This window comes from Phalacrocorax aristotelis, chromosome 2 (genome assembly GCF_949628215.1).
Source record: "Phalacrocorax aristotelis chromosome 2, bGulAri2.1, whole genome shotgun sequence".
Lineage (NCBI taxonomy): Eukaryota > Metazoa > Chordata > Aves > Suliformes > Phalacrocoracidae > Phalacrocorax > Phalacrocorax aristotelis.
The window spans coordinates 159873381-159945469 of NC_134277.1; the positions used below are offsets into that span (position 1 = coordinate 159873381).

At 42.4% G+C, this 72089-nt stretch overlaps 1 long non-coding RNA gene across 2 annotated transcripts; it reads left to right on the forward strand.

Annotated features, from left to right (window-relative positions):
- Positions 1-8629: 8629 nt before the first annotated feature.
- Positions 8630-51618, forward strand: LOC142053774 (uncharacterized). 2 transcript variants are annotated; one of them, XR_012659316.1, is made up of 4 exons: positions 8630-8757; positions 12876-12956; positions 43762-43868; positions 45683-51618. It is a non-coding gene; the product is annotated as an uncharacterized LOC142053774 (long non-coding RNA). The 2 variants fall into 2 exon arrangements; XR_012659315.1 differs by lacking the exon at positions 12876-12956.
- Positions 51619-72089: the final 20471 nt, after the last annotated feature.

Genomic DNA, 72089 nt, shown 5'->3' on the forward strand with positions numbered 1-72089 from the left:
GAATTACCAGCTCAGGCAGAACTGACTGTTTTCAGTCAAGAGAAATTATGCCACTTACAGCTTGGCATTCATCTTCTATTTAGAGGATCTGAATCTATTTGGGTAAGCCAGATTTCTGTCTGCTTTGCACCCCGGGAGCAACACAGAGGAAGTTCAGCCAAAATGTTGCCCAATTGCTCTAAGCCCTCCAGGAAATCTTACAATGTATTAAATCGGTTCAACTGGAGTTTGTAATTTTGAAGGACAACTGAGGAAAAAGAAGATGAACTTGAGCATCTGATTTTTTGTTTCTTTGTATTAACACTATAAATAAAATGAGGAGGAGCAGTTAAAAAAGAAGGTCTCATGAAAGGTGAGATTGATTACTCTCAGTGCACAGTGAGGGCATTCCCATCACAATAAATCCTTCAGAAATTGTGATTCTTGCACGGCCACGGAAGTCATGAATGATGGCAGTGAGGTGCCTCACAGTGTGTCACTCACTCTGGTTCCAGCTGTCTGGGACCTGACCAAAGGTATAGAAACCTTTTTTTTAACCTTTTTTTTTCTGATACTCCTTTTTGTTTTGAATGTGAAAGAGATCAGAGATATGGGAGCTTTGAATGAAACAGAACCTATCCAAGCATGGCTCTTAACTTGGTATTAACTTGTGTCACTCTTTCGAAACCATGAAAATATTATGCACCAGGATCTGACTTAGTGCTTTTTTTTCCCAGATGAATATATTTGCAGGTTAGAGGAAAGGGCAGAGGATTCCAGCTGAATAATAAAAAAAATATTCAAAATACTGTCATCTCTATATTCCACAAAGGCAAACAACACTATGACAGGGTGTAACATTTAGATGAAAAATCGTATTTTAGCACTCCTGAATGAAATTTCATTATTTCAAAGATAATTTTACTATTTTAAGCATGTGACTCAGAATTTCTTGCAGTTTGAGGAAGACATATTGTACAGTGAAAGAATCTGAAATGAACTTACAAGGCTATTTTGCAACTACTTTTTCTGTGCAAAACTACCAAAGGAGAAACCATTTGCTGATGATCAGCACAGTATATTCACTGCTGCAGAGAAGGTGACTCTCCTTCTAATTTCATTTTAAACAGAGTTTAAATTCCACTTCAATGTTTATTTGTAAACATCAAGATGATATGTACCAGATCTCCTAGATGATACTGTTCCAGAAACAATAGCTATCTGTGATTACAAGATTGAATTAACTTCATCATCATCTAACTCTGCTGAAATGTATGAATATACCTCCCTTAATAATAGCTTGCATCAGTCATTTCTAGGCATTGTATCTATATTTCTGAGACAGGAGAAATAGCCCTCTAAAACAGTTTTTCCTTTTTCTTTTTTTTTCTTTCACTTAAAGCATCAAGGAGAGAAAGAAATACTTCCTTAAACTGCAGTTCTCTTCAGCTGATACCTCTTAGTTCACAGGAACAGGGTGTACGCTTTGCTTCCTTTCAGAAGAAATATCTCCTGATCTAAACTGACAGCTTGCATGCCGTCTACATATACATCAATACTATCACAACATTTTATCAACACGTGCAGGAAATATCCATGCTACATATAGTCATGGCAATATCTATGACCTTACAATGGAGTAAGGTGATTTTTCTTAAAATACAAACTGAAAGAAAAAATATTTTCACTGATTCATTTGCTCAGTCTCACGCTCATGGGCAGCAGCATGTTTGTGGTGACCAGGCATCAGCCCAGCAGCCAGGTATCACAACGCTTGTGTGGAAATATTAGATCCAGGATCTGTTGCAATGACATGGAGGACAAGTAACACCAACTTTTAAACCTTTCTTGGGTGTCCTGAGTTTCTCTCGGGATGTGTGGACTTCCAGTATATCAGTGATCAGTGTCTCCATCCTGTCCCACCTCTGTGAATCATCAGGTCACCAACATTCTTCATCTCCAGGTGTAGGCATTTTGTAAAGCCACAGGTAGATGTGCTGGGGTCTTGATAACCTGCTAATCTGTGTGCCCTTAACACAGTCTATTCTGAGAGCCCTGTCCCTGTTGTATGGTCCTGCTGGTCCCTCCACACCCAGCCATCCCCATGCATGGTTTAGGAGACATGGTAGCGTTGGGTTGACAGTTGGATTTGATGATCCTATAGGTCTTTTCCAACCTTAATGATTCTATGTGCAGTGAAGGAAAATATATGCACACTGCAGAAAGAGTTCTCCATTCGCACCAGTCTTAGTCTTCCTATTACAGTGCTCTACACCCTGACTAACATAGAGGTGTGTGATTAAACTGCAATGTCAAGTTACGCTGACTGTTAAAGACTCAGGCTTTGCTTCTTGATAATCTTTCAGCTCTCCTGGTACACTTAATTTCAATCTAATACAGTGTGCAGCCAAGGACTGCATTTTTTCTACTTGTTTAAAACCACTGAGAGTTTGTTTTGAATATTCAGGTGAGGTTTATTGTAATTGTCTTCAGCTATCTAGAATTACGTTTGTACCTAGTCTTTGCCAGCTGGATATGGTCACCACAATACATCATGTATTCAACTAGCTGCCCATCCTAAAACAGACATTTGAGGTAGAAGAAATCATCCTCTGATTAAAAGCATGTTCCCTTGTCACTGACAATAAGGAAAGTTAGACTTGGCTTACTCCAGTTAAGTTGACTTTTGGTTGGTGCAAGTTGCATAAAAGGAATTCCACCTTTAACAAAAAACACAGCTGGAAATGCTCCCAGATCTTCAGTGAACCACAAAGACCCACCGCATGCTCTGAATATCCAGTACTTGTCAGACAGCCGCTGCTGGTCTGAGCAGGTACAGAAAACCAATGGAATCCAGGCACGTAAGGCTATAAATAAGCTGTTTAATAAATCTAAATAGTCTGAGACTTAGAATGCTTGATGATCTACCAAACTGAATGACTGATTTACCAAATTAGGGTCCTTCCTGACTTGTTCCTGCTGCTTAAGCACCAGAGAGACCTCCACTCCAATAACAGGCCCTCCAAGGCATGGGAGTTCTCAGACCGAACCTATACCTGCCTTTGGAGTGTATCCCAGCTCCTAAAACTTTAGGAAGATTGAGGTCTGGATCTGAGTTTTGTGCACCTGGGTCAGATCAAGAACAAAAGTTCACCTGACGGTTTCATTTTTTTTGGAAGAAACACAGGAAGTTGAGCAACTAACCTATGATGAAAACCTTACTATTGCTTTTGGGGATGAGAGGAACAAACCACTACTTTTTTTCCCCGCCTTTTATCTTCCTTCAGATGTCCAGAGACTTTCTGCTGAAGCTATGTACTATAATCAGTTACAGTATGCTCAGCATTGTCTAAGCACAGAAGGAATGTCAGTGTTGGAAGGAACTCACTCTTACTTCCTTTAACATAACAGTATTACCAACCCTTGGAAGTCAAGAATGAATTTGGTGTTGGATAAATGATGCTAATATTGCACAATGTCTAAACAGCTGTTGGCAATAGGTGCTTAGGGATAGATGTCCTTCATGAAGAATAGGCTATGGATTGAGATACGGCCTTCTAGAAGCACTAGTATTATTTTATTTTTCCTGATGTAATGGAAAGGAACCTCTTGGAAAGCCTTTTTTACATTGTCTGGGTGAATGGCAACAAATAGTTTACAACATTTTTGGAAAAAGGACTCAGCCTCTCATTTATAACTACAAGGCAACACAAATGCAATGGAAAAGCAGTCTCCAAAACAGAGGCAAACAGCTTTTGCAGTGGTCACCACTGACTTCAAAGCATCATAGAAGCAGTTGTTTCTGAATATCCTTTTAAGCCCATTGATCCTTGATCCAGCTGTTAAAAATAACAATGTTTTTCATCCTCCATAATAATCGGATATAGCAGGGCAGTGCTGGAGGAGCGATTGCATAAAAAAAGCTTTAGTTACATAACAAATAATGCACTGTAGCTCCCAAGGCACAGAGATCCCAGGCAGGTCTCTGTGGCAGCCTCCGACCACTGCTTTGCAACACACTGTGCTGACAAAAGGATCTGCTGAAGGACTCTGACACCCTTGTACCTTTGCAAACAGCTGCAGAGCTTTGTGCTCTGCCTGGATTTGGTGTCCTCTCTGCCCTTTTGTGTAGGAAGGTCAGGGAAAGAGGCTGTGTGTCTGTACCTTATCAGCTGTACCTCACAATGTGGCATATCATCTTAATCTTCTGGTGACGCTGGTTTTGTAAAGATATTCTGGACTTTGCAGATGGGCAGCTGAGTCCCTGCTCTCGTCTGTCTGCTACAGTGCCCAACAGGGGGGCACAGGACAGAGCTGGGGTAGTCGCATCTCCTGGTGTCATGGATGCACTCACAGCGGCGGTCACCTCTCAGAGCCCTGCTGTTTTTTGTCTGGATCTCTGTAGCTGAGTGCCAACAACCACCCTGGGATGATGCACCACTTCCTTTCTCCTGTCTTCACAGGAGCCAAATTGGCACCCATCTGGGGTACACTCCTGAGGTCACTTTTTTAGATCAAGAGATCAGAAGCTCCCCAGCAGCAAAGCACTTAAGCATGAGCAGAAGCTGAAATATTCAAGCAGTCCCTCTGGAATTCAGTAGGACGTTTCACACTGTTAAGTATTTCTCTGGATTGGTCTCAGACTGAGCTTGAACTTTGCTGTTTTACTTATCATAAGATTAACTAAGGATGAACGAAAGTGGAAACAGCTAAAACTTTCCTTTTAAAGAAACTGAAAATGAAGACAAATATTTCCCTGAAGATTTACCAGCAGTAACGTTGGAGAAAATGGTGTGGAAAAATATGAGACCTGTTTCCACAGAGGTTTCCTACCTATTTTTAGCAGCAATCTTCATCTGATATTTCTTTGTACGCTCAGAACTATGTTACACATTGCAGTTGGGGTTTGCAGGATGTAAAAATCCAGAGGCAACTGGCAAAGTAATAACTGTCTTAATTAAGAGAAATTAATTCTACTGATTTTAACTGAACATGCATAGGCAAGATTATTTTTTTTTATTATCTCATGCCAGGAAAACTCCAAAGAGTTGAGAGAGAATAATCTTATCCGGTGAAACACCTGATGAATACATTACACCTCATGACATTTTTCAGTCTTAGAAGTCACATCAGCCCTGGTTTGCACAAAATGCAGTAGATATTGGCATTAGTAGGCACTCAGAAAATGTGTTTCCCTCCTCATAACTCTCCTTTCCCAATGCTGACCATGACTGAAGCCAGTCTGCTGCTATGAAGGGGGAAGTTGCTTCTGTGAGCGCCCTTTTGGCCGATGCAGTGTATAGAGAGCATCCAGACATTCTGGGTGCTTACCCATACACCACAAGCATGTGGAAGAGTTCCTAGTCTGCAGAATACATGCCAGGTCCACACCCTCTGAAGATCTTGAAGGATCTTAAAGAAAATAAGTTGATTTTCAAAGACTTCATATTGAGCCAGGCAGAAATCCTGAGGTTAACGCTGGACTATTTATCTCTTTTCCTCAAAGACAGCCTGCCTCTGATCTTCAGTGGTACCCACCCATCAGCAGAGCCTGGAGGAGGGTTACCAACATCTGTGTTGCTGAATATGGACTATATAGAAAAGCCATGCTTGAAGGAATGGTCAGTCTGAAGCAGATGCCTTCAGGTGTGTGAGTAAGACTTCTGCTTGTCATCTGAAGCCTTTGGAAGAAAGAATCTTTGGAAGCTAGTCAGCTCCAGGAAACATCCAAGTGCAAATAAGAGCATTTTAGGACTTGTTGAAGGTCCTTGGTCTCACCAGTACATATATGCAGCTGGCAAGTCCACCAGGCCTTTCTCTTCTCTCTTCAGTTGTGCTGGGCTCTGCCTAATACTATGGCTTCAATGAAACCTCTGAGAAAGCAACCTACCTCAAATAAAACCTCATGGGTTTTGATCTGTCAAAATCATGAGCACTTAAATTGGCATATTTCACACAGCCCTGATATTTCCCTTCCTCCTGCCTGCAGTTTTCTATCATCTAGGGTACCATTTGCTCAGTCTATTACAATGCGCTCTTGATTTCAGTCCCCCACTTTGTGACCTTAGTGCATTTTCTTCTTGCAAAGGATCACAATATAAATCACTAGGTCAGGGAATAATGAGTCTAGAATTTTTAAAAAGCCTCCCACACACAGGCAGGATATCAACTGATGATTCAGCAGGTGATGGGTTGTAATAACGGGACATTTTTTCCTTTAATTGCTGTTGAAAAGGGAAAAGGAGTGAGAGAAATACTTAGTTTTCTGAGGCAAGGATCTTAGCTTCACTGGGCTTTGGTTAACTAGAATCATTTAATAGGCTTGAGCATGAAGAGCTGCACAAAGCTAAAAAGATAAATAAACTTGTGAAAGACTGTAGCGTGACGGTCTCTTTCCAATCCGAAAATTGGATTAAATATGGTTCTACCGTTACGTAAATAGACGGCGAGAAAGGGCTGACCTAGTCGTCTGTGAACGGAACAGGATGCAGGATCTCCTGGTTTCTAACCCCATGTGCTGGCTGTGGCTGAGAAGGGGTTAATTCTCCTCACTGCGGTGCCTGTGGTGGTCGGGGCCCTTTCCAGCTTCCCGCGCTCTGCCGCGTTGGCGGGGGGGGGCTGGGAGGGGCAGGGCCATGGTGGGGGCGGCTGACCCCGACTGGCCAATGGCAGGTTCATTCCACACCATGTGACACCATGGCCGGTATATTAAGGGGGGGCGGTTGTGGCTCGGGAGCGTCGTGGCATCGGGTCGGCGGGCGGCTGCGGCGCGTGCGGTTTGTTTCAGGGGTTCGTTCCCCTTCCCTCCCCCCCGCCTCCCCCAGGTTTCGCTCCCCTCATTGTTTTCCTTTCCATTGCATTTTTGTTGTTGGGGTTTTTAAAATTTTAATTATTAAACTGTTCTTATCTCAACCCACGAGCGTTACCCTTCTCATTCTCTCCCTGATCCCACCGGTGGGGGAGCGAGCGACTGTGTGGGGCTGAGTTGCTGGCTAAACCACGACACCCACCTCTGCCAGACCCATTTCCCCATGGCCGCAGGGGTAAATGTTCAAAGAATCACAAACACAAAAGCCAGAAGGGCCCATTAGAGTCATGCCATTGAACTGTTGTAAAACTGACTATAAGGCATTTTTGCCCAGTGATTTCTGCTCTGAGCCAGTTAGTTCTTTGAGCAAGGAGAGGGTCACCAAGGACACACTTATGGCAAGCATGCTGGCAAGGGCAATGAACGTGTGGATCGTCTTTTCTTTCTCAAGTTAGAGGTTCAAGATGCTAACGTAAGCTCTGTGGAAGGCAATGGAAGCTTTCTCAGAAGCCATATGCAGACAATGATCCTGTCAGCAGCACCTGGTTTCTGCGTGAGAGGGGAGCTCCCAGTTCCTGCCCAGCCCTTGGCGGGAACAGAATTGTGATCTTTTAACAAGCTCATTCCTAACCATGGTGGCTGCCAAGTCCATCTCTGGCCCAACCCAACTGCGTCATTGAGGGCCTGTGTGCGTACTGGCTCTGGCTGTTGACCCTACAGCAACCCAACGAGATGACAAGATTTGGCAAAGAAACTACAGTTCTTGCAGGTAGATTTTGTAATAACTAATTCTTTCACTGTACGAGCGAGGAAAAGCAAAGAGTCAACTTGATCATTCATGGTTTCTTATCATGAAACTTTTTTTTTTCAATCTTCTCATTCCTTTAAATAAAAGTTAATAGATACAATGCTGCCAAAAGGGCAAGAAAATTCATTGGGTAGCAGGTGGGATGATCTCAGAATTGAATGTTGTAGAAATGAAAATGTTTTGACTAACAAAAAGTAACATGCTTTAGACTTTAAAACACCGTATGCACAGATGTTAAAGTATCTGAAGGAGCTGAGCGTCCATCTCTCCAGTGAAATTGTGCTGAATTGTTGTAACTTACAGCAGCTTTTTGTAACTTTGTTTGTATGTCGGTCTAAGGAATTCCCCCTCTCCTTCAAATAAGCATCAGGTATACTCCAAAAAAAAACCTCCATTCACTTACTGCTTTACAGAAGTTGCTTTATTCCTTGAAACAAACAAATACACCACAAAACCCCTCCAAACATAAACCACATACAACCTCCTCCATAGAAAAGTTCAACCAGCCATTCAGAAATTAAAGCTCAAGAACAAAGAATGTATTTTTACTGTTTGTTTCTACCCTGGCCCTGTATTTCCCCTCATATTTTACACTCCCTCCTACCTGCAGCTTTCTTATCTGAAGCTCATTCTCTCTCTTCTGTTTGACCTGAGGTCAAATGTGTCATTTATTTCTGTGATATCCTTCAGCATTTTGCATTCTCCTGTGAAGTCCTCAGCCAGCTTGCTCTTTACTACAGATTAAAAAAGGTTGTTTTTAATGCTGTTTTGGGTAACAAGGGTGCGAAAATCTGGAAATGCTCCTAGTACATTCTCATGCCAGTCTTGCACCCTCTCCTTTTCACTTCCAGGCAGAGAAACTGCCTCTGGAGTTTCTGCGGCATCAGCCCTTTGTACACCAAAATAAGATGAGCACTTTTGCAGAACTTACTGGCTGTGATGACTCCTAGTGACCCTGAGAAAGTTACTGATTTACGTGGAGACAAGAGAGCTAGATGGCAGATAACATTCTCGAAATACCTGAATCCCAGTCCTACACCTCCTCATCTGCAGAAAAGCCCAATTCAGAAGTAAACTCACAGTTGACCCGTTCACAACTTCCCTCCCAAGCTGAGAAGAAGGGGAAATCTGATATGAATATTGTGTCAGCTGCTATCTGAAGGTCAGTATCTTCTGCATTTACAACATACAGGGAATGACAAAACTCATGGATTCTAGCTGTTGTAAAAAGCATATGTGGCTTTCAGGATGAAAGGGAAATGTTTCTAGGATACTGCCTTATATATTAATGCCAATTAATAGAAGAGTAAAAGCAATTATCAAACCCAGGTAGCTACAGTGATGCTACCGGGAGCTGAAAGGGATGCGCACAAGGAAAATATTGTGGAGCGGGTTTCTGAGGTGTACGGGGGAATGGAGTTGACAGAGGAAAATAATATTGTCTAGACTGGTGGAGAGAATTAGAAAGTAAAGTTAGACAGGGAGATGGCAGGAATGCCGTTCATGGCAGGGGTTCCACAGATTAGTATGTTGTCTGAAGAAACATCCTGCTTTGATTTGCTTTGGTCTGGACCTGCCAGCTGGTTTATTTGAAAGCCCCTGGCTGTCAACTGGCAGGGACTGGGAATAATTTTTCTCTCATCACCAACTCACTGGGCCTCATTGTTTTATATATCTCTTACAGTCCCCGTTAACTGTTTCTTCTATACTTGCAGCTTGATGAGCACTAGTCTCCTCAGTTGCTGTCCGTTTCCTCAAATCACATTTTCCTTCCCCTTGAACATTTTCTACTTCCTAGGAAAGTTTTGCACAGTCTCTACTCAAATGTACATGGTGGATCTGTGTTTTATCATAAAAATACTCTTAGCTCTTTTCCCTATTTCTTATCTAATAAGTCGACATTTCTTTTTTCTTTTTTGTCTTTTCTTTTGTTGTGGGGTTTTTTTTTGGGGTGGGGTGGGGTGGGGGAAAGGAGAAGGGGAGAGGAAGGAAGTGATAGCTCCTCAGCATTAAGCTGCTTTTTCCACAGAATTATCTATGACCTGGGGCATGAGTAAGGGCACGGTCAAGTAGCGAAGTAGGGAAAAAGAAGTGCAGGAATGAGATTGTCTAGGGTGAGACATGTGGATCAGGCACGCTAATGCCAAGGAGCCAGGGAAGTGGAGAAGCACTAATGAAAGTAGATGGGAAAGAGTATCAGCCACTGAAAGAGAAAAAGCAGGGGACAGAATACGGCACCCAAGTCACCCAGCCTGGGTGTTGGGAACAATCTGTCTCTGCTGTCCTTCCTTTCTGCCTTTCTCTGTCTTTTTTTTTTCCAACAGCTCCTTTTCTCCTGTCCACTCCTCTATCTCAACTAAGCTAAAGAAACATGACAGCCCATCAGTGATGGCTAATTGCTTTCTTTGCTGTGTTCAGATGTACAAACAGACCATTACTTGCAATCATTATCCAGTCATCATATATCATACGGACCAGCTCTATTTTCCATGCACTAAATATATCACAGGCACTGTATTTGTCACTAATTGTACAATAGGCTAAGCAGGCCTGCTTTAGGAGCTGGTAATTTTTAAATATAAGACATGGGGCTTTGGCTTTATCTCGAATTTCCAAATGTTATTGAGGCATTTCCATTTCTTATTTGTTTAAGAGGCACCACAAGCTGCTCTTTCTGTCACTTTCATGAAACCATATATGAATAAGAGCAATGCCCATTTTATGACATTGCATTCTGTTATAATAATGATAGAATTACTAAGTACAGTTCTGAAAAAGATGGCCATTTCTTCCAGGCATATTCAAGTTTTTTTCACTCTACTTTTCCTTGTCTTTTTGGCTCCCAACCAATTTAAACTGCATTTCAGAGTTGCTCATTTTGTCCTTCATCAGTGCATGATGGGTTTTGGCAGCAGAAGCTTAAAGAAAAAAGTGGAAAACTGAAAAAGGATTTTGGAGGTCCTACTCCCACCCTCAGTTACATTTAGGAAATGAGAACAAATGCAGTAGAGCTGCAGGGGTGGTCTAGGGGCAGGAGCTGCCCTCAGACAAATATTCGCAGCCAGAATATTTGTAGCTGTTTAATTCCTTCACTCTCAGCCTGTAGCAAAAGCATAAAGCCAAAATGTGTGCCTCAGTCCCTGCCCTGCTTTGGGTACTGTGCAGGCTGGGGGGATGTTCCAGCTAGTAAAATGCCTTAAAAGGTATGATTCAAACTAGTTATTTTATATTCCTGTACGGAAAGTATTAGCTACACAGCCACCTGCACTGGCTACCCACTGGCTAGTGTGAAGGTGGGACAACTTCTTGACAATGTCTCTTTGCTTCAGGGATATTTTATATGTTGTTCTGTAGGTTTTGGAAAACACAGGTATGTAATTGTAAAATTATATTTTAATCTAATGGTTTTCTCTGACTAGTCAAAACAGTAATTCAAATACACATGTGCCAACTACCAATGTAAATTCATGCACAAGAGAGAACTAACTGTATGTCAGCATCAGAGGAGTGTAGTGGTCCTTGAACCGTGAGCTCCTCCAGCCTGGTCTGAGCAACCACTGTGCATAGCTTTTTCTGGGCCAACATGTTTCCCCCAGACTTTGCAGTTTCCTGCAACTTGTTTTATGGTTGAACTTGGTGACCTTAAAGGTCTTTTCCAACCTAAATGACTCTATGATTCTGTTAGGCTCCCTGGGAATCATACCCTACTTTCTGCATGAAGCTGAACAAAAAAGCCCAATGGCAAGAGCTCTGATACAGCACCAAGAGGGCTGGGACATACACACCATGTAACACCACGCAAAGAGTCTATCTGTGATGTGGAAAGTGCTGCAATCTCCAAGATGTTCTTGGGCTCATAATCAGCTGCTTCTCAAAAAGTCTAATTAGTTCAGGGAGAAATCTGCTGAGGTGATTATAGTGTCCTGCTCCATTAATGGCTTGGGTGTGGTGAGGGTGGGTATCTCTGCAAGTAGCTCTGCAATGTAAATACGGCCTGTAAACATGGATAACATATCCAGGCACATGAGCAGAAGATGCAAAGATGCCCTCGCCAAGGAGCTCACAATTGGTTTATCCTCCACTTTAATTGCAAAATCTGGGAGGTACCAGTGAGCAGAATTTAAGCATTGATCTGCAACCAAAGCAGACAGCTAGGTGGGCTGTACTGAACGTCCAACCATCTCAATCTCCATGTAACATTAATTGTCTGCCATTCCCAGAGGTCTTGTTGTCATTAAACACAGTAATATATCTGCTGTTCCCTGTGGGACATCTGGAGAGGGGTTACCCATCAGTTAAATTTATTTTCATATAAGTTAAAAAATGACTTTTCAGCCTGAAGCTGTACACCCACCCTGTCAGCATGGTGGTGACTTCAAGTCAACTGCAGTTAGAGCTATCCTCCATCTGTCCAGGCTAGTGTGGCAGAAATCTGGGTTTGCCAGTACAGAGCTCAAGCCTGACCTAATTTGCCAGGCTTTTCAAATGGGATTTTCTGCTGGTGCGAAATTCAAGCTGTTGCAGTGAGACTTCTATCGGTACCTAAGCTAATGTACTTAAAACTACATTATGCTGCGGTCAATGACTTAGAGATACTCAGTCATGTCACGGTAAAAAGGAATAAAAAGTGAGAAAGGTAGGGGTACCAAGAAAAGTGACTTTCCTTTTATCTTGTGATATTTTTGGACGACTTGAACTTTTCTGAGGATGCAGAATACTGATTTTAATCCTTCATAGTTGTAAATGTCAAAAGTGCTCCTTAGGTATGGATGGAGGGAAGAAACCACTAAACTTGGGGCCAGGAGGGAGGATGTGTGTCTGCCAAATGGCCCAGCTCCTGCTCTATAACCCTACATCTAACCTAACACACACACTGAAAGAGCTACGACATCCCTAGTCCCTGGCAAAATCCACTTTGAACCTATCAAGATATGATATACAAGGCAAGATTTGTATGCTGAACACAGACTCGGCTTTCTGAGTTGGTCGGTGCAGCACAAATGACAGTTTCGAGCACCCATATTCTAAGGGGAGAATAATTCACACCCTGTCCCTTGCTTTCTACATTATGCTGATATTTTTTTCATCACGTTTGCTTGTGTCTGTGTATCTATAAGTCATGTATATGCTGCCAGTTACCTTTCACAGCTACGTGCAATGTGACAGAGATTCACTGGCTGAATGAGTGCTGTCAGAGTAGACGAAATCAAACCCTCATCTCCTGGCCTTCAGCAGTGTCACCATGATGGATGGGAGACATCTCCTCCCTTTGCTTTGCAGGTTGATCTCTTCTATTTAACAGTGTTTGGATAATGCTCACTTTGTGCTCCAGGAGGATTGTTTTCTACCGTGTTTTTCAAGGTAGAGGCAAAAAATATATATCTCCCCAAATGAACCCCACAAAAATAATAAAAAAAATCCTGATCTTCAATAGTGCCAACAATGTAAGACAAGTTGAAGACAGTTCTTAAAAGGACTTTTATCACTGGATTTACTCCTGAAACCTGAGATCCACTCCTGCCTTCATTGTCACCACCCACACAGAAACTCAAGTTTTGCAAGCCCAGAGATGCTACTCCTTGAGAGCCCTGCTCTGTGCTACAAGCTCCCTTGAATGTGCTCAGTTGGTGACTGATCTGAATTGTACACCCTCCACAGAGAAAGCCATTTTATTCCAAATGCCAATACAGTTCTTTCTTCTCCTTCCTAAGATGACAATCAGGCAGTTGCGGCATGGCACTGCTTGAATATACAACATACTTTTGAGCTCACAGTTCTGTTCTTGCCTTATACCTTCATGCTTGGCAACTTTCAGAGAAAGTCTGGTGGGAAAAGTCCCTGCTGAGCCAGTCAAAGTGTGATGTTGCAAGGCCAGCACAAGGCTGATAGGACCTGAAATCACTCCTTGCTTGGTTCAGATGTCTGAACACAGGCATCTAATGTAGTTTTGCTGCCTCACACAGCCCACCTGCTTCCCAGCTGCCCCTCCAGGAGGGCACAGTTTTTCCATGGGTCCTATGTCATATCTGCCAGTCTTGTGTCAATGTGTAGGGTAGTCAAGTAAGTCTGAAATAGCCAGCTGAAAATTAAGTGCAATATCCCAAGTTAGATAAAATGGCACTAGCCGCTCTTGTCAAGGCAACTGGATATCACTGCAGGTGCCTCGCAAGTGGTGACATGGATGTACAGACCACACTCGCCTCCCCCAGTACAGGGCTGCTCTGAAAGTGCAGGTGGTTTCTGGTCACCAAGTGCAACACCATGGGGACAGTCTCTTTGCGTAATATTTCATGGCACTTTCTCATTACTTTCTGTATCATCCTTTCAGCATCCAGCATGGAAAGCAGAATAGTGCAGCTCTTTATTTTCCCAGCACTGACTTTCCCTAGCTTTTTTTTCCCTTTGAACAAAAAAATGCACTTGCAGTGATTTGTGCTTTAAGGCAAGTTGTGACGATTAGAGCCTTATTTTCTAATTGACATTTGCATTGTCCTTGTTAGTCATAATTTGTAATATGCTATTGTCTTTAAGTGATCATAATTATAAAAAATAATTGGTTACAAACTTTTAGGAGTTTGCCAACTCATTACCACTAATTAAGAACATTGTTTAGTGTAAGCCTGACAGCTGGCATACACCTAAAGGAGCATTCATTTCCCAGTCTATTGCTGGTGCTGCTGTTGTAAGTTGTGCATAGGAGACACCCACACTTTTTATTACTTTTTTAAAGAAAGTTTGTTTCCAGGCTGAAAACTAACTTGTCACTGGTTCAGCAAATCAGGCAAGGGGAAGATCAGGCAAACAGGAGGCAGAAAAGCAAGATGATGTTGCAGTTAATGCAGCACTCATGTAATCTTCGCTTTTCCTTCTTTTCCAGCTATGATTTTCCCCCAGACTTTAACAGCTGTTGTTGGGGAAATTCTGGTTCGCTTGCCCTAAACTGCCCTGTCTAAACTCAGGCAAATTAAATTTTAATTTCCTCAGCTACTTTTCTGTTTGAATGAGGAGGAGCTTTTCCAGAGCAGGTGTAGCAAACATGATTTTTCCAAAGCAAAGTGCTCATTTCCTGGGGAAGGACAGTGTGGTTTGTGCTCCCAGCTAATGCTGTTGTTTGAAACTCTTGCTGAAGATTACTGCCTTCTGCATATCATGTGTGTGGAGAAGATTTAATTAACTGAAGTTCGTAAAGTACAAGGAGCTCATCAGATAAAGGATGCTATTTAATTGCAAAGCCATAATATATTATGATTTCTTGTTATTGTTTTTAATACTCTTGTTACAGTAGTTTGTGGTTCACTTCCTCTCTCCTGGCTGTTGGTGTGTTAAAGAAAGCTCCGTTTACTGTCCGTTTGCTGTTTTGCCTTGCTTTCTGCCTGTTGCTCATCTTCCTCGTACTAGTAACTGCATTTAGAAATGCAAGCAGATTTATAGAGGGGAAATCTGTCTGAACCAAATAGTTCAAGTCCAAAAAAGACCAAAAAAAAAAAAAAAAGCAAAGCATGAAAATTCAAATATTGTCCTGATGGGTTGAAAGCAGAAACTTTGCACCATTTGCTTTGCCTGTACTGCTGCAGTTCAAGGGCTTGGATCAATAGAAAACCATTCACTGGCTCCAGTGGGCTTTCAGTGAGGTCCTATGTGCAATTCAGTTGCCTAATGAGCTCTCAGAAAGGGCTGCAAGCCGTGCAGGCAGGATACAGGGACAGGCTCTCATCCTAGCTCTCTCAGATAAATACAATGAACAAAACCATTGCAGGTTTGAATAGCCACTGGGTTCATATGAGGACATGTTCCACACATCAAAAGTATGGGCACCACGTGGTCTAAAAGGACATCTATTTTTAATATGGGCTTGAATTCTTAAGGAAAACAAGCCTCACAGTTACACACCTAACAGCCCTTGAGCCAGGGTAGCTCAAACCCTGGTAGAAGAGTACACCTTGTTTAAGTGCTTGCTTCTACTACCTTCAAGTGGGCAGCACAGGAAGAGCTGAGGTACAAGAGCTGTGTCCATGGAAGGATTTCTAGACCTTTTCACACTCCAAGTGAAAAGAAGTGAGCAAGATCACCCCCTCAAAAACTCCCCACCCATCCTGTCTCCGTGCAACAGATGCATCGAGACGTACAGAGAGGACCAAATGCAATTACTTCTGCCACCTGGAAGAAGAGAAAAGGCATGTCAGTACCACGACACCTTTTATCACCAGCTTGTCTCTAGGTCCTATCAGGGCTCAGATACATAGTCATGTGCAGTAAGAGCTGGGGCAGGCTTGTGATCTTAAGTGAGGTTGTAAGCATGCCACTGAGTTGAGATTCATGTGGTTTGCAAGGGCTTCACAAAGCTGTGAACAGACCACAGGCCACTTCTGGAGTCATCTTGACTACAGAAAAACTAAATGCTGGATCACCTGTCAGAGCAGCATGGGCAGCAGCTGTGCCCAAAGCTTTGTTCAGCTAGTGCAAGCCTGGATGCAGCTGTAGTGTGAAGAGAAGAGGTAAAGGACAAACCCAATGACACGTGGCCATGACCAGGCCGCAGCTGGGGTCATCTTCATGGCAAAATTTTTTCGTCCAATTCTTCTTCTGTCTCAAAAATTGTTCCTACCTTTAAATAACACAGTTCCATTACAGCTTTTATTATATTGTCAGCCTAATCTGAAAGCTTTCTTGTGACTTTGGATTCACTCTGAATTTCCAACAAATGTCAGAATCTGGTGCTCAGTTGACCTCTGCTTTCACTGCCATACTCACAGAATGATTAGGGCTCTGCTAACCAGCACAGCAGGAACTTAGGGCCCCAGCACAGCTGGTGACAAATGGTCAGTGATGGGTGGACCTTGCCTTGGGCAAAATATAGTGTCATCTCTGCAATGCTCTTTTATAATCTTTGGAGCTGGAATATCCTGGTGAAACTGAACCTCTTGCCTTTGCCTCAGCCTTGGCCTGTAATGTGTTTCACTGGGATAAAGTTGATTTTCTTCATAGTAGTTTGTATGGGGCTGTGTTTTGGATGTGTGACCAAAACAGTGTCGATAACACAGGGATGTTTTAGGTATGGCTGAGCAGGGCTTACTCAGAGCCAAGGCCTTTTATTCTTCTCATGCCATGAGTGGGCTGGGGGTGCACAAGAATTTAGGACGAGACACGGCTGGGACAGCTGACCCCAACTGACCACAGGGATATTCCATACTATATTACGTCATGTTCAGCAATAAAACTGTGGGGCAGAAGGAGAAAAGGAGTGATGTTTGGAGTGATGATGTTTGTCTTCCCAAGTAATTATTATGTGTGATGGAGCCCTGCTTTCCTGGAGATGGCTGAACACCTGCCTGCCCATGGGAAGTAGTGAATTAATTCATTGGTTTGCTTTGCTTGTGTGTGCAGCTTTTGCTTTACCTATTAAACTGTCTTTATCTCAAGCCATGAGTTTTCTCTGTTTTACCCTTCCTATTCACTCCTCATCCCACTGGGATGGAGTGAGCAAGAAGCTGTGGGGCTGAGTTGCCTACTGGGGTTAAACCACAACACTTTATGGTGTTTTCTGGCCCTGTTCCTGTACGTGCATGTGTCACTTCAGGGAACTGAGCTCAGGAAAGTGCCAGTGCTGGTCAGGAACTCAGAGCTCCATAGGCAGTACAGCTGCCAATTACTGAATCCCAGAATCCCAGAATCCCAGGTTGGAAGGGACCTCAGGGATCATCTAGTCCAACCTTTCCAGGAAGAGCACAGTCTAGACAAGATGGCCCAGCACCCTGTCCAGACGACTCTTAAAGGTGTCCAACGTGGCCAAGTCAACCACTTCCCTGGGGAGATTATTCCAATGGTGACGGTTCTCACTGTGAAAAGTTTCCCTCTGGTGCCCAATCGGAATCTCCCCAAGAGCAACTTGTGTCCGTTCCCCCTTGTCCTCTCCATGGGACTCCGTGTAAAAAGGGAGTCTCCATCTTCTTTGTAGCTACCCCTTAAGTACTGGTACATGGTGATGAAATCCCTTCTGAGCCTCCTTTTCTCAAGGCTGAACAAACCCAGTTCTCCCAGCCTATCCTCATATGGCAGCTTCCCAGTCCTCTGATCATCTTGGTGGCCCTTCTCTGGACCCCTTCCAGCCTGTCCCCATCCTTTTTGTATAGCGGGGACCAGAACTGTACACAGGACTCCAGGTGTGGCCTGACAGGTGCTGAGTAGAGCGGGATAATGACTTCTTTCTCTCTGCTGGTGATGACCTTTCTGATGCAACCCAGCATCCTGTTGGCCTTCTTGGCCGCAGCAGCACACTGTTCACTCATGTTGAGCTGCCTGTCCACCAGGACCCCCAGGTCCCTTTCCACAGAGCTGCTCTCCAGCCAGGTGGATTACAGTCTGTGCTGCACTCCCAGATTATGTTTTCCCAGGTGCATGATCTTACACTTTTCCTTATTGAACTTCATAAGGTTCTTGCTGGCCCACTCCTCCAGCCTATCCAGATCTCCCTGCAGACCAGCTCTCCCTTCTGGAGTGTCTACTTCCCCACTCAACTTGGTGTCATCAGCAAACTTCATCAGGCTACATTTGATGCCGTTATCCAGAACACTTATAAAGATGTTGAATAACACAGGGCCCAATATCAATCCCTCGGGGACCTCACTAGTGACAGTGGATGATGAAATTACATACATCATCATTAACATTTGTGTACCCAAGAGTTCGCATCACAGTCAATATGTCTGAACACAGCTGAAATATAAAATAGGCAAATCAGGCTTTGCACACAAAGCTAGATTGCGGTCACTTCCAGAGCAAGCCCATTTTTGAGACAGTATGAGGCTTCCGCATTGTGCTCAGCCACCTAACAAGTTCATGCAATCCTTCATCGGGTTGTTGGGATCCATGGAGGCTTGAGTCAAACCTCTTGGCAGTCTGAGTAATGCTGTGTGAGCTGCACTGGGAAGAGTGAGACAGGAAGCTGATACCCAGTGCAGAGCTGCATGAATTAGCAGTGCCCTCCCTGTTCCTCCTGGTGGTGAAAAAGAGCAATTACCTGTTGGAAGAAATTTGCAACTGATGAGTGACAGCTTTTCTGGCTAACTGTGCCCATGCCACAATGCCAGCCGCACCGGGGACTGCGTGTGAAATATGTACATGTGCGTGTGCATTGAAATGTAACACACAGATTTGCAGTTGGCTTGCCTCATGTTGCTTCAACCTACAGTCATGGAAAGGCATTGATGCAGCTTCCCTGGACTTAGGAGGACCTTGAACGATGAATTTCCTTCCTGAACTCCTTTCACTTCCTCCATAATTTTGTCTTCTCTAGGGCACTTGGGAAAGACCCTCTGAGGTTCTGGTTTGCCTGGCACCCAGGCTGTGATTACAAAGCTTCTTACATGTCAGGGGATGAGAAGACTTTGCTTGCAATTAAGTCTTTGTGTTGTCTACAGAAAAGCTGAACTTTCAGAATGTAAATCATCAGTTTCAAATGAAACCAAGCCAGGTGAGCTTCCTAGTTGTTTGTATCCAGATGCTAAGAAAGACCAAAGACATGAGCAATAGTTTTAAATGTGATATATGAAGTCATTCCTATTTACTAACCCCAACAACTCTCTTTAATCCTAGATATGACTGGAGCTTAAAGGGCAGTTGTATGATGCTGATATACAATGGGAAATCTTGCCAGGTCAGGGACTTCCCAGTTTCTGCTCTTCCATGTTGCCTGCAGTAGCACAGGATGGAGATATCAGTATGTCCTTAGCAAGCCAAACATGCTGCACATTCAGGTGAGCTCTGGTCCTGCCCATGGATACCAGATTTGTGACCCTGACCATCTCAGAAACTGGTTTCTATCCCTCACTTTTCCTGGTGCTCCTTTCTGCTGTGGTGCCCTAAAAGTGGGAACATCTATGAGCTATAAGAACAACTGTGGTCAGGGATACATCTGGTTCAAAGAAAACTGAAAATTATATCCAGAAACTACTTTCTGGGAAAGCACTATGGGTTACAAAGTAAATAATCCTCTTTCATTACAATAATAGTTTTAATAAGAGCATTATGGTGTCCTTATGTTCTAATAGCGCACATTTCATACACTTACATGAGAGATTATATACCCTCTCCCCACCTTCTCTGCTTCAAAATGCAAGTGCTGGCAGAATGTCTGACTGAAAGTCAAGTATGATGTTGTGCTCTTTAATGCCCACAGAGCCCAAACTGGCACTAGAAAAAACTTTGCACAGCATCCAACTGATGTGCCTTGGAGCCGATTTGGAAGGGACTCCTGTTAAATGGGAAAGAAGCCTAAGTCCAAAGTGCTCTGAAATCAAAGAGGATATTTGACTAGCTTTAACGGATTTTGAATCAAGCCACTACCTAAGCTGAGACTGCCAGAGGGAGACTGGCACCACTGCTCAGCCGTGCTGCGGGGTATTGTAAAGGTGGTCACACCCCCTTAGAAACAGGACTGGGATGGTGGTATCATACCACACCTCTTTTAGCCCAGTAAGGCTTGGTGAGAGAGGGGAAAGATAGGGTCCTGGGTTTACATTTAGGGAGAAATAGGGAGAATACAATTCCCTAGTTCACAGGTGGAAAAACAGGTCTAAAAGTGAGGTGTTCAGCTGGCATGGCACAGGGGACATCACGAGCTCCCAAGGGGCTTCTGTACTAGGGTCAGCTAACATCTTGGCAAAGCACTGAATGGGTCAAATCAAGGCACATGTGTTAGAACAAGACCAAAGCCTATGTACATGCCAGTATTCAGGTATCAACAAGCTTTAGAGGAACATCTACCTGAAAATATGACTGTGGTGTAAGCAAATGAGTGGATATACTACAGCTATGCCTTAGTAAATGCCTGTATGCCTGCACTTGCCCTAATGCATGAATGGTGATCCCCTGAAATGAATGATGCCTGGGTACATAAAATGGGACAGGTGTTCATTAAGGAGTGGCTTCAGTGCTGAATTCTTCCTCCTTCTCACCTTGCTGTAACATGTCCTCATACCTACAGCCTATGACCGAGCTGTGAACTGCTCCAAGTCCTTTTGCTGCTCCACGTCCATATGGTGATAGTTGGTATATCTTCCTCTCTGAGGGTATACAGGCAGGGTCAAATGTCCAAATAATGTAAAGCATTGTGACCGTGCTGGCTTTGTATATAGAATCATAGAATCATTAAGGTTAGAAAAGACCTCTAGGATCATCAAGTCCAACCGTCAACCCAACACCACCATGCCTCCTAAACCATGCCCTGAAGTGCCACGTCTACACATCTTTTAAATACCTCCAGGGATGGTGACTCTACCACCTCTCTGGGCAGCCTGTTCCAATGCCTGACCACCCTTTCAGTGAAGAAATTTTTACTAATATCCAATCTCAACCTCCCCTGATGCAGCTTGAGGCCATTTCCTCTTGTTCTGTCGCTAGCAACCTGGGAGAAGAGTCCAACACCACCTCGCTACAACCTCCTTTCAGGTAGCTGTAGAGAGCGATAAGGTCTCCCCTCAGCCTCCTTTTCTCCAGCCTAAACAACCCCAGGTCCTTCAGTCGCTCCTCATAAGACCTGCTCTCTAGACCCTTCACCAGCTTTGTTGCCTTTCTCTGGACATGCTCCAGCACCTCAATGTCCTTCTTGTAGTGAGGGGCCCAAAACCGAACACAGTATTTGAGGTGCGGCCTCACCAGTGCCGAGCACAGGGGCACTATCACCTCCCTGCTCCTGCTGGCCACACTATTCCTGATACAAGCCAGGATGCTGTTGGCCTTCTTGGCCACCTGGGCACACAGCTGGCTCATGTTCAGCTGCCTGTCAACCAACACCCCCAGGTCCTTCTCTGCTGGGCAGCTTTCCAGCCACTCTTCCCCAGGCCTGTAGCGTTGCATGGAGTTGTTGTGACCCAAGTGCAGGACCCAGCACTTGGCCTTGTTGAACCTCATATAATGGGCCTTGGCCCATCGATCCAGCCTGTCCAGGTCCCTCTGCAGAGCCTTCCTACCCTCAAGCAAATCAACACTCCCACCCAACCTGGTGTCATCTGCAAACTTACTGAGGGTGCACTCAATCCCCTCATCCAGATCATTGATAAAGATATTAAAGAAGACTGGCCTCAACACTGAGCCCTGGGGAACACAGCTCATGACTGGCCGCCAACTGGATTTAGCTCCATTCACCACAACTCTCTGGGCTCAGCCATCCAGCCAGTCTTTTACCCAGCCAAGAGCACACCTGTCTAAGTCACGAGCAGCCAGGTTCTCTAGGAGGATGCCGTGGGAAACAGTGTCAAAGGGTTTACTGAAGTCCAGGTAGACAACATCCACGGCCTTTCCCTCATCCACTAGGTGAGTCACCTGGTCATAGAAGATCAGGTTGGTCAGGTTGGATGCTTGCTGGGCCTGATCGTCTGGATGTCCTGCACAGGCTTGCTGAGCTCACTCAGGATGAACCGCCCTTAATGCACACACCTTAATTATTCAAAATCCAGCCCCCTAGAAATTTTTGAGATTTTCAGAATTTTCAGGAATTTTCAGCTTGGAACCTGAATGCTTTCTCTTTTCCTTAAGACTGATGAAAATCTTTTTTTGTTTGTTTTGTTGTTTTGGTTTTTTTCCTGTCATCTTCCTCCTTTCCCTTTTCTTTCTCCAGAATCAGAGGTAAGGAGGGCCAATGTCCCTGTATTGCTCAGCCCTAAGCAGCACAGCTGGCCCTGGCAAGGAACTACATCAAGGGATGGGAGATGCTCTGAGCACCAGGCACATTCCATCAAATTCCTTGTCTGAATGAAAAGCTGAAGTGGCTTTTCTGTGCACGGAGGATTGAAACCAGATCCTGTTATTAAATTTGCTAAATGGGAACACAATGATTTATGAGGGAAGTAGTGAACCCTCAGAAAGAATTTAGTAATAACACTGGGTGAACGGCAGCATGGAACAGGCTTCAGAAGTAAATGATCTGTTAAAAAAAAAATAATAAAAAAATCCAGCTAAACAAAGCTACTAAATGTGAACCAGATAAAAACTTTAATTATTTCTAATGAGATCAGCAAAGCAAATAAAGGACTGAAGTGGGACTCATCTGATATAACCAATAAGAAGCACAGACAATATTGTTTTACAGTCATGCTTGAGAAGTTCAAAGCCATGAAATGTCTTTAACCACACACCAGTACTGCTGGCAGATGTGTAACTAAATCCTAGGCATTACTCTGGAAAAAAAATTATTCAAACGTCTCCATAACTTTTTATTTTTCTGGAGCACATGTGGCAAAACTGAAAGGGTACTGAAAGTTTTGGGTGAACACTGTATTGAACACTGCAGGGTCTTAGTACTGTTAAAAAAGATTGGCTTATTGATGCAAATTTTTGCCAGTTTGGAAAAGCAATGCTCTGACTAGAGTTTGTCTTGTAAGAAAAGGGGTGAAGATGTCTGTTCATGGGTTTGTATATGTTTAAAGCTTATTCAAGAGGGATATCACTTCACTTATGAAAAACAAACAAACAAACAAACAAAAAACCCCAAAATGAAACAAAAAGAAAAAAAAAAAAACAAAAAGCATTTAAAGAAAATAGGGAGAGGACATTGAGGCTTTCCACATTACTCTGCAGTGTGCCCATGACACAGTGGGATCACAACAGTGACTGCTACTGACCAAAGCAGGACTGAATGAAATGAAAGAGCCAGAGTTGCATGCGAGCTGCTTGTGTGATTCTTTCTAATCTCAACCTATCCCCTGATTTCCCTGGGACAACAGGTAGCTCACAGGGTCACTCTGGTCAGGTCCTCGTCCAGGAAAGGAAACCCAGACCCTGACAAAAAGGGGATGAAAGAAAGCAACAGCTCTGAGACAGTAACCACATATTGCTCTCAGCTACACTAACACATAGCAACATGGATAAAGATCTGGCTCTGGGCTCTGTCTGACTCAGGGAAAACTGCTGTGATTACCCAGACTCACTCCTGGAAAACAGTGGTGGCCCACCGCAAATGGAAGGAAACACTTCTATGGCTTTTATTGCTTTTCTAAGGAAAGCAGGATACCTCCCCTTGCATTCATTTGCTTCCGTGGCTTTTTCATCACCAAACTTTTAATATTGCAGCTACATCACTTCCCCCCGCCTTTTTTTTTCTTGTTGGTTGTTTTGATTTCTCCAGGCACTCCGCACTGTGTAAAAAAATGTATGTGAAAGGGAATATTTACTTTTGCAATGCTACCTGCCCCGAGAGCAGTAAGGCATCCCGTGCAACAGCTGTGGCCACTAATTCACTGCAACTGCAGCCTGTCTTCTCAGCATCAGCTACATTTCTTTTCCATATGCTAACTCCCTTTTAGCTTAATTTTCCCATTAGCCAGCAGTAACATTGAGTAACTGTGTTGGGCTGTATTCAAATGCAAATTAATATCCCCTTCTGCCCATTAGCTCTGCTGTTTCTTGTCTAGCCAAAGCAACTGGAAACAAGTGAGGAGCTTGGTTCACTGGTTGGACAGAAGGGCCCTGTCTGGGCTGGGGTTGCTGTTCATCCCTGAGAGCTGACACAAAACAGCAGGCTGCAGAAAGGAGAGGTCGTTCATCAAGATGTTTCCTGTCAAATAACCCCTGAACTCCAACCATTCAGCATACGCCACAGCTCTCTTGAACTTCAGTGTTTGACGTATATAATTCACACAATGCCTATGCTGTGCTCTGAATTGGAAACATCCAGTGGTTTGACATCGAGAAACCTTTAAAGGAGGCATGGGGGATGGGGAGCTGAGGGGAAGAGAGATGTCACTGAACAAACCATATCACTCAAATCTTAAAAATTGTTAATGAGCCAGCATGATAAGCTAAAGAAACCTTTAATCAAAACAGCCTGGCACAAAGCAAGTTCCTAAAAGAGGAAATACAGATGTGACTGTTAATGCTGATAACATGAAGGGAGGGGAGGGGTGGAGAAAAGAAAATACGTAGAAGAAAAACATTAATTTTTCTTATTCTAGGGAAAAGGTGGAGTCTCTTTCTTTCTCAGCACTTTCTTTTTCAGGATCTCTTGAGACTAGAAATAGTAGCACCACAATGGGAGGAAAAAAGTGGTGTAATTCCTCTGTACTCCCACCCAGAAAGTTAAACTCCACCCATGTGAGTCACCCGCCCCAAAAAGGCTTATGCATTTCTTTATGCCTATGCGACTCTGAGCTTCATTTGAATGTGTTTTCCACTCTGGTGCTTAATCTTCAGCCACCTACTAGTCTCAACTTTCCCTCTCCAGCACAAGCATGGACAGTGTGTGCATATAGCGTTACTCCATGCCAGGCAAATCTCCTGCTTTGCAAAGAACATCGCTGCACTGCCTTGCAAAGATCTTTTTTATAATTTTCTATTTTTTCTGCCTGCTATTTGGAGAAGTTTTTAGATTAAGTTGATTACTTCCCTTTGAAAACCCCAAAAGCAAAAGATGTACAAAACCAGGAATAGCATTCATCACTTAGAAGGCTTCAATGCATGATATGAAACAAAGTCAAGAAGCAAATCTATAAAACTTGAACCCATGCCGATACTCATTCAAGCTCAGATGCTGGAAGGCATGCTGGTGTGGACAGAGTGCATTGGTTTAAAAAGGATAGGCACCACTTTTCCTACCACAGTTCCAGCTGGTTGAGTTGGTAACAACAGTCATTCAGTCAAGAAGCATCAGAGAGAGCATCCCTCCTCCCAGAGGAATCCCTGCAACACTGATCAGAAGTCTCAGATTTCTGCGAAACACTTACTTACAAAAAGTTATGTGCAAAATGGTTTGTACACCAAAACCGAATGGGAAAGGGCATGTACCTAGCACATGAAGAGTGAATAAATAAGAGGTAACTGTACTCAGAAAGAGGAAAATAGTATTGAAATAAATTATTTGCCATGAAAAATTCACTGCTCCTTGGAAAACCCACACCTTTGTGTTCATGATAGGTAAGAATACAGTTGTGTAAATTTTCCATTTTTGAGTTTTTCAGAACAATATTTATGTTCATATATGAGACCATTTAATGCATAAGAATTCTGTTCTTCCAGTGCAGAATAATGAACATGTCAGCCCAGAAATTCAGACACCTGTAAGATGTTGCCATCGAAGGACCCTATTGCACAGGAGCTTTTGGCTGTAGAGATTGTTCTGGAGATCATACTTTTTGTACTGGACCTTGTTTTTTTGGGCTCCTTTGAAGAGAGTAAATTCCATGGCAGACCAGTGCTGTTTAACCTTAGATAGACAAAAAGTAAAGGCAACACTCCTTCAATACAAATGTGTGATACCAGGGAAGGAGAGGTTTTGTTACAAGGTGATAAAAAAACATTTTCTGGACAAAGATGTGAGAAGCTAATCCAACAGTGACTGAAAGAAATCAGACCAATGTTACATGAAACAGATCAACTTTCATCTCTGACCTACTCACAAAGGACAAGCACAAACTAAAGGCAGGAAAAACAACCCTTGTCCTGCTGGCCTTTCTTATCTTTTAAGAGAGGCAGCAACTGGGTTCCCAGCTTTGAAGTCAGTCAAATGATGAGCCTGTAAAAACTATTTAGCACACGCCTGCATGCTGGGACATCGATGAAGAGAGCTGGGAATGCAGTACTCTGAAGTGGACATGGCTGGAAAACTCTGAGGCTGTGGGATCACAGAGGAACATGTAGATCCCCTCTGCCAGCTGCAGCAATGAGGGTGAGCAAAATGAAGGAATGGTATTTCATGTTGCTGAATGCGCACATTATATTGCTCTTGCTTTTGCATCTGCAGCGTTCCCCATTCTGCAGCTCTGAGCTCTCAGTGCATCCCGAACCCCTGAAGTCCAGAGCCTCATTTCTGACAGAGCCTGGCATCAAATGTGTCAGATGAAGTGCAAAAAACCTCATAATGAACGATAATGGAATAAGAGGCCAGAGGGAAAGGTTCTTCCTAATAGTCAGTGATTGGTTCAATAAAAGCAGAGCACAAAACAACAAAACCAGAGAGAAAACTGGCAGCAGGATTAGCCCTGCTATTACTGCAGAGATCCAGCTACCAGGAGCCAGAGAGCAGCAGCAATACCAGGGTGCTAGTCTCCCACTGCAGGATACAAATAACTCCTATTGAAGTCAATGACATTTATTCATGTCCTGTGGCAACAAAATGGAGCCTCCTATCTACTTTTCTCAGTGGTGCTGTTGCAGCGAGATCAGTGAGGGTGAAGCATGTGTGCGTGTGTAATTTGTACTCTCTGTTCGAGAACCCTTAACTGTCATGACAAACTGCAAAAACATTGCTGGAGTATAAAAGACTCTGCAGGTCCCTGTCAGAGGTAGAGACAGAGCCATCAGGCTGTGTGCAGGTGTTGGGACTGTTTCCTTGATTCCATTCCCATTTTATCTCCTGCTGGCAGATCAGTTCATTCAACAAAGCATTCTCAAGTGCTATTCCTTGGTCTCCCTTGCATTTTGGGGTAGAAAATGCCTATTTATTCCAGCTTCCTCTCTTGCCCTACTTACCCAGCTACCAGCACCACATTAGGATGTGGGGTATGTCAGGCACGCAGCCAGAGTCAAGGCTAAGAGAACGGTTGTGTTGCCTCTGAAAAGGCTGAGCGCTTCACGCTGGCCTTAAGGGGCAGGTCTCAATGGGTTTGCCCACACCTGGGAGGTGGATTCTCTTGGGCTTAACCTGAGGAAATGAGAGTTGGGGGCACATACTGGAGGGCATGATCTGAAGTCAAAATCTTCTTGAAAATGGGGGACAAAAAGGGGCTTGAAACCAGAGTAACACATATATCAGGGATATTCTGTTGTGGAAATACAATAGGGTAAATGATTGCTCAGGTAGTTCTTAGGAGAGGCTGCCATGGGGTTTGGGCAGTTAGTAGGGCTCAGCTAAAATCAGATAAAGATTTGACTGAAAACTTCAAAATAGGGAGGATAAAATGTGTTATGGTAAAAACATCGGGGGTTTTTTTTTGCTGTAGCAGAAAAAAAAAATCTAAATGCCTCTGCCTACACCAGAAAACCATTGTTGGTGCTTCTTTTGTTCTGGTCAGTGAAGCATATGTTCCACTGGAGGTATAGTTTATAGCAGTTACTAGTTAATTTGTCAGTACTAGAGAGGCTTAGGTTGAACAAGATCAAGACTCTAATTCCAGAAGAGCTGTATCCCTAAATGGGTATAGTTACACTGGTTGAAATAAATATTTAAAGGAAGAGAGCTGCTACAGCATAACCCACCTAACTCCTAAGCAGATACACTGCAAGATATAGAAAGTGGAATTTTTCTTCTTGTACTGGTTCAGAAGGGCTTTTTTTTTTTTCCCCTTCTTTTTTCTTCCTCTCTGAAAATCCCATTAATTCACCAGATAGGAGCTGTGTGAGAACTGCTGTATTCCAAGGGGATTAGATAATGGAGAGGGAGGAAGAGGAGGGCCTTGGCAAAACACAAGAGCCCTCTCCCCACACCTTTTCCCCAGTCTCTCATCTGCCTTGCTTTTCCTTGGTACTGAATTGCATAAAAAATAATAAAAGTCTTGAATTCAAGCAGACACAGTTGCAGACACTTGCTGCAAATCCCCGGATGGCCACATCTGCTGCAGAATTCATAGCACTGGCTTGAATCCATTTAGTCAACTTCACCTGGAGATTTTCTGAGTTTTTCAGTTAAGGCAAAAAAACCCTGTGTAGAGACCCTTAAATTACTATAGCGCTTTTCTATTAATTTAGCTTCACTGCACTGAAAAAGGTAAAATAAAATACCCAACACTCTGAAGAATAAAATGAGAACTCAGACACTCTGAAACCGTAATAGTTTAGCTGGAAGTATGAATTTAAACCAATAGAAACCCTCTTGTAAATATTATTTCAATTTAGATTAAGTCATCTAGAACACTGACTGATGGAGGACATTTCACTGGAAAAACCCCTGCTTCTCTCACATATAATATGACTGAACTGAATTAAATTTTTCATAATCTAGAAAATATTAAACTGCATGAAAATTATCTCTCTTCAGTCAGGAGAGTTTCAGCTGAGGGCTTTGCCTATGAATAATTTCCTTTAGAGTCTTGTCCTTTATCTTGGGGTAATTGTGTTATTGTAGCCCTAGATTAACAATGAGTTTATTGCAATTTAGCTTTAAAGGAAAGAACAGTACCCCCATGGCACTTGCTCTGTTTTAACCGGTGCCCTATGATCTGAGTGCCACAGAGGGGCTTCATCCACACTAAAATGGAAGATCTGACTGCAGTGATGTGAGCACAGCAGACAGGAGTGGATACCTCTCTCATCTAAAAAGAGGTCAGTGTTGCTATAACTTTAACACAGAAGCACCCGCAGAAACAGCTGCTGTTAACATCCTCATCATCCACTGAATCTGCACCCAACCAAGGCAGAGTGTGAAAACTCTCAGCGTGGCTGGGCACCTGGAGGCAACTTGGATGTCAGACTATTGCAACCTGGTCTAGCTAGGTGTGCACTAACCTTGCTATGTATCCTTCCTACAGTCACATCTCCCCATAGGTAGAGATGATCCTCGCACTGGACTAGGGACTTACTTTACCTATTTTCCATAGGCAACACCTAGTTAAATCCACTTTAATTTGAACAATTTTGGAAGTGCAGTTGAGGATAAGGACCAGGCTTCTACCAAAAAGAAATCCCAGCAGGTCTACACTAAACTTCACTAGATGAATCATGACTCTAAGGACAAATCTACGTTGTAACCCAGGGCTGTGACTGGGCCTGAAATCTGACAGATGTAGAATCCTTCTTACTTTCACAACCTATAATAATAAAACTAAGTTTGATAAAGGAAATACCTTTTCCCAACATCTAGTCACCTCAGAAACAGGAAGAATTTGTCCTTTGTTTCTTGTATAACATTGCAAAGTTACGGAGAATTTTTGATAATTTAGTTTGGCAGGGAAAGGTGGTTGTTTTTTCTTCAAAATACCCATGTAGTTAGTTATTTCTGGAAGAAAGAAGAGAGTCCTCAATGAGCCCAAAGTGTTACCAGGGTAAAAGATATACGAGTATGATATATCTTATGAATTTCTCCATACATTCCTGTTCAAGAAATTCATCAGCAGACTGAAAGGAAAGACAAGTAGTCAGCTGGTGGCTGTAAATCTGTCCATCTGTGTAGCTCACTCTAGTCAGACACATTTGCAGAAAGCCCAGGAGCACACTCTGTCCTGTATTAAATAGTAGCTGAGCGTCGTTAATGTGTGCCTTATTAATCACAGAGTCTTAACACAACAGCATCCATGCTATAGATGGAAATAAAGAAAAGACTAGGCACTACCAGGACTGTTGTTTACGCAGATAAGCAAGTGAGGTCTTGGGCATTTTTATTCTAAAGAGCACAGAGTACCAAAAGAGTCAAACTCATTTTATTTTTACCATTAAAGGTCAGTGCCTGATTCTTTTCTAAATGCTTCCAAGCAATTTTGCTCTCTGAAGGTAAATGTTCGGGATCTTGACAAGACCTGGGGCTTTATCTCACCTGTCTTCAGCCACCTGTAAAGCAGGTGCCTTATGTAAACAAATCACCTCATTTTCTTCCATAATTAGCAAGAGAAGCAATTCAGCAAAGTTGCCCCCTGTGGTTCCTTTTCTCCGTATTGATGGTGGAGGGAACCCATATTATTAATATAAACAACCTCCTTAACTTTTAGATGTTAGATGCTACCCAGTACCTGTTTGTTGGGCTTCAGCTGCACCAAACCTACTTTTCTGACCCCTGGAGAGCCTTTGCATAACCAGCACCTGCCTCACTGCAGCTGCAGCAGCTGGAAAGAGGGGCTGTAATTAGGGCACTGTCACTGTAACTGAACATGCACAGAGCAGGCAGAGGATGAAAAGCCTCAGCACACTTGCGTCCTACTTAACTCTCATTTGAGACACTGGATCTTCCCGGCCTTCCTTTCCACTGAAAACTAAGCAGTCTGTAAAAGGAGCTTCCTCCTGAATTGTCCACATCACAGTGAGATGCCAAGTCAAGGTTCCACTGAGAAACCATTCTGGGTAACATGATGTCACATTTACCACTCACTCCCTTTTGTTCTGCAAGGTATCGCCATCTCTTTATGCTCCTACATGGCTCTGGGATGTTCCAGGCACAGAAGAAATACATGAAGTTACCTCTGGCAACTTGCTTCTGTATGTCCAGTTACAAGTTTGGGCAATTTCTATAATTGGATGGTACCATTAAAGTATTTACTACTTATATTCTGCCTCTTAGACCTATCAAAAAATGTCCCCTCTACCAGAATTCACAAGGAGAAGGTATTGTCATGAACCTGCCTTTTTTAAGTTCTCTAGAATCTGTACTGGTGGAACAAAGAAGGACAAGAGAGGTTTCTGACTGTTCATATAGCAGAAAGGAGTCAGGAGGGGTGAAGAGGAGAGAAATGCTGCACACCGTTACTCATCTCAGGGTGCATTACTGCTGCTCCTTTATTTGCTGGACAAGTTTGTCTTCTGCACTCTTGCCTTTACCACCTTGCAAAATTTAGTCTGTGATGCAGTCAGATTCAAGATCCATCCTGTATCCCATCATCACCCACTTCACTCAGCACAAAATGTCTGTTTTCCACCACGTTTACTTGTTTTTCACATTCCCAGCCCTGAACCTTCCCTCATGCTACTAATTCCACACACACTTGTTGCTTCCTTATCCTGTCATTAGTCCTTCATAATCCATATTCACACACTCCTACCCACTTACTGCTTCCACCTGGGCCACAACCATGGCCTGACCAGTCAATCCCCACAGCGCCCTGCACTTCTCAAAGAAACATGAAGCCCAAGTTAAAAGTGCCTTCTTTCTTTATCCATTTGCTTTGTACATTGAAACACACAATTTGGTTTTCAAATTGCTGACAAACAGTGACTGCATTTACTATGTTTTGCATCTAGAGTTTAATAAATATCATGGATGAAAACCCTGCATGTCCAATTTGCATAAGTGGGGAATTCAGATGCAGTTGCCCTGTGTCTTTACGAACTCCACGAAGTGCCAGATGACCAGTCACTCTAATTGCTACATGGGTTTGGGAGCATTTGATTTCTGAGGGGCAATTAAGCCTGAAACAGATTGTGGCCAAAGAAAAATGATCTGCATGAAAATGCACTTAATTATAAACTGCCACAGCAGAAACGGAACCTGACAGCCCAGCTGCCCCACAGGACTTCTGCATACACCACTGAGCAGAAGAAATGGTGCTAAGAACCAAGCTCTATAATCTATTGATAGGCACCAAAATAAACTCTGATTTTCAGAAACAGTTGGTTCCCAAGTAGCTTTCATAGATACAAAGGGAAGTACTGGATATGCAGGGAATTGAGAGGATAGTTTGGTAAAGTCAACATCTGCAACAATTAACCACCATACAGAATCAGAAGTCTGGTATACATGGAGATATATATACATTTGTTGCATGTTCCTCTTGTAGAGAATAGGACACTACTAAAAAACACGATACATTTTCTACCATGTGTTAGGGGTTTACACCTCTCTCTTGTTAATTCCTTTATGCTGGGATTGAAGCAGCTAGGTATAGAGTTCCACGTCCTTTCCCTAAGGAATAAAACACCAGATATGGTGAAGAGCTGGCACCACATCATGCACAGCCAGTGGCAGATTAAGGGAGGGATTTTTTTCTACTACAAAAACTGTGATGTGAAAATCAGTTGCATACCATAAGACAACTACACTTAACAAGGTAGAACAGCCCTGCCAAATAGTACAGCAGACACCCTGAAAGGATCGTGAACACCAGGACTCATCGACTTCCAGACCAAAACTCCTCACAAGCGTGGTAGTAAGGACGGAGAGCCTACAAGAATGATCACAGAGAATAAAGTAAAGAAAATAGAGCTAAAGCTTTATTATCTCTAACAACAACAACAACAACAACAACAGCCAAGAAATAAGACACTAATAATGTCCAAGCTACTTGTATGATAAATACTGTGGATGCAGATGGAGCAAAACTATTGGGAAATATTGTTTTATTTGGAAAGACACCAATTAGCAAAAGGAATAGAAGTTTGTGTTAAAGAGCAAAGATACGGAAGGAGATACAGGTCTGTTAATGGAACTTCTGATTCTAGCAGGTCAGACCAGAACTCAATCCTAGAAAAATGCCAGCAAATAGTAAGTACAATAGGCATCTGTGAGGAAGGCATCGACACAAGGACAGTCATTGTGCAGAATAAGAATACAAGTACCAAATTAAAGCAATGGGACACACATGACGAGCAAATTGACTGGGGATGGTCCAGTGAGTACATTAACAATGGCACCATGAAAGGCAGAAAAGAGATTCCAGGCACCCATGCAGGGCCATGGAGGCTGTGGGAACATCGGGAGCAGCTCTCAGCAGGACTGGTTATCCTCAGTAGTGTACTGCACTAACATAGTTTAACTATTTTTGATGCCCATACTGATCTGTTCAGAACTGAATGAAGCCTCACCACATGGAAAAATGCAGCATAAACAGCTTTTATATCCCAGCACTCAGGTACTCCGGGAAAGAAAACCAGAGGTTCCTATAGACTGGTTACAAAGATAGGGAGACTTCTAGAGAGCAGTAAAAGATCAGTGGTGTGATTATAGCACATTCTAATGGTCTCAGTGCACAGACACTGCCAAAGGATGCCAGCCCTTCTCTTGGTCCATGACTATCCAAACCAGCCTGATCCCAGATAAACTACAGATCAGTCATAATAAAGAGCAAAATTCTATTGGAGACACATGGCCAAAGCCTGAGGATCACATCTAAAAGTCAAAGGGAAAATGCAGACTGCCCAGGAAACAACACATGTTGTAGCTTGTCATTTACACTAGCTGACATGCAGAATTATTAACTACTGTGGGACGACATAGAAATATTCTCAGTGTCAGAATGGTCTCTGTCTATAAACACATTTTTCAAAGTAATGGGAACCTACAGGGCAAACTTGAGTTAGAAATAGTGCAGTCTGAGCCTGGTGAAATGGCTGGATCCATTTGATCTGCTGTATCAATGGAAAAGGAGCTGTCAGGAACACAAAGTTGCGGTAGCACTGCAGCGTAAGAACCCAGTAGGTAAGCAAATCCAAATTGGCTTAAAGCTGCTGTAGACAGCTGTGTTAATACAGCTAGTAAACTTTACCAGGATCTACCTGGTACACTCCCAGAACACAGAACACCCAGTCTTGTCAGCATGCTCTGCTGGATGTCAGTGTTTCACTGGTGTATGCCTAATGGGGCAGGTGCTAGTGGGTATGTATGACAAGGGCGGTAGGGCCCTGCATTGCTACATGATCAAACAAACAGTCGTGTCTCCTGGATCTCCCAAACACAAAGATTATAACTGATGACTTTTGTATTATCAGGGGAAGTAAAGTCCAGACAAGAATATTGGCCTATAAAACTGCCACGCAGGATATCCTGAAAAGACTCAATAAACACTTTAAGGAGGGATAAAGATATGAGGTTTTAAAACTGCAAGGTATTACTGGACTTTTCAGGCTCTATTACTAAATTCAGCAGTATCAGGGAATGTTCTTGAACACTGGGACATATTTGTCTATGCTGTTAGATTGACAGGCTGGTGTCTGGCATGGTTTTGGCCCAAGCAACCTGACACTCTACTGAGTAACTTCCAGGCACAGTTTGGAAGTTAGCACTGGCCAGGACTATCCCTAGTAGGCAGTTTGGATATGGCCACCCTATTTCAAGGCTAGAAGAGTTCAGAGGTACATGCATGGGTTGTTCAGTGTGTGCTGGTCTCCACACCAGGAACTTTTTCTGGACATAGATATAATTTGAGACTCTCCAGGCAATCCAATGAGTGTTACAGACAGTAAAACCACTCCATAGCTGCCCTCCTCTCCATAAACAAGGGAGCTGAGCTGCACCCCACTGTCAAGGGAGGTATGTGTAGTGCATGCAAGACAGTAACCTGTTGAAAGGGAGTAAACAATCTTTCCATCAGACCTCAGAGGTAGCCTGAGATGGAGGCATACCTCATCCTGAGGACTAAACACATTTCTCTGACTAGCCAGGGACTTTTTATATAGGTAAGGTTCAGTTTTAAGATAGTTTGTAGAAAACAAATGTGTGAAAGGGTCATGCAGCAGAGCTAGGCAGGTCTGAGTCTAGCAGCAAAGACCTCATAACCTTACGGGAAAATGCAACAATTAGGCTAGCTAAATGTGTGATTAGGCAGTGGATGAAGCAAAACTTAAGAGTGGTAGTGAACAGAAAGCATGTTGTGAAATGCAGTGAAGAGTCTAGATACTAGGAAGACCTAGAAAGGGCATGAATGTCCATGAGTGAGCCTGACATGGGGAAAGTGGGACAGAGGAAACAAGTATTTGGAAAAAAACCAGAGCCAATGATTTGCCATACAACAGAAGGAAGACAACAACAAGGTTAAACCAAGTTCATAATCAAGGTACTAAAAACAAGAAGTAGGGGAACTGGTTTGCAGATCAACTCATTTGATAGTATATGACTCCAAAACATTAAAAAAAGGTAGTAGTTAAAGCCAAATCTGTAGGTTCAGGAGCATACTAATACCCACTTGCCTTAGTGGCCATTGGTCCTGTAAAGCACACTCAGGCTAAAATTGTTCAAAGCAGTGGTTTAACCATTCTTGTGTGACTTAGAAGGATGAACATACCTTTCAGGAAGGAATTCCTTGGAGGTTTACTGAGGAGTCACTTTCTCTGTACATGGCTACATGCAGTTGCAGGATTTCTGGAGAAGTAATAAATGTCCATTTTGTGTTGCAAATGTGTCATGATGTTATGAAGCACTAAGGACACGTAACATCTCTTAGTCTTTGTTTTGCACACGTCATTCTGCTTTGTGCAACCCCACACTTCTCTTGTATGCAGTCTTGACCCACGCAAATGAAGAAAGATAACAGAAACTGGTTAGGAGATGAGTCGTAAAGCAGCAATCATGTTGGTCTTCAGCCCGCTTCAGATGACTTAAGCCTTTTCTATTTCAGAAAAAAAGCAAGAGCTGTAAGTAGAGAAGTAACAGAAGAGGGAGAAAAAGTAAGGGAGCTGGATCAGGTCACAGATCTCTCATGTCTGTATAAAGTCTGTTTATAATGGAGAGATAGGGGAGATTTCATTGTGTAGAAGAAAGCCAGGAATCCTTCTTTGATAACATGTCTGACTAAAAACAAAACATTAGTGTGAATTATTTGCTTTCTGTCCTGGGATATTTGAATTGTGTCAGGCTTCAGCTAAGATCCTGGATACACTTTGGAAGAAGGTGAAACCATGTCTTAACCTCTTAATCTTGCAAGGTGTGCACGCCAGACCATACCTGAACTGTTTCCTACTCTGTGGCACCACCTCCTGGCACAGAATGACAACACAAATCCGAGTAGAAGGTGAAAAGCAAACTTTCTGCGCAGTTGTTTTATTTGATCTAAACTATTGTTAGAACTGCTTGTATGAGGGGAAGCAGAGGATGATATCATATTTTGATGCAGAGGTCTAAATACGCAATCGCATCTTTAGCACTACAGAATTAAAACAGGAGTACAAATAATACTGTATTAACACACCTTTACATCCTGTTGTATCAGTAATCGAGTAATCTTTGGTAGTATGTACATTTCATGCCCACCCATCCAAGGTTTCCTGTGTCTTTCAAACCTACTCTATAAACATAGAGAAAGCAAGGAACTGCTCAAGGGAAGAAATCACAATCTCTTTTGTGTCATGTAGCAACAGGAGGCCTTGAAACAAGATCTTGCCTGCACAGGCTCTTCTATCTCTTCTGAGGCCAGCAGAAAGCCAAGGTGTTGCACTGCAGAAAAGATTTCAGTTCTACTACACCTGAATCACCACTGGATGTTCGAGGTGAACTGCACTAACAAGCATGGCTCACTACAAGCCATTAGGCAGGAGAAGATTATTTAGAATGAAAGTCTGAAGACATTTTTCAGAGACAGCCCTGGTCTCTGTCCATCATTGTACCTTCTCGCAAGAGGGAAGCTTTGCCTTCCTTCCATGTTTCGGTAAGGGATGATGTGTGAAGTTACAATCAGGTAGGGCGACACATGGCTACAAATCAAAAAGTTGTTGATATTTTTACCTCCTGTCACTTTTTAATATGTCTTCACCTTCAGTCTGTAAATTGATGAAAAATCAGCATTCGTGCTTCCGGCAGGGTGCAATGCCTATTTTCTAGGCATTGACTGATCAGCTCCAGTCTTACCTTCATTTCCATATTCAAAAATACATTGCAGTAGAGAAGCTAATTGTTTTGGACAGAAAAGCCACCTGAATATATCAGGTAAATCCATATTAAAGATTTAGAAGCATGTTGGCAAAAATTTCTTGTGAGAAAAGTGGAAAGGATTCATTTAGGAAGAACTGAGAACAGTGAACTCAGTAAATGGGAGGAAGGCAGAATTTTATTCTATTTAAATAAGACATTCCTGCATTTAGGAGGACTAATCAAACAGGTAAGTGCAAATAAAATTTGCAACTGATCTTTCCAGATGGTATTTTTTAAAAATTTGCCTAAATGAGCATAAAAGAGTGAAAAAAGTTGCTGATTCTGTTACTTTCCAGGTGCAGAGTTACATACCTGGAACAACAGAATAGAGACTTAAAAATCTGTTGCCTTGTCATCTTTATTCCATGTACTTTATAAAAGGAAACATATTCACGAACACTGGAAGAGGAGGTGTTGTGGGGAAAAGGTTTATCTAGATCTGCATTTTCATCTTGCTACGAAACAGAAAATCTGAGAAGACTGTCTTTCTTGCTATTGGGTTTACCTTTCACCTCAGGAAAGTTAAGCTCAAGTCTTCATCTTGTCCCGCCCGTGACTGCAGCTTTGCCTAAACCATCAAAACCCCCTCTACCTGATCCGTAATAGAAAATAATAGTTCTTTCTACTGCTGTGACTGCTAAAATCATTGGGAGTTGCTGCCAATACCTTCTGTACATAGCTGTCAGGACTGTTTGCTAGATCTGCATCTGAACATCATGACTGAATGAACTTTGCTTGTTGCAGTTTCAGTGATGTTGTAGTCTAAAAACAGCACTGTTTAAACTGTTTCTTGTTTAATACGGAATAATAAAACTGCACTCAAGAATATTGTAAAGGCAGCATATGGAATGCAACTCTTGTTGCAGTTATCAGAATCTAATTACCTAGGGGGAGGGATGTGAGGTTGAACTAACATTCTGATTTCAGAACATCTCAGAAATTTACTTTTCAAGTTACTAAGGAGTCTGAAATCCAGACATTAATTTGGATCAATATATCTGTATTGTTAATAGGACCAATTTTATGATGACCTGCTTCTTCCAGGACCTCAAAAAAACTTGGCAATGAACCAAGGAGAGTTTGGAGCACTAAGATGTGCTTATATGGAGCACTAAAAGCAGCTTATTCAGCAGGTATTTATATCTTCTGTCCTAGTAACAGCAAAGGTGCCATTGCCTCTGAGAGGATAAAATTAGGTGTTAACTCTATACATTCACTGAAAAGTCCTGCAATAGCACATGCCAATATTCTCTGAAGTAGAGTAGCAGCAGCAATACAGCAGGAAAAGAGGATATGATAAAGATGTGGTGCTTTGACAAAAGCATTTAGTAAGAGATATTGCCAATGCCAAGAATGTGGAGCTCTAGGAGTCTGTGTCTTTTTCCCACAATGGCAGGAAGGAACTGAATCACTGCAGGTCTCAGGGAAAGGAACTGCTTCAGGCAGCACCATTGGGTCTCAAAAGCTTTTAAGGGGTCACTAACATTTTTTTCTTTCCCTTCTGTAGTACAAACCCACCCTTTTTCTTGTGGACTTTGTTCAATCTCTGCCTAGCTCTCCCACTGCTCCTGTGCAGAATACCTTAAGCAGCAGAGATTAGAGCCACCCACATTCCAGAGGCATTTCCACCCATATGATGACTGCACTCCCAGCCAGTATAATGGTGTTTGGACAAGAGGCCTGTTCTACCTCCTCACCTCCAGATAGAAAGACTCAGGCAGACTCAAACACCAGATGCCATTGCACAGAGGTTCACTGGTTCTCGTGGAGGGCTGACCCCGCTTTGCAAGTTGAAGTATGGATTGGCAGATCAGGAGGAAAATTAGGCAAAGGAAGTTTGGGTAATGAGAAAAGAGTAGAATCAGTATGGGTCTGGTGAGGAACAAAATTTGTGCCCAGAAACCTGGGGCTGGAAGCATGAGTTCCTCCAATCTGTTTTAAAGTGGGGTAATATGTCTAGAACTTAACAAGCATTTTTGAGGCACTTGGATAACATCGTGGCAATGGCTGCAGAGCTGCCTATAAACCACTGTTGTTTGTTGCAGCTCACGGTACTCACTCACTTTGTATTTGCTAGTTTCAGACATCACCTATCTGGTGTTTGTAGATGGATTATGAGACAGCTTTAGCAAATTCTTACTATTTAGCAGTTGTTTAGTCCCTAGCCTTTTGAAAATAAACCAACCAGTTTCAATAGCTTACCTAAGAAGTTGTATAGTTCAACACACTCTACCTCTGTGCTAATATTCTTCTAGCAAACAATCCTCCTAAAATTCTCTTTCTCTTTGGATGCTTATATTAAGTTGTCTTGCTACTTAGGAATCAGTCAATGTTTTGACACCCCATTCCACTGTTAATAAGTGAAGTCAGCAACTCTGGACACTTTGACATGGGCACTACCTTCTGTCTGGGTGTAAAGTATGTCTTCCCAGAAGACATCTTCCTAAAAGAAGTCAGACTTCAAAGCTATGTCCTAAAGGCATTTTCATGTAGTTCTTATGTTTTCCTCTTCTTTGGGAGGTGCAATTGCCTCCATTGTTCTTTTAACTATGGAGGACCAGATATGACTCAAAAACATTGGGCTCAGCTTTGGGGTACAGCAGTTCTGTTCATCCTTGTAATGGAGGTGTTCAACCCATTAAGATGAATGACTTTAAGAGCCATTGCTTTTCATAAATTAGAGAGAACAAAGTTCTGTGGGAAATTTGCTCCCTGTCTCACACAGGTATTAACTACAGATAAAAAGGCAGTAGGTAACTATCAGGCGGTGCCTTTCAGGGTGTTTCACATACAAGAATAAACAAATTCTCAGTTACTGCTGAGAACATTCCAGTTCCAATACCAAAGCCTTTACACAGCAATGACATTGCTTGGTTTCCTAAAATAATGCAGAGGGGAAAGATAATGGAATGGGATGGGTGCAGCTTACCCTGCTATGTTACCACAGAAACTCAGCTGTGGATTTTCTTTACACACTTCTGCTAGTCTTCAGCTCTCTTGTGTGCATCGAAAAATTTTATCATAATTGAAAACACACCAAATGAACACCCAGGCACATTAACTGACTTCACCTCCTTTGATGAAACCCAAACAGGCAGAGGAGTAAAAGGAAGCATAACATGAGGTTTGGTAGGAAGACAGATGCAGGTACAACTGAATGCTCCTAATATGTCCAAAACTACCTTCCTCTTGGCCTGGCTGTAGAAGAAATTAGGTGGCACCTGGAAAAGCTGTGCAGTTTGACAACATGGGACCCCAAGGGGTATTTATTAGGAAGATTATCCAGCCTAAAATAGATTAAGCTGCCCACATGCTAGGCAATTCATATCATAGGTGCTCTAGGATGAGTTAGCTGAGATCAGCACCAAGACAGCTGATCAGTTTGACAAGGCATGAAGCAGACCTTGGGAACAGCAGACCTTTTGAGTAGTTTAAGAGAGAACACATGGTTGGTACAAGTAGGAAAATATCTAGAGTGGAAAGAATGGGGCAATCAAATGCCTCCTGAAACATAAAACTCTTTGAAAATGTAGAGTACAACTGGAGAAAATGTGAGCGGGTAGTCATTCTGTCCGTGTAGCAGTATGGTCATGTCAAATGAAACACGATCTGAACATGACCCAGCTGTCAGATGCTTTTAATCACAAAACTGTTGGGTTCCTTTGGAGGGAAAAAGAGGAAAAGCAAACCGTGACACCACCATCTCTCCAGGACCCAAAGGTAGAAATAGGGAGCCCAGATATTGGAAACAATAATTTTGTTTTAGGGGACAGAACAAAATAAGCTTGGAAAGGGCAGTATGTGTAAGAAGCCCCTTCCAGGATGTCTTGGCAAGGGTCAGACCCCAGCCCTTCCCTCAAACTGTCAGTGGCTCAGGAGGAAGTGCATATTTAAATAGAAATGCAATATTTAAGTGTAATATTTAAATAGATGCTTGTTATTCTTCACTCACACTCATTTATCCAGGGTCACATGAGTTCAACTTCTGTAGGAGGTCCATCTGTTGACATAGATGATATACTAATCCCAGGATTCCCTGGATCCTCCCTGGCTACCCCAGATGAATGGACACTGTTCTGATGTTGGGTAGCAACACACATTTAGCAAAACTACTGCTTTCTGTACCTCCAGCCTAAGCTCTTTCAATTCTGCCTGACACTCTAAACTTGCCTGTTAACTTTCTTGCTTCTTCATGCTACTTCAAAACAATCAACATGTTTCAGCTTTGCTTGCCACTTCAAATCTGACTCCATTGCTTGATGCCTTACAACCATTTCTACACAACTTCTCAACTTTTCTCATCACTTAGATGTTACCTTTGCTCCCTCTTAGCTTTACTTGTCGCCTGCTTGTCCCTTCAATGCTGCATCTTTGCTCAAAGGAGGACTTATGGTACATAGGATATCAGTGGGGTCTCTGTAAAGAGCACAGTCATGACAGCCTCTTTTGTCACATCCAGTTTTCTTACCCTGTTAGCACTACTGTTGCTGAGGTCGGGTTCACCCCTCCTTAGATACTTCTGATATGGTCCCATCATCCATTCAGCATGGCATCAAAAGCTGACACATAGCTGACATGAACATAATCTGTTCAGTTAGCTCTTGCTTTGACAGAGATACAGGGAAAGAGGCCAGAAATCTGCTGGGATTGTCCTTCTTTGTCCTCATATGCGTGAAGCTTTTGTGATTACCCTTATCTATGGAGTTTATAAGGTTAGTCTTGTTTCTCACAGTAGACAATTGGAGCAGATTGATGGTTTAGATAAGTTTTCATTTAATATGGACATAATTTGTCATAAGACTATAGAGGGGTGTGGGGAATGAGGCTTTTCACATCATAAAGTGACAGTTATTAATTCTAAGTTGAATACACAATCTAAAGTGAGGTCAAGCAACAGTAATGCCAGCAGGACAAACGGGACAAACAAAAGCTCTAGCAAGTAAATGGGTTAAGTTTATGTTGTACAATAGTAAACTTATTTCCCATTAAGGGAATTTGTATAGAAATCACATAGGCAAGAAATATATTAAGTCCTTTGTTTTATCTTCTGGAAGGGCAAGGGACCAACAGCACTGAAGAAACACCTGATAAGGAAGCTTTTGACAGAGTGCAGAGCTAAACTCAAAGACCACAGCCGTCCCACCTATTAAACTAATTATCATAGTTCTTGTCCTAAGGCAGAGGATGGCAGAGGAACTTTATTCGTTTACTGCTGTAAGGCTCACAACAGTGGTAGAAAATAAAATCAGCAAAGCTAGTGAACTCTTGGTCATTTGAAAGCCTCTCCAAACAAAGTGCAAAACATTCCATCAGTACAGACCCCAAAGAACTAAATACATTTATAACAAGGGGTCACTTTCTCCTCCCTACCTGGGAAGAAATTCCAGGAAAGAATGCTGAAATCAAATATTTTTCTGTGCTTGATGCGTCAGCAGAGTTCTGGCAGGTTCCCTAAGAAAAACAGAGCATACATTTGTGAAGACTATGTGAGCCTTTTGGGAGACACTGATTTGGACTGTGCTACACACCTAAGATGTTTCACAGGAAAATATAACACATTCTTGATGCTAAAACAGGTCCTGAGATTTTCTGGGTGAAATTTTGAGCTGTGGAAAAATAATAGGCAGTATCAGCAAAGCCTCTGAGGGGATCAGGAGAGTCTCAGAACAATGGTGGCTCCTACAAGTTCCTCATGTCAGATGCTACTTATTTACTGGGATTGTAATTAGAACAACAAGGTTACAGGTAAATCACAACAGAGATGAAACCCTGGCTAACACACCTGCTCCCCTGGGGAAAGATGGGCACAGAGATTAAAAGGAAATTTTAAAGAGTTAAGACTTTGTAGGAAATTTAGTCGGTGAACAACTAGTATGAAAATGCTACTATGCAAAGATGTCCTAAAAACATTGAGTGGAAATCCTGCTGGAGCATAAGAATATGACAGTTAATCAGAGGCTTTTGTTTGGAGATCTGTCAGTAGGCACAAAGCTAAGCTCATCTGGGGACACCTCTCAGGAGGTATTGGCAGGGTGTACTTAAAACATCTCAGTCATATGTGCTGGGAGCACCACCAAAAACAATGTCAATATAGCTGGAATGGAGAGGGATATAAAAAGTTTCATCTACCTCCAAGATAGCAGTGCTGGCTGCAACTGACCAGAAACCATTTTCTTTTTTTTTTGCCATTGCCAAAAGGGGACTGGCAAACACCTTCTTGTGAATATAGGCAGTTTTGGGGGTGTTGTTTTTTCCCAGCAACAGACCTGTCATTCACAAACTGAAAACTTGGGAGAGTTTTGGATTACAGACACTCTCTAATGCCAGAATTCTTAGCCTTGTCTTTCCAGTGATGGCTCCATGGCAAGCCACTCCTTGCTTTATCTGTCTGTTTCTTTCAGGCTAACCTTATACTGTCCCGCAAACAGACGACTGCACAACAATTCCTGAGTTCTGCAGTAGCCCTCTAGTTCACTGCTGTAGCTGTACAGTCAGACATGTTAGTTCATATTACCTAAATATGAAAAGTCACCATACTACATCCAAAAAAGGTCCCCCTACCCCAACAGTCATCTCATGGCAAAGACCAGTAGTGGATGCTAAGTGCAGAGTAAAGAATATGGCAAATATAAGGGGTATTCTCCAATCTTCTTCTAGTGGCCTGCAGGGCAGGGAGTTCCTGAAGCAGAAGCATGTCTTTGTGCCCGATAGCCTTTGTCTAATTTTCTTTTGAACAGAGGTCAACTTCAGCCTCCACAGGATCCTCTGACAATAACTTCCACAGTCTATTCATGAACGTGTGCAGTTAGAGTTAGTAAGCTACTGATTTTGAGGGTTTGACATTGTTTGTTATATTACTACTGATTGCTAAATTATTATTTTCTTTCTTTTTCTTTTTTTTTTTTTTGGTGGGTAACAAAGCCTATCCGCCCTCAGTGTAGCAGTTAGTAATCAGCTACTGAGTGATGCAGACCATGGGCAGGCCCCTGGGATCTGAGCGAATGCTGAACAAGACAACCATTAACAAGGTAAGAACCATTTCTATGAAATCATTAATTGCAATCAAATTTTCAAGATGCTCCTGGGTAGACGAATAATATCCCTGAAGCACTTGGAACTAGGCCAGCTAGTCGCAACAGCTATATTTTAAGTGCTAAGAGGAACAGTAATTTAATTATGCTCTGATGCATAACATTTGCACCTTAAGACTATGTAAAAAAAAAAAAAAGACAAGAAAGAATAATGCTACTGATTAGGTATAACCACTGCTCTTCTTTCAAGGATTTTAAGATTTCATAAGGCTTCTTTATGGAGCTAGTTAGCAGCAATGACAGCTTGAAGTTTTACTTCAAGCACAGGCACAAAACATTGGCCCCAGCAAAGACACGTGTAGAGCATGCCTGACCAGTGAGGATCAATTCTCTATTTTTCATTAAGATTTTTGTGTGTCTGAGAAGACAAAAGATGATACAAGTGGAGAGAACAGCCAAAAGAAAAGTACCAGGTTTGGGAGGAAAAAACACTGGGACTCAGAGACAACTTGGTGGGGTGCAGGGAGTCCTGGGGAGAATTTGGAGAAAGAAATTATCACAATCATGGAAATTGTGCCATGTTTCTTTAAATAAAAGGAGTTCCATTAAAGAGGTATTTGCCTCTGTCAGCAGTTTTTCCTAACTGAAAAAATACAGAAGACCACACTGTTTTAGCTAACTGTCAAAAAGGGTGGCAGGAAATGTTCTGGTGTTGCAGGATGCCTATGTTGAAAATATTTTTCCATAAAACATGGATGGGTAAAGAAAACAGAAACAAATTAGAAGGAAAGGCCTACTTAAGGAAAACTAGCTTCTCTATGTTTATTTTTCAGTAATTGTGCCCCCAAATACTAATTTTTCCAGCTTTTCGTTTGCCACTTCTTTAGAAATCACTGACCTGGCCCATCACCCAGTTATCTTCTGACTGAAAACATTCCTCAGTAAATCTATTCTAAGCTGCTCCTGCCACAGTTTCAGTCTGTTAGCAATCTGGCCATTTTATTTTTATTTCATATTTGTGTACTGCCCGTTGAAGACAAAATCTAGAGAAATGATTTTGAATTCATATTGGGGCTAATCAAATGTAACTCTGCTGACATCAGTAGCATAATATTGACATTCCTAAATTGTGCAAGGACCTCAGACAGAAGGGTCTTTTTGTGGTGCTATTATCTTCCACAGGCTTTGGAAAAGCTTGCTAAAACCTATGGAGTTCTGTTTGGTTAGCTTCACCCCTTCCCTCCAGACCCCTCTCCCCACCCCGAGGGGCGCAGGGGTGGGCTCGGGGGCTGCGGTCAGCCCATCCCAGCCCCCCTCGGCCGCCCCTCCCTCCTCACACCCCTCCCTGCTCCCGCGCGGGCCCTGCCCCGGGCTGCAGCCCTTCAGGGACCCCCTGCTCCCGCCTGGGCTCTCCACGGCCGCAGCCCCCGCAGGAAATATCCCCCGGCTGCGGCGTGGGGCCCTCCCCGGGCTGCAGGCGGGGTCTCTGCTCCGGCGGGGCCTCTGCAGGGCCGCGGGGGGTCCCTGCTCCGGGCCTGCACCACCTCCTGCCCTCCTCCCCCTGCTCCTCCTCCGGCCTGGGGGTGCCTCTGTTCCCCCCGGCGCCCCCAGCTCGGCTGAGGGGCTCGGCTGTGCCCTGCCGTGGGGCCGTTGGAGCCGGCCGGGACCGGCTGTGCCCGGCACGGGGCAGCCCCGGCCTCTCCTCACAGCGACCACCCCTGCAGCCCCACTGCCAGTGCCTGGGCATGGACACCCAGTAAAGGACTGCACAAATGAAACCATTAAAGATTGCTATTCGGGTGTTCTTACAGGTCTGGATTGGACCTTTTGTAAGCTGACAGTGTAAGGATATTTCTGGACATGTCTGCACCAAACACACGCCCACACCTTCGAGGTGAGCTGGAAGCCACCGTTTCTTCTGCAATGAAGCCATGTTGTGATGGAATCTGCAGCCAGCCCCACCGCAAGGAGGGACTAGGTGCTGTTGCATCTGCTCCTGACCCTGTTTCATCTCCTGCAACATGTTGCACCTTCAGAAGCTGTGAGTTTTGGAGATGCACCTCTCCAACCTGTCAAGTCATTTACAGAGATTGACAGCTGCCTAATAGCCATGCTGGCTGTCCATCTGCCAGCTGGGTATTGCTCAGGATGCGGGAGGCAGGCAGAAAGGCCTCTCTCCATCTTCCCCTCCCATTGACCAGGGACGTTTCAGAGCAAGCAAAAGATGTTTCTTCAAATTTCTTTTCCTAGTGGTCCTCTGCTCTCTGGTTTTCTTATGCTCAGGCAGGGCAGGGCAGTGAGGGAGGTGAGGACCGTGCTGGTGGGGCTGCACTCCTCACCCGTGTGCATGGTGTGCTGGGAGGGAGTCACAGCCAGCAGAAGGCCTTGACAAAGCAAATGAGCAGCTTCTGGATTTTGCCTGTTGTAAAGCACAAGAGTAGGGGGACGTTCAACAAAACAAAATGTATCAAAACCAATAAACACCTGTAGCTTTTTTTTTTTTATTCAGAGTGGCAGTAGGGGTCTCCCAGGACAGCAACTCAGCAAGGAGTGAAAGGGGATTAGACTTCTACAGATGGTGAGGACATTCAAAGGCAGAGCAGTTCAGGCCAACAACATTTTTCAGTGGGATGTCACAATGTGTGTGGCAGGGATGGAGTCACTCTCTGACAAACTGAGATTAGAAAAGAAACCGCAATGCAGAGGATGAGAGCAAATAATCCCAAATCTGACTGCTAGCTTCCTCCCAGGAAACTGCGGACTCTCCATTTGCTGGGCTAAGGGTACCTCCACACTGTACCTCCACAGTCTTGTGTCTAGCGGCATTATAGCTTGTTTGTTGAAATACTAAATTTTTAGGGAAAAGTTTGCTTGTTTGCTTTGATTCACTGCTTGTTAGTGTGTGGGAGGCAGTTTAACCACAACCCAGACTGCTTGGGAGTCACTTTTATGCTAAGAAACTGTCTCTCTCAGATTTCTCCTACTAAGTAAAGTAGGCTGATTGTAAACAGAACAGGAAAAAAAAGGGGGCATAAATTCTCCCTGGGCTCCACGTACATTACTCAGTAAAGCAAATGATCCCTGTCACAAGAGGACATAATTCCCCTACTCCTTCTCTTGCTTTAAAGCAAGATGTGAAGAATCAGCATAGTGGGGAAAACTGCTCAGAACATAAGCTGAGAGAGCACGACATCAGGATATAGTCACGTTGTGGTGTTAAGTAGTTTCTGCTTATGATGACAGTTGGAAACCTGATGAAAATGCCTCTTGTTGATGAGACAAGTTCATATAGGTTTCAACTTGAAGAATTAAAGGCTATTAAATGATATTAGGAGCTGTTCAAAACAAGCGGGTAGGTTTTATTGACTATGGGTGGTAGACCTGTGCAAAGCATAGTTAAAGGACTGTGTGGATGCAAAGAGTTTACACTGGCTTAAGGGAAGACAGGACAAGGATAAGGAAGACATCCTTTGGGGATTATGAGTAGACAAAGCACATGAGTCTTAAGAATCCCTGAAATAATTAAAGGCTGGGAGAGTGCTTGGGAGAATTTATACATGCTAGCCCTGTTTTCTTTTTTTTCCCTGGACATTTGCTTCTGCACTATTTGGTACAGATGTCAATAGATATGGGATTAAGGCTGACCCTTAGCAGTAATGACTATGTGTATGTTCTTATGAGGGTAGTTGCTACTCCATGGTGCTGTAAGTAAGACTGCAAACACCTCACTGAAAATATTTAGATAAGACAAACTTTTGACAATCTGTTGTTTTGGAAACCAAAGGCAAAATTAAAGTTCTCCAGTGTGGGTTCCTGCCTAGTCCCTCACCCAGAAATTCCTGCTGGAATAGGAGGGAGGACTCAAAGGCATAAACATCATCTTGTTTTGAGGTCATTCTAATCCGTTATCGTAGCAATTCTGTGTCTTTCTTGGAAGCTCTAACATCTGTTAGTTCAAAAAAAGTTGTTTGGCTTACCTTGGGTGAAGTTGCTTGGTGCAGCTTTTCAAAGGTCCTACCTTCCCACACTTCACCAGTGCAAAGAAATTCTGGACCAGCTCTGACTCTATTGGTGATCCCACCTATATGCTGGCTAGGGCTCCAGCTGTGAGTTCCTCTTCCCCTAAAGATAAGACTGTGAGAGCCAGAAAAAGTTGATTATCAGGCATAGAAAGATTTCTGTACTCATCATACCCTTCAACAGTAGGTGCTTTTACATCTCCTTAAATGTCATATTTAAATTCCATTTTAAATTCCATTTTAAAACCTAGTGCAGGAAGGAAACTTAAAATAGTTTTGCCAATAGCTATAGGCTTTGACGTTGGAGTGTGTTGGAAAACTCAGGCAAGGCACAGGGAGACATTAGCTGTTTCACTCGCCTCCACAGGATAATGTCTATTAGTACAAGTGCTTCAGGAGAGGGTGGGAGGTTGAAAGGTGATATCCCCGAAGAGTCATTCTGTTATGTTTCTTCTACAGCAGCTTGGCAAGTTGCAGTCTAATACCAGCTCCTGGTCAGCTTTTTTTCTCCTATCATCTTCACGCCTACATTCCTGTGGTTTTACTTGAAAGGAATACATGACATAAATCTATACAAATGCCAAACATGCCCCCAGCTGCTGAGCTGAGTATTTCTGATTCAGAGCAGCACCAAATAACTGCACAGAACAGGTCTGGAATAGCCTTAGAAGAGGAGGAGGGGAAAAAAAGTCAGACTTTACAACACTTCCATTGAAAAGCCTGGAGATGCAAGGGTGACCGTAACAAGAGCTGACTTGTCTTTGACATCATCGTCAAATAATATTTGCTACATATCAGAGTGATACAATTTTTTCTCACCGGAGCTGCCAACTTAGGCCTGATTCTGTAAGAGTCCAAGCACCTTCAGCAATGGATTGTGAGGCTTATGAGCATCTTGTAGGAACATGTCTGCTCCTTCAGATTTTCCTCAGGAAATGAGTGCACTTGCAAGGCTCTCCTGTTGGAAATAAACCAGTCATAATTTTTATTATGATTGTAATACTCAGGCTCCATGGTTCAAGCTACCATACAAATAGTACTTTAGATTTGCAGCATTTGAGATAGTGGTCTTTTCTTTACTGTCTAAAATGTTCTATTTCATTTTGTAGCAGCTTTTGCCTTCTGGAGGTCTCCTGAGCAGTCCCAGCACACTGCTTATGACACATACAGCTCAATGCAGGCCAATACCAAGATGCAGATCTAAGTGACTTGCCAACATTTGAGAAAGTGCAATCTTATATTAGCAATATATTTTCTATACAGCTCTTCTTATGTAATTTTCTGTCACTCACATTTTCTATTAAGTTTTTTTAGGGAAAAGAGTCTGACAAATGACTTGTAGTGTAGATATAAAGCTACATTTGGTGTCATTGGTTTGATACTCAAGAAGTTTTACATGCAAAAACATACACTAAATCAACATTAAGACTGCAATGTAAGCACTTAGAATTTAGGGACACCTCAGGTTTAATTTTCCTGTTCACTTTTCATTCGTCCTCCTCATGTGTACACATGTGAACTCAGTGCTCAATGACAAATTAACATGCTATTTTTAATTTGGAACAAATCTTTTCGGTGACTTTATAAACTATTTAATAAACTATCAAAAACTTCTTTCCCCCACATTTTTGGCTAGTGATTATATGTCCAGTATATTTTTTGTTCTTCATTTATCACTACACTTGCACACACACACACAAAAATAAAAAATAATTTGTTTTCTCAACAGCTGTATTCAGAGTTAGAGGACTGAGACTAAAATCTGGAAAATACACTCATTCTGGACATCCCTTATGATATACTACATCCTTGATTTTCTGACCACTACCAGTCATACAGCTCCTGTGCCTGAAGCACAGCTTGCTATTGACTTAAGATGCAACTGGACATATTGGGCATTTTTGCAAAGTGGATCCTTGGTGCCTGATTAAGTATGCAGAGAATGAGGAAAACACAATAGTGAGGATTACATTGAAATTTAATTTTGAAACCTAATATTTCCAGCAAGCTGGAAACCTTTAATTTTTGCCAGCTCTTCAATAGAAAGCTTCCTTTGCATTGGTGAGGCATGCAGGTAATGGAAAGACTGATGAAAAGAAAAGCATATGAATTAAACCAAACTTGAAAAAGATGATGGGTCTTTAGGTTCCTTCAGTGATTAGATGAAAATATTTCTCTTTTTTTGATTAATGGAAGTTCTTTCATTGACTGTAATGACAGGTAGATGAAATCTCATGCGACATAATGCCTCATTTCTGTGCAAAGTTCATGCTCATTTAATTTAATAGAGACTTATATTAGAAAGTAAAATCTCTTACAAAGTTTTCTTAGAAACGTCCCCATCCTCCATCCCTGTAATTTCTCTAATGAAGCTTTTCAAATCTCACTTTTTAAAATTTCTCAGACTGAACTGTCACTCTGCTTCCCCATGATGAATCACATTTTGCCACAATGGTTGAAGGGAAAGACATCCAAAGTGCAAGGGCTATAAATTCACAGATATAATCAGCCACACACAGTGGTGTTACTTTACCCTCCCATTTCCTCCAGACCTGTAGCTTATTAGATGCCCCGGCCAAAATCTTAGGGCCTTGTGTTGTCTCTAATGTATGGTGAATTAATTTTTCAAACCACATCTTTTAAGCAAACCACTCTTTTTTTTGAGAATTTCAAGTCTCCTTTTGAAGCCAGAATGTGTTCATTGCTTAAGGCCTTGGGACATTGTAACTTCTGCAGTGTTAACATGGACAGAACCTTGAAGGGGGCTGCAGTTGACATGGGTATCAGCCTTGCTGATGGTTTTTTTAAATCACTGTGTCTCTCATTCCTATATTCTCTGTGTTAGTGCCCAAGTGTATTTCTGATAATTCAGTTAATTTCTCTTTTCATTTTTTGACAAATATAATGTATGTAGCACTAAAATTAAAGATGGTTTTAATCAACTAGAAATTTGGAAAAGAACCATGTAGGAAAGAGAAGAATGGCCTGGCTTTCCTAATTGATTCATTATCTTGCAACAAACAAGGAAAGAGTGACTGTTGAAACAGCTTTAGCAGCCCTACCTTGCCCCTAGCCTTTGCAACTGCAATATGAGCTCATCCACCATTTGCCAGGATCTAAACAATTGGACAATTTTTTGCTGCTCTGGTTTACACTTTTTGATTTTATATTAACATTTGTCTGAAGAAAGTGACAGCGAGCCAGCAAGCAAGGGAATAATTCTGTACATGTGCGTGCACATACATATATGCCTGTGGGATTTTGGATACATGCATGTGAGTATTCGGTGGATGAAAGATTGCCACTGAGGTTAGCCACAGAGCGAGAAGGAGAAGGACCGCAACCATCTGACTGGGACAGAGACATGAGTCAGTGTCCTCATTTTTGGTTCTTCATAAAGAAACCTATTCATCACGTGGCCCTGGATGAACCACTAAGGTCAGACTTTGCTCCAATGTTTCTCCAGTGGGCAGCAGGAAGAAAGAGCAGTAAAAGACACTTGAGAAGGTCAAAGCCAACAGGGAGTGACTTGAAAGGAAAGAATGACCAGTGGCCCCATGGAAGGGAGCAGAGTCTTGTGGTATCATTTTCTTTGCACCTGGAAAAAAACCCAGCACCTTCTCTCTCCTGCTATTTCTGTATGGCATGAATACATACTTCTGAGACAGCCTTTATCCCAGACATGTTTAAGACAAGGTTAAGTTTTAATAAAAATAATTTACTCTGATCTGGGTGACTGTGACACACAGTTTATGTACAAAGCCATTCCATCTCCAAAGTTTTATTACTTTTTAAATGTTGACTTATTAAAACCAGGATTGAGTATAAAATCTGTCAGAAATACCAAAAGACTAAAGTGTGAAAGAATAAAATATAGGAATTATCTTGCAGTTGCAGCAAGAAACATGGTTGGGCTCAAGGCATCACTGTGTGAGGTAGCACATAAAAAAGGAATGAAGAACGATCCCCAAGCAGGGAGCATTCAAGATGTATTTCAGAGAGGAAGGAAGAGGACACCCAGGAATGAGGTAGGTGAAGTAGTCCATGAAGTTTTTGGAACTCAATAAAAAAGCAGCCCTCACCAATTTCCACACATAGCTCTTCTGGGGAAGATGCTAACTGGTCTCTCAACACTGACCGCTGACCCCACACCAGGCAGATTCTTGATCTAAACCAGAAATCAGCCATAATAACACAAAGATGAAGATATGAAGCAATGTTATAATGAGCTGGAGTGACCATTTTATTCTGTTTTTAATAGGAGCGTGTGTACAAGCTGCTGAGTTGGCTGGCAGGACAGGCATGTGAACCAGAAGCTTGGGAATGAGATGAATGAGGTTGTACCGTGAGCTGAGCTCTGTAGCTGGGGGCTATCCCAGCCCTTATGCTCTGTGGGCTGGCACAGATGGGGTGGTATGTAACTCACCAGTGAATTATACATGCTGTTAAATGAGCTGTTGAAAATCCCTGTTTGTCTGGAAGGGCGTTAAAATGAACAGGAGATGCACAAAAAAAATCCTTGGTAAGAATATGGGCTTGAAGTATTTTAATCTGAATACCAATGGCCCCTGCACTCTTTCCTCAAGCTTACCTGACTGTCTTTATCCCTAATAGTAGCCAGAACCACGACTCAGGTGAGACAAGACACATTGAGCTGAATGAAACAGGAGCAGGAAGGAAAGAAGCAGCCCATGAGCGAGTGCCCTGCTTTGCATAATACGCCACTCACAATGAGGGCTTTGTTCTCAGCACCCATCCCAGGCAGGGGTGCGCTGTCTAGCATAGACATATGTATAGTCATAAATGACACCACACCAGGAACATCCTCGGGTGCTCCATTTCGACATTTCTTCTCTTGAGCCCAGGGCGGTCCCTAGGGTGTTTTTGTCTGATGTTAAGTGATACTGACACAAATCACGGTGCAGGTGGGTGGTTAGTTGGGCTGGAAACTGCTCCCAGGATACACTGTGGGTACAGACACCTTGCTCTGAAGGTGAAAGGAGTCCAAGAGTCCAGTTTGAGGCCAATCTATGCCAGCTCACCTGTGTACTAGAAATGGGTCCTAGAAATGTTCAATTAACTGACATAGATGTAACTTATACAACACTATTACTCCGCATTCTATTTATTCTCTCACTGTGGTTCTACCAAATTGGTTCTACCAAACCAATTACCAGCCAAAGCAGGTAATCAGAGCCACGAACAAATTAGCGTATGAAGATTTACGTCAACTACAGGTAGAAAATATCCTCATGCCTACCCAGTCCTCCTTAGAGTTGAGGTTCACGCATTCAGGTTAAGCCTGCTTTTGTATTTCCTTCTCTGAGTCTTACCCTGTTATGCATCTACAGAGAAAAAATTTTTTAAAAAATGTGCTAAGACTGGAAGTGAACAAAAGGTCCCTTGTTTCTGTAGGTATGGATTAGTCCTTGCAGAAAGCAGAGAGATGAAAGCTGTTTTAAGTGTTAAGAGGATTTTTTGGGTAATGCTTTGGAGATGCATGTACGTATGCCTTGTGAAATGGAATTTAGTGTTAAGAATAGGAAGCCTCAGAACTGAATTCTTCCATTTATCCATAGATATGCTATTGAATAGGTTTCCCATACTGCTTCACCAGTGTGTTACAGTTCTGAAGGGGGTTAAAAGTCCATCCACACTTTTCACTCCATTCTTTTTAAAAGAAATACATAAAACACATTGCAGAGCTTTGTTTCCAAAAGATGTTTGCAGAACATTTTTGTTCCTCTCTACATATCTCAGTAGATTCATGGAAAGATATTTTCAGGAAAACAAAACAAAAAACAAAACAAACTAAATCACCAAAACCCCAAAACAGTCCCAAACTTATTTTTCAGATATTTAATGAAAGCTAGCTGTGGATAAAACCAAAAAGCAAAATATTTTTTTGGGAAAAAAAAATTTAACTCCCCAAGGAGAGATTTACTTTTGCCAGTGGGCTCCCAGATGGCCAAGTTGTGGAGTTGTACAGGTTGAGACATTTGGTCTCAGTGCTGAGCCTCTTTTCCTATTCTGCAGTGTACTGAGGATCTCTGGTTCCTATTCAGTACTCCGTGGAGCTTTTAAGAGAGGCTGAAGTCCCTGATATGTCTCTCAAAGCAGCCTGTAACTTCCAGGTTCAGGCCTCAGTATCAGGCCTTAACAGCTTGTTTTACAACAGAAAAATCACCACTGCTCTTCATGCAACAAGCCTGAAACATAGACTTTTGACATAGCAAGGGCTCAGGAAGGATCCAGACTGGGCACTGTAGTCCAAGATTTAAGAGATTAAAGATGTTCAGGGAAAGTAAGGTAGTGTTCAAACCCAGAGCTCCTAACAACCCTTGCAAATACATCTTCAGACAGAGGACTCAGGGTACACTGTCTGGGTTTGTCCCTGTGCCACTTTTTTGCAAATCCTTTACATCGTGCATGAGGTTTCATCCTTAATGTAGCTCTTTCATCATTTCTTCTCGTCCTCTGCGATTTGACAGGAATTAAATGGGAGTGCTGGGAGCTCTATTGTCAAGGGAAAGGGATGGCCCCTCAGGACAGGTCTGGTGTTTGAGATTGCCTATCTGTCAGCCATTTCTTCCTGCAGACATTTTCCCTGTGCACACCAGCCAGGCCCAGGTCCTCAGGCAATATCTGGGCTCACAGACTGCAATGAGGGTTAAACACTTATTGCTGATTCAGACTTTGACCCGCCTGCTCCCACCCAGCAACCCAGTTTACTCATTCTGGGGCATGTCCTTGCAGCCCCATTGTTTCATCTTGGGGTGAAACCTGGATTTGTTTAAACTCATGCCTGGTTGTACCAAGAAAGAAACAGGGCAGACAGGAGCCGTGGACCCCTCCAGCCAGGTCCAGCTAGGACAGCAGGAACGCAGGATGTGTAGCGCGGTATGCTAAAACATGAGCCTGTCCCCAGCCTGACATGTTTTGTGCCACCAAACATGTAGGTGCTTCAGGGTGACTCAGAGCTGAAGGCAGTGCTGCAGACATGCAGGCTGATTCACTCTCTGAGCCATAGCAGCTTAGGGACTTTCCCTCACTGCAGAGTAGTGATTCAAGTTCCTGTAGGAGAAACCTGGGTTAATGGAAACCGTATAAATCCTAAAACTAGATCACTTGCTTGTTAAGTCTTATACTGTAACATACGTGGTCCTGACAAGGAAAGAGTAGTTGTTAAAGCACAGAAAATGTCAGCTCCATCAATGCAACCTAATAATAGCCCTTCCCTTTGTTCAGCTGGCAGCTACCTATCTTATCTGACCAAAACCACTGGGATTGTATTCTGCAGAAAATAAACATATGTAAGGTTGTCTGTAGCAGGTGGGGTAGTTACTACACAAGAAAAGAGACTTCACTCTGAGATCCCTCAGAGACAGGAGATGCCCAATAGGCCTTTTTTAGCTGCCCTTTGCAGGATACCAAGATAGGTTTTGATACGTACAATGTGATGTTGTAAACGACCTTTGCCCCTTCTCTGAATGCCTCCTGCCACCCACACTCTGCAGTCCACATGCTTTGTCTTCAGTAATGGAAAAACAATTTTCTCCAGTTGCTTATGGCAACATTTGAAATAATTGAAAAAGCGGAAAAGATATTTTTATTGGTTTATTTCTTTCAGGTTGGGACCCTGATGTAAATTAGGCTAAGTTGCAAACCTCCAGCTATTTTGATTTATGTAGAAAATCTTCTCCCATCTTACTGCACCATACATCATAATAACACATCACTTTGATAACCACATTCAGGCAGCAGGTAACTGCAATGGCACAGGAAGGAAGCTGTGTATTTGCAACAGTGATGAACAGTGTGTGGCATTCAGTCAACACAGTGGTTAGAAACTCAGCTTTACTCCTTCTTATAAACCATATTCATCTTGGATGTAAACTTATCAAAGTGATAGAATTAGCCCAAGCCTTACTGTCCTGGGATCATGTAGCAGTTGAAATCAGCTGAATTATATTCCCTTGTTTTAAACACTTCTTTCTCAAAATGAGTATGCAAGGAGTATTAGTGTTCTCTGATGCATATGATGGGGATTTTTTTGCAAAGAAAAGACATGGTCCTGCAAATGCTTATTTAAAGGGATGATTCCAGGTCAATTCCTTAAGCATTCATGTCTGAATTAACAGCATGATCCTATTATAACATCACAGTTTAAAGTTTTCTATTAAACTTCCCTTTTTCAATGGATTTTCAAGATAACAAAATCTTTCACAAAGATTCCAGCCAAAAAAGCTTTTGCTCTGGAAGAAAGTTTCCATTGTCCTTGGGAACAAGAAAGAAGGAGAGGCTATCATCTAACTAGTCCAGTGATTTGGTTACATTTTATCTGAATTTGGTAAAGAAAAAAATGTCTTGTTACTCTCCCACAGTTAACAAATGTATTATCTGTTCATAGCACACTGCAAGACTTCTTGAAATCTGTTCAAGTACCATCAAAACTTTTTTTGTTGTTTCTTCGATACATAATATTGCATAAGAAAAAAAAATATACAGTATTTTCTGTATATGAGAAGTAACAAAAACCTTTTCAGCAGGAAAAGCAAAAGAAACTGCCTTTTGAATAGACCCTTCATTCCTTTCCAGTAGTTCATTTATTCCTCCTATCTTTGTAATTTTATAGTGTCAGTCCTTATAATCTTTCAGCTTGCAAGAATAAAGGCAGAAACATCAACTTTGTGGATGAGCTCTTGAAATTGTACTAAACTAGCTTCTTCCTGTATATCTAAAGCTAGTTTTCTCTTCCTCATGCAAGCTTTAATTTGCAATTTCAGATATGCCACTGTGTTTATTCATACAGATCTGAACATTCCATCTATAATTGGAAGTTTGAATAAATTTTACTGAACTTGCAAATGAAACTAAGTTTATTCCTGAAGTTATAATGCAATTAGTTATTAATTCAGCAAGGTGCTTAAGCCCATTTTCGTTCCTTTGAAGTCAATTAGACTATTCCCAAGTTTACAGTTGCACCTGCATTTAAAAGTTTCTCATTGAACAAAGCCTCATTGACTTAATTTTAAAAGTTAGAACCAGAAATTAAATGTAAGAAACTTTTACCAGGGTAATGAGTGATTAAATCATTTTACGAGTTGAGGTTAACTGTAGAAACTCCACTAAACCTTAAATAAAATGGTGTCTACATGCAAAATTTTTCCACATCAATGCTGATCATTGCCTGTAGACCAGATGCTGTAGTACTGATGGTGTGCTGGGCTGTTTGAAGGCTAGTTGTTCTTATTTGATCCCTTTCTCTGTTGTCTCTGGGAAATGTTTTGCAAGCAGAATCCTTCCAGGAAATAAAATTATAGTCTATGCAGCCTGAAACATGGAGATAAACTCGCGTTGTTGTAAATGTCATAAAAGTTAAGGTGCAACTGCTGTAACCATTCACTTTGGAGCTTTCTTGCAGATGGAAAAGGTTGCAGACATGGTCTTTTCCCATGTAGGAGTATCCTGTAATGAAGGTGAGCACCAAACTGGTAAGCCAAAGGTTTCAGACAACACAAGGTAAACAAAATACAGGAAGCAAGTCTCTACGTTGGGTGCCAATTTTCATTCCAAACAGTGAAGCCCTCCGTATCCCCTCAACAGAGATGCAAAGTTGTCTCTTCCAGCTGGATGTAGAAATCTCTCCAAAACTAAATTTGTGTGTGTGGACTGCTTGGCATGGTCATGAATGGTCTCTTCAGGTCTGTGTCAGGACTTCTTTCTTTTGCATACATACTCAGCTGAAGAGTAAGGAGAAACCTTAAATGGAATTGGGAACAGGAGAAAGAAAAAAGGAAATTCAATACAAAATCACACACGTACTAACTGGGAGTCAATGGGGTGAGTTATCAGTCTTATTTCTATACTGAATTTGGCACAAGCCAGGCTGTTACTGGGATTAACCAGAAAAAAAACTGTGCTCAGGTCAGATCCCTGGTCCTGCTCACAGTTATGCACATGATTAACTATAGCACAGTGGATCTATGGAGCAACTTCTTCTAGGGTGCTCTGGGTGTCTGGGAGGGAGCTCTGTCTCCTTCCCTGTAGAGTACAAGCCTGCTTCTCATTTCTGGTCAGAGTCCCTGACCATTTGTCAAGTATAAATGTTAACTAGCAAGAATAAAGTCCACATAACCCAGTGTGATTGACCACTGTTTGCTCTGTATCACATGCATTTTCAATGTAACGGTTTGTTAGGTTGATCCACAGTGTTGGCATCTCACAGCCTGCTGGTCTCTGGGACTCTTCAGGAGGTACAGATTTGAAAAAAGTGCTGATACATCCAATACAGTTTGGGGTATCAAAGCTCAGACATATCAGCAATGTGCACTCACAGCAGGCCTCCTTGATGAAAACAGCAGCACACAATGAAACAAGTGACGTGAGGTCAGTGGCAGGAAGGAGGAGAATTCTTCAAAATGCTGGAGGGTGTGAGGTAGGTCACTAGCAGAGCCTTTCGCAGGAGAAAGGTATGTGAAATCAGACAGAGAATTTTCTGTACCTGAACAAATTATCATGGCAGAGAATATGACAGGCATCCTGCAATGATGGAAATGCAAATAGACACTAGACTAGCAGGCAGGATATCTTTGTGCTGTCAAAAGACCAAATAAGGGCTGTACAAAACTCCTGTGGTAATACGGAGACAACAGGAAATATTTCAACATAGTATTTCACTTTACATAGCATGAACCAAACACATGTTCCTGATAATGATCTGAGCTTGCCACCATGCTCAGTGTATCAACAAAGTAATTAATCAGTTGGAAAGCTCTTGACAGGCACAGAGTAGAAAGTGGTATCAGCAAAGAGGTTGCAGGATACACAGTACAAGAGACTGGCTAAGTGCAGGTAATGAGGAGCAGGGGATTATAAACTTTTGGCTCAGGCTTCAGGAGGCTCCTGAGAGGTGCTGGGCTGTCTGCCACAACCTACATTAATCCGTTGGTCAATCCTGTGTCAAGTAGAGCTGTGTGGATGGGCAAGGTAGAGGCAGCCTGACTGCTAGAGGAGGTGGGACTCTCCTGAAGCCATTATGTGGGTGACTGCACCTTGAAGAGCTGAGAGAGAGGAGTTAGAATATGCACAAGGTCTCTTAGACACCTGAAAAGATGTTGATAGTGCCTAACTGGACAGCGCAGTCCATGAAAGAGAAAGACGTGGGCAGGAAAACGGACTAATTTCCCAATCAGCCTTCTGTCATTTCCAGTTTATCATAGTCCACTGTCACCTAACCATTTTGTAACATCACCAGTCAAATCAGTCTCATCTTTGATGCAGAGGAGAAGTTTCTGCTGGGTGGCTTTTCATGCCAGTTATGAGCCTGAACCAGGGGGAGTACAGCACTGCTCAAAAAGCCAGTGGATTGGTGGCAGAATGGCATAATGAAGATATGGAGGAGGAGTTCCCATCTACCCAAAGCATACATGCTGTGATAGCTTTGCATGTTACATACTGCATAATGAGATAGTGAAATATTTTCTAACCAGGGTCTGAAAGCCAGAGTAGTGTATATTTGCTATACTTGAACTGGGTGGTGTTGATTCTGCATCACTGCTGAGGGTGACAAACAGAAAGGATACTTCCAAAAAAGCTTGGAATCACCCCAGCCTGTGTGTTGTCAGGTTGTTCACAGCAGGAAGCCAGTAGAGTTAATCCTGGGGTGGCATGGAAAGGTCTGTCAGAACAGAAGGGAAGTGAAAGACAGAAAAAAAGCCTTATCTTCATAGAAATATCTGGGAAGGCATCCAGAAGTGTACTGTAGACGATGCTAACCAGACTCTCCCAGACGAGAAAGGGATGTTCATTGATGGAGTAACAAAAGCTTGTGGCAGGCCCAACAGGCATGTCCCTGGTCCTTCGCAGGCCAAGGCAAAGCAACATCTCTCCTTCCCTCCTCTAGCCTCATCCTTTTTCATCCTACAGCACTTGCTCCTTCCCATTCCTCTCACTTGGTGGCAGATGTATTTCCAGTCTGAATGCAATGGAAAAAAGGATTAATTCATATGGCACAGGAGTTTATGCCATACTTGCTGATTCACTAGCTGAATCTCAGCCAAACAGAGCACAAAGCTGTCAGCCCCAATGGATCTCCTGTCAGCCACCTGGGAGGGCAACAATGAGTGTCATCTGCACTCTGTCATATGTTCATTACACTCCTTGTTTCTAAGTTTCCGCTGCAAAATAAGCCAGTCGGTAGGTTGCTCACAAAGACTATTTTATACTTCCTGCACCCTTTATATTCATACTTAAGTACCCACTTCCTTATATCCCTTTTTATCCTACAAATGAACTATTTTCTTTTAGGATATTAGCATTCTGGGAGGCAATGACCTAGCCTGCTGTCAAAAGAAGATGGCTTCTAGGTTAATTCCTTCAGATGTTTTGTTTATGAGCAGGAAATATTTTCAAATTAAAATTACTTCTGAAAGGTTATTGGAAATTTCTTGGGTAGCTATTTATAATATTTTTCTTTTCGTTAACCATTAACAGTTGCCTTAGAAAATGGAGTTAAGGGTAAATACAAAGGCTTTAAACCCCATAAAGGAAAATGTCATGTTTTAGCATTGTATGTAAGTTTCTCCTTCCTGAATTCCCTTTCTTCATTGTTTTGTTCTTTATCTGGTTCTTCTAAATATTGAAGAGTCGAAGAGCCTCCATTCAGTTTCTTGGGTGTCTCCTCATATGTTTTAAGTGACTATATCTGAGTTTCGTATCTCTCAGTCTCTCCTAGCCTCTTCCTTGGCCCCAAACCTTGGCTCCAAATGGTGCCTAATAGTCCACACTGGTCAAGGCTAGGACTGCTAGAGTGGTTTGGCTGTGGTGGCACCACACAGCATAAGGCCTTGCCTCTCCTCTGGGTCCTGTATAGTGCTCCTCTGACCCTCTGACATTACTGAGGCTTGATTTGAAGACTTTTGGAGTGTAAACTTCTGTTCTGAAGCCCTTCAGAATTCTGTTTCTTGTCATGAGAAAGCCATGACAGGCATTGTGAGCCCTGAGAGGTTGTATGAGAACACATAAGGCTGCCTCAAAAATACAAAATTTCTAGGAGTAATGTTGGATGTAGAACAGAAGGACCCAAACCTGATTTGGATCCCACAAGGAATCCAGAGTCAATTAGTCCCAGGACTACATTAAAGTTGGTTTCAGAGGATGAATTTACGTTGCTGATCCAGAGATAAATTTCACTGTATTTCTTGCAGGCTGCTTAATTTTTCCACTCACAAAGGGGCACAGCAGGAGAATGGGGAATTTCAAAACTCATTGCCAGTTTTAAGGGCAGTGGGCAGCCAGGAGAAAAAGGCTGGCTTCCAGTCCTGTGATGCCTGTACAGGAGAGATCTGTATAGCTCTGTCTGGACTAGCCCTAGTTATGGAAACCGGAGCACAGTAGAGGTACAAGTTTTGTTGTATGGATCATGTAACATGCACATTGGCATGCAGGTGATAAGCTATTGGCAAAGGATTTCTCTATTTTTATTGGTAGGAATCAGATGTGAATGAAGAGAGGTGGAAATCCATGCCAACAAATAAACAACTTCTTGCAGGTAGATCTTTTTAGTATATCTCAGAGTTTCATGCCCTCCCTCCTACATATAATGTGTGCTTGTTTAGTCAGTAAGCTCTTGTGTGTTTGCCTAATGCCTGGTAAAAAAGAGGACTGTATACCCTCATTAGGCACTACACTAATAAGCATGATTAATATGCATAATTAACTCAATTTACCTTGCCTTAATGGAGTTCCTGAAAGTCCTCAGATAGCACCATTAAAGCTCAGTAGAAGTGGTGAGGACCTTTCCTCCCATTGCTCTGTGCCAGCTGGCTCTCAGCCAGCTCTGATCCAAAGCAGCTGTAACCCATCAAGAGAGCACAGACCTGCCTAATAGTGTTAGACAGGCCTTAGCGTAATCCTTCCCCATGTCCTGGCACCTTTGAATGCGAGGGGAGGGAGCATTGGTCTGTCTGTAGTGGGCTGGGCAGATGCACTGCACTCCAAAAGAGAGATTACCAATTGGTGCCAGGCTCAGGAAATGGCCATGCTGGTAAATTGGAAGGCAAAACTGAGGGAGAAAAAATACATCTTCCTATTAAGCAAATGTGATATGTTCTCACAGTGGGACCGAGGAAATAATAAGCCAAGCATTTTTTCATCCAGTAGTTAAAAATGTCTGTTGCTGGGATGGGTAAGGCCTTTCCAGAAAGCTGCTCAGGATGTATGTCACAGTGGAAGTACATGTCAAAGTAGACCAGAATACGCAGAAAAGACTTAGCTGTACTCAACAAGTAAGGAAGTGTTTATGAGAAGAGCATCATGTAGAAAAAAAGGCCCATTTTCCTTCCCCACATTTCCTCACACTTCTGGGACCCCAGTTCAAAAGTTCACCTTCCTGATCCAGAGCCTCAGCTGCCCAAAGGGCAAGAAGCCACGGAATTGAGCTATCTCATTTTCAGAGATATCTCATTTTCAGAGCTATAAGACACATTCTACACAGGTGTTCATGGTAGCCTTCACTGGGATCTGAGTTACACGTGCCCCTCTAATGAGGCCAGACCTGTGTGGTGTGTTGTTTCCCCTCTCATGAACAAATGGCTGTATATTTATAAAAAAAAATATACTTGACAAATTGGTCTGACCCTTGGCAATATATTGGGTTTTTTTTCTGTGATTTTTAAGGTCCTGATAGATAACTCTTCCCACATCTTGCAGGGCTTTTAGGATCCTCAAAGGCTGGGATCCCCTTTCCTTGATGCTAGTAGTGCTCTCCATTTTCTCAGAGTCTCCTGCTTCCTTGAATGTGCCAACTCTCCTTCAATGTCTTTCCTGTACTTTCTGGGGATCTGCAAAATCATTCCAATAAAATAAAAAAGTGCAGCTTTGGGCAGCACACATAAAAAGGACTACAGACACAATACTTCAGAACCAGTGAGTCATTTAACTACTTCCTTTATGTCCCCTTGGCACTCAGAGAGGCGTTAACCCTGCCCCAGTAAAGGAAGGTCATTCACTGACCTTTAAAATTGAAGCCCCTGGGAAACGTCCATTTAGTCTAGAAGCATACGTCAGCAGCTCCTGGGAGGAAGAAAATTCTTCACATGCATGTGTCTGGACCATCAGCTTTCCTGGCAGGTGGGAATTTTACTCCTACATCTTTTAGCTGAACACTTGTTTTTCTATGCTGTCCACCTATGCTTGAATTAAAAAGCTAAGGTGTTTTTTCTAAGGGAGCTGACTTGCAGAAGTGGATGCAAGCTGGTCAACTCCTAGAGCTGGGCTCTCCGCTCTGTACCCAGTCTCTGGTGTTTCTTACACAGCATGGACAACTTATGTGCTTGGCAAGTGGCTCCTACTGCTTGAAGTCCGGCATTTTAAAGTAATTTGGAGGCAATTTCATTCCTGTTCTTCCAACAGATTCACACTATTTTTTATTTAAGAGTAAAGACATGCCTTAATGCTAGCTCTTCACTGATGCGTATATTGTCTTTTTCTTTCCTTAAATATTATACAGTTGAAAGCTAAAAGACCAATACAGTAGAAGTTAAGCTGCCGTGGCCCATGCAGTCATTACATAAGTGTTGCCATTATGTAAAACTGCAGTCATTATGTATAATTACTAAAAAAATTGTGTAACAAAGGAAGAGATCTATCTTATAGAAATAAAAATGTTATCCTGGAGATCATTATTGACACACAGCCTGCTGAGACCTACAACTAGACCAGGCTTCTTTCTTTACATTTCTCTAACTAGTTCTTTCTCAGAAAGCCAAGGTGTAAATTAAAAACACACTTCTTTAATTAAAGACATTCAGCAACCCTAGTGGGAAAAAAAGTGGCATTTAAACACAAAATAAAAATCAACTTATGGATTCCTTCTTTCCCACTGCCCCAGCTCTCCAGGTGCAATGAAGATGCCATTTGCTGGTCTTTGTATTCCCCTTCTCAGCATAATAAAAGTGAAATGATAGTTATTTGCCACTGTTTTGTTAAAATGTCAAACTGTGTTGCAAGCAAATTGATTTCAGGCCAGTTTAGTTGAGTTCAGCTCAGCAGCATGTAAGCCTTCTTCCTGCCTCTGCTCCTTCTTTGAAAAGCCACAGCAAGACTGATGGGGAGTGACATACTCACTCAAATTAAAAATAATACAGCCATGGGCAGAAAATTTAAATAAGAACTATGGACAAAATACTGCAGTCAAGAGCAAGGGCACCAGCACCCAAACACAGCCATGGCTTTAGCATAGCAAGAGTAACGGAAGCCAGTGGGAATATCTGCAGTACATCCTGAAGTTTATATGGTGGCAATAGAGCTTAATCCCATCCCAGGTTCTGCTGATGAAGCTTTGGATCACCAGGCCCATGGTAAGTAAAGTCTGCATTTCAGAGGGCACAGCAAAACAAGAACACCTGTCCTTGTTCTCCAATTGGAGCTGCTTAATAAGGCAGGGGATGTCAATAAAGACAGGGTTCAAGTCCTCTCCAAAGCAGCTACTGCCTGCTTCTATCCTACAGAGCCCCGAACAGAACCACCAGAGCTGTCTCAGCATTCATCTGCATCTGGCACGGACACTATTTAAATGGGCTGTAAGGATGTTGAAACACAGACCAGCACAAAGCCTGGGGTGTAAATCACCCAAGGTTGTGCTCTCCTCCTACTTCAATATGTAGCGTGAGCCAAATGTGACAATCACGCTGGATGCGAAGAACCCTTAATTTCTTTTAAGTAGGCTTTGAAGTAATGTATGTTGACACCCAGCAACTACTTCAACCTTGACTCATTTGTGAAGATACATGTCACATGTAAGAGCTTAATGTAAAAAAGATGAACCCAAAACTAACACAGTTCACTGCTGAGGTGCGTTTCCTCTTCAGACTGTCTGAGGCTCAGCCAGTGTGTTTGCTGCCTGCTTGTGTGGCACAGGCTGTCATTGTGCACTCTGGACTTGGTCTCTGTGCTGTGACTCCAGGAAGCAAGTGCCAATTGGTTTGAACAAAAATGAAGGTTTCTGACTTCTTATGAACAGTAGACAAAGGGCTTTGCAAATGGCTCTTCAGACAGTCTGGAACAGAGCTCTCTGTTACGAATTTATATCATTAGAAATGCTTTCATCTTGGGAATTTTGGGGAGGACATGGTAGGCTCAGGAGTTTAGAATGAGACCTTTATATTTGACTGCTGTTGCAGAGGGCTGTTTTCTTCTGTAAGCAGGATTTTCCAAGGACATTGGGAGATGTGGCGTCCCAGCTTCACAGGGAGCAAGTCACTTCATGTTTCAGTATCATCTTACCTCTTTCTAATACCTCTCTCCTGTTACTTTCCTATGACCAATGGCCTTTTACTATATTTTTGTTGTGCTCATAACACTACAAAGCACCCATTTCTGCTGGATCTTTTAAGATGATACTTTGATACAGAGTAGCATATTTGAGCATGCAACATCTTCAAACTGTTCTGGTAGTGAAGATTCACACCTTATTAACCACGCATTTATTTTTTGGAGGAAACTACATTAACAAATTTAAGTCATTTTATAGAGAGAAACAGTTGTGGCAGAAATGTATGACCCTTGTTATTTCTTTTCTCTCTCAGGCCACTGTTGCCAAGACACTTACGCCTTGACGTGAAGATCAATCGGTGTATTTAACTAGTGTTTCATTCTGTTCCAGCAGTAACTGTAGAGGATAAAAAAGATGAGGTACTGAAAGTAGACATTTTTATAAATCAACAGTTTGGAGCAACTTGTGTTTGAGTATTTAAAAGAACATACAAGACCCTAGCTAAGAACTCCTGGAAAGCAGCAGGAGGCTCACCCACATCTGCAGCAGGGGAACCTACAAGGAAGGTGTGCACAGGAGGATGTTCTTCCACCATCTCGGCTGGGGTGGAATTGGTTTCACAAATATGGAGCTGGGCTATGAAAACAGGCAGGTCTGGACAGCCCCATCCCAACCCAGAGCTTGCCCACTTGAGCCCACTGCTAATGATTATTCCAGTCAGGAGAAGCATGATATGAGTGAGAGCTGCCTGTGTTTCTTCAGTAAATTCAATATATACCAGCTAACCTTGCTGAACATTATGCACCAGTGCCCACAAGTCTACAAGGGCAGCCAATGCTTTTCAGAGCCTGCCTGTGTATTCCCTGTGTTTAGTAGGGAGCTGTGATAGATTCCACAGGGGCATTGGCCCCTTCAGCTTCTTACAGACTTGTGTCCACTGAGCTGGGCCTTCTGAGTCTAGGCATGAGGTTCTACTGATAGTGTAGACAGAGAAAGCTCCCCCATATGTCAGTTTGCACCAACTTTGAAATAAGTGACAAGTTACACGAGCTAGTCACAGGAACAGGCTGGGTTCTGACCTTATTGATGTTAAGGCAGGTCAGAGGTCTCCTTGTTAATTAAGTCAATTGATTGCATCATAGCAACAACAGTGGTTATCAACACTGAGCTCCCTTACTATGTGGCAGATCTTGTCCTGAGCATTTACTTCGGCAGCAAAAAGCTGCTTTTCACCAGCAAAGTCAGTACAGCTATGAAAAAAGGGAACAAAAAGGGAAAGAAAAAGAACAAAAAGGGAAAGGACGTTTCCTAGATGATAAAGGTAAGATGATGATAAGATAAAGATGATAAAGGCAAGACAAAGCAATAATTCCTCCTCTGACTTGCTCACCAAAGCAAAAAGATACATAATCTCTTCAGGACAAAAAAAAATTATGAGATAGCCTTGCAGAGTATACAAGAGATTTGATTTGAAACAAAATAGATCAGCTGCAGTTTACCAGCCAGGTAGAGGTAAACCTGGGATTAGTCTGTACAGGGGAAAGAGAAAGAAAGTTGAGCTCTCTGGGGTCTAAAAGAGAACAATGTTCCAGCTCTCAGGGTGATTAATGTATGAAATGGGCAGTGGAGGAAATTGATCAATGAGCACAATGGAAAAGAAAATCAAAGTAGGTTTCAATTTTTTGAGGAGGCAGAAACAGGCCTAATATGTTCTTCTTATAGAAGAAACTATATTGCTGATTTACAGTGAATAGAAAAGCATCAGAAATGGTGTTTTCTCCTGTCTCAATACACACCCAATCTCAATTGGTTTACAGAGCTGGTGAATAGTTATCTTCTTCAATGCAGGAAATTAGACAAAATAAAAAGGACAGTAAATTTTATCCTATTGGAGAAACAGCCAATAATGGAAATTAGTGCTAATGAACTCTTAATTATTCACAAAGGTCCCACACCAAATCCCTCTCCCTAAGTTCAGGGCAATCCCACCACAGGTGTCCTGACACTCTCAAACCTCTTGCTAGCCAGCCCTTTAACTAAAATTTCTATATCATTTTTTTCTAAGTGTAATCCTACAAGGACTTGTCTAACAGCAGCTTCACTGCACCTCTTGGTAATCCTCATTTGTTCCCCCTCCCCCATCATACACACATATGTGGCTACATACAATACTAAACTAAATTCATTACCACATTTCTTTTTCGCTTTTTGAGTCTGAGTGAAACCCCTTCAGCTGTGCAATGCAGAAATACCAAGATGGCCTTAAATACCGCTATCTGGGTAAAGCCAGATGCCAGACTGGGCCCTAGATCTGTGGTACATCAAGTGATGTCTTCCACTCCGTTGTATTGCTTGATCCCATTCAGGATGAGCTCCGAGCATTACTACTTGGCAGCATCAAACTAAAATATTTCAATTCTAGTTTTTTGTTTGTTTGTTTACACTGTATCTGTTATTCTAAATCTATCTACACTAATTTGTGTGAAGCGCAAGACTTTGGCAAGATTGAACCCAATCCTTTTTGTTGTGACTAAATGGGGGGAAAAGGTACAGGTGGTCATCTGATTTTAAAATTATGCATGAATTTTGTGAACAATCCTATAGGGGTATATAAGATATCCAGAAAACCTTAGTGTTCATCTGCTACTGTTCCCACTGTAATCAGGCACTTTATCAAAATTAATTTAATACTGACTTTGATGGAATTAAACCAAGGTGAACCCAAAAATTGCATCCCTCATGGCTTTCAAGTTCACCAAGCTAATCCTTCCTAGTGTAAAATGACTGTAATAGACTATAAATAACTGCATTTCACATATCTGGTTACAAGTCATGGTCAGTGTAGAGTTCTTTTATGGGATCATTGAGAACCAAATAATTGGTTGAACCCAGCTGTTGTGCAGTCCGGTCTCTATATTAGCTCTTGCTCTCCCAGATCATCAGGCTCAGCTCAGTCTCTTGCTAGCAGCACTTTTTTTGTAATGCAACTATCTACCCACAAGCTATCAGGCCATGTCTGTTAAATGAGGTGGGGCTGGTCTCAGCTCACTTCAGTGGTCTGCAGCACAGACACCTGTATCTGACACACCTGTCAAGGCTCCCTCTGTAGGTAATGGAGACTGATTTACGGAAGGTGATATATTTTACTTTCCTTTCAGCTTGGGAGAAATCACCCTGCCTTTCAACTGGCTATAAGGGGAGAACAATTAGCTTAATTCTAGGTGCCTAGTTTGGGATGATGAAGTGAAATAAATCTTTGATAGAAATATGGGAAATGCTGACTTTTAAAGCTTTCCTTATAGCTTAGAGAGCAGACAGTATTTGAACCTGCTTTATTTCATCTTAGGGTGGTCTTCTTTTCATACTTCCATGTTCTGAAAATCTCATGCTTTTGTTTACTTAAGCTGGACATGTCTTCCTACTACTTTGCTGAAACAGATCTTTCTCTTTCACCTCTTTGCCATCCTCCATTCTTCATTTGGCATTTGGGTTTGCTTGTTTGTTTGATTGATTCTTTTTGTTTAAGCAGCTGTCAGTTTGTTGTTTGGTTTTGGGGTTTTTTTGTGTGTTTTTTTTTTTTCAGAGAAGGTAAAGGTTGCTACAAACCCCTTTTAGAGAGTGCACTGCGATGAGCACTTGACCCTTAATAGGCTCAGAAGTAAATCAAGGGTCTGATGTGCTTTAAAAAATGAAGCAAAGTTGGTCCTAAAGGAAACATGGGCTTTTTCAAGGTTACACATATAACCAGACAAACTATGAAAGAAGTATGACTATCATTTAACCTAATTTCTTTCAGCCAAATGGTGAAGGCGGCCAGTCTTGAAGAAGGTCACAAGCTCCTTGTGGCTAAGAGTAATCAAGAATTCCCTTACACAGGACTTCAGTGGATTAACAAATATAGCTGTATAAGCAAATACCACTGGCGCCAAGTATTTGAAGAATCAGTCATGAGTGCTACATGCAGTAATGCTTATCAAAGGCTCAGAACACAGAGAATATAAGTCCAGAGATAGGTCACTTTCTTAGAATAAAGTCACTTTCTTTTATTTGTCTACAGAGCATTTGCTTTCCCCATTAGCACTTGGTGCATGGCGTAAGTAATTATGGGGTTTAACTTGGGATTTATTATCCACTTCCTTTGGAGACCTGAACCTATAAGGAGTACTGGATCATGCTACAACATCTCATTTTAATAGAAATGCATATTAAAAATTAGTCTGTAAAGCAGAAGCTGTCTGCTGGCAATGAGCTACAGTCATGAAACCATTTGTAAGTACCTTAATTGAATAGCTTACACTCCAGGAATAACAGGTCAATTCCCTTCACAGCATGTGTTGCACCAGCTGTGCAGGAAGAGATGGTGGGGTCATCTGCAAGTTAATTTACAAACAAAACCAGTTATATATCAGCATTTCCACAACAAACAGCTTTTTCCCAACAGTTCTTCCTCTTCAAATACGCTCACTGTACTGAGCAATGTGCAGCACTGTACTGAAAGGTCAGCTTGGACTCTCTCTGCTATAATATATCAAGCAGTCAGAGCTTGTGCTATAGCAATCCACCCACAACGCCCTGGCATACTTGGGCCATTTTTCCCATGAGCAGCCTGATTCTGTATTCCTTGCTCGTGGAAAGTTCCCTGAGAGTGCTGGTGTCAGAGATTTTCAAAAAGAACACCCAAATGTGGCAGGAGGTAAGGGGTGGGTGTGAGGAGTAGATTTCGACAATGATTCCTCTTAAGTTTTCCTAGTTGTGGGTTTCTTTATTTACCATAATTAATAGATTTGGGAGCTGCCTTTCACGCACAAATCCTGCATTCACACCTTAGTGTAAGTCTGGACCATGGGGCTCCTTGCTGGCTTATTTCTGTGTTCAAAGTGCTTGCAGAGCTTCGGGTGTTGGGACCCTGGTAAGGAGAGATCCCTGTGAAGGAGAGATGAGCTCTCCAGGACATTTCTATTGTTTGGTTTGCTGTAAATTTGTCCTGTGACTTCTGACAAGTCACTTTGCTGGTCTTCCTGTGCTGAAACTAACAGTTAGTTACCAGCCTGAAGGTTTGCCAAGGTTTAATTTAGCCGTTCTTTAGATGTTTTGGTGCAAAGTATATGAGAATTGCAAAGTCTCTGGATGTATCATCCATCACATTGTCCCCATGAGTGGGGTGTTTACTTCTTCCCTGTTTGAGGGCAAATACACCGGTGTAAGAGCAGTGCTGTTCTGAACTACCATCTTTCAGATGCCAAGCTGTCACTGCGCGTGGCGATTTAAGAATGTATGACAAATGTTTAACAAGATTTTTAATGGCTGTTAAATCCACAGTCCTGGATATATTCCAGTTCAGGTAATTACATTCAGCCTGCTTAAAGACATTTTAACAGGATGGATCATTCTCCACAGAGCCTCCAGTATGGAAAGAAAGAAAGAAACACACAGCACTGCTGGCAGGCAGGGGAGGAAGGCAAGCGAGGCATTCCTGAAACAGGGGAGCAAGGAGAGTCACCGGTTTGTATGTCTTTGTGTGTGGTGGCTGAGAACAAGGAGCCTTTGGTAAGGGAAATAAACTTACCCTAGAAAAGCAGAAAAACTCTTTACCGTGTTGAATTTATGAAAAATGAATCAAATGGCAGACTGAAAGTCAGGGACCTGTGCTAAACTCAGCAGCTAGTTGATGCCAAATTCCTCGATCGTTGCTAAATTATAAACATGTAGTATTTTGAAAGTTGCCATTTCAAACACCAAGCTCCAGCCTAGGAAGCCTCAGGATGTTTTTTGAAGAAGTAAGAAATCAGGCTTGACAAATGTTATCTTCTGTTTTTGAACTCCATAGCTGTTTCTGGATTGTGCTTTCATAAAAGGAGATTTCTTCTTACACTTTTGTGATTACCAGCCTTTTAAATTTAGTAAACGTGATAGCCCTGAAGGGCCCTTTATACAGCTATCAGCTAGCTCTTCTTTTCTTACAGCTGGTCTATCTTCCTGACATGATTTCATTTTCTTTTCTTACTGAGAAAATTGAGATGCACTCACAGATCTACAGCCCCAAATTAATCTGCACATGCAGATTGATTTCAGTAAATTGGATAACGTATTCATTTGAAATAGGCAGAAATCGCTGGCCTTTTAGGCAACATTGTAGGTAACATCTGTTTTGACAGAATTTTGAGAGGACTGAAGATATGGGAACTAGGGGAGGGTATTTAGTGTTGCAGATCGTCTATCATTTGTATAAATAGTTAATTTTTAATAATTGTTTCCTTGTTAGTAGTAAGCAGAACAATCAGAGACAAAACACATAACACCAGTCAATCATCCTTCTCTATTTCAGTAATTCCAGAGTAATTTTGTTTCTATCAGCCATGATTACTGCTGCTGATTGGCTTTGAGCAGTGCCTACACCTGGGATATCTACATTTTTATGCCCATTTTCTCACCGCCTTATTTTCCATTGTCCACCTACTTTCCCCAGTGTTTCCAGCCTGTGCTTTTTTATACAATTAGCTATTTATTTTAGAATACAATCAACAGCCTTGGTTTGATCGGGAATTGTACTAGATGGGTCTCATTGTACTAGAAGTGATAAATAAGTTAAAGTAGCTAGGTGAAATGGAAGTTTATCTCTTATACTAATTTTTTCAGGTCAGTTGTACTTCATGCACACTAGACACCTTCGTTTTTTCTGGGATCCAAGAGAAATTAAAAATGTCTTAGTGATACTACTTCTAGCTCTGAGAAGTGTCTCTCAGCTAAACAAGTATTGGAGTTGTTAAAATCTTATAATGGCTTTATTCCCAAACTGTCACTCTGTCTGGTGGCAATCTTGGAAGGCTTCACACCTCACAACAGATTATGATTTAGATATAAAGGAGGGCTAGATGTGTTATATTACCTTCAACGGAAGGTGCTGTCTTATTTAATCAGATAGAA